The sequence below is a fragment of the Rhinopithecus roxellana genome, chromosome 8 (genome assembly GCF_007565055.1).
Source record: "Rhinopithecus roxellana isolate Shanxi Qingling chromosome 8, ASM756505v1, whole genome shotgun sequence".
NCBI classification, from domain to species: domain Eukaryota; kingdom Metazoa; phylum Chordata; class Mammalia; order Primates; family Cercopithecidae; genus Rhinopithecus; species Rhinopithecus roxellana.
The window spans coordinates 142,515,635-142,587,723 of record NC_044556.1 but is presented as its reverse complement, the minus strand read 5'-3'; the positions used below and the strand labels follow the sequence as shown (position 1 = coordinate 142,587,723).

Genomic DNA, 72,089 nt, shown 5'->3' with positions numbered 1-72,089 from the left:
AATGTTGATAATTTTTTCATGTGTGTACATCTTTTGAGAAATGTCTATTCATGTTCTTTGCCCACTTTTTGATGGCATTGTTTCTTTCTTGCTGATTTATTTGAGTTCCGTGTAGATTCTGAATACTAGTCCTTTGTTGGTTGCATAGCTTGTAAATATTTTCTCCCACACTGTAAGTTGTCTGTTTACTCTGCTGATTACTTCTTTTGCTGTGCAGAAGCTTTTTAGTTTAATTAAGTCAGATTTATTTATTTTTGTTTTTGTCATATTTGCTCTGTGGGTCTCAGTCATGAAATCTTTGCCTAAGTAAATGTCCAGAAGAATTTTTTCAATGCTGTCTTCTATAAATGTATGACTTCAGGGCTTAGATTTAAGTCTTTGATCTACCTTGTGTGTGCTTTTTGTATAAGTTGAGAAATATGAATCCGGTTTCATTTTTCTATATGTGGCTTGCCAGTTTTTCCAGCACCATTTATTGAATATGGTGTTCTTTCACCAATTTATGTTTTGGAATGCTTTGACGAAGCTCAGCTGTCTGTTAAGTATTCGACTTTAATTATGGATTCTCTATTCTGTTCCACTGGTCCACATGCTTATTTTTATACCAGTACCATGCTGTGTCGGTAACTATAGGCCTTACAGTACAATTTGAAGTTGGGTTATGCGATACCTTCAGCTTTGTTCTTTTTGTTTAGTCTTGCTTTGGCTATTCAGGCTCTTTTTTTGGTTCCATATGAATTTTGGGATTGTTTTCTCTAGTTCTGTGAAGAATGATGATGGTTTTTTGTTAGGAATTGTATTGAGTCTGTAGATTGCTTTTGGCAGTGTGGTCATTTTCAAAATATTGATTCTTCCCATCCATGAGTTATGGAATATGTTTCCATTTATTTGTGTCATTTATGATTCTTTCAGCGGTGTTTTGTAGTTTTCCTTGGAGAGGTCTTTCACCTCCTTGGATAAGTATATTTCTAAGTATTTAATTTTATTTTTTTGCAGCTGGTGTAAAAGGAATTGAGTTCTTCATTTGATTCTCAGCTTAGTCATTGTTGATGTGGAGCAGAACTACTGATTTGTGTATATTGGTTTCATATCCTATGACTTTACTGAACTTGTTTATCGGATCTAGGAGTTTTTTGGATGATTCTTTAGTTTTCTAGGTATACAGTCAGCAGAATTCTACCAAGCTTTCAAAGAAGACTTGCTTCTAATACTGCTGAAACTATTCTAAAACATAGAGAAAGAAGGAATCCCATGTAAATTATTCTGTGAAGCCAGTATCACCCTAATACCAAAATCAGGAAAAAAAATAACAACCAAGGAAAAAGAAAAAGAAAACGAAATTAAAAGAAAAGAAAACTAACCTGTAATCCTAGCCCTTTGGGAGGCCAAGGCAGGCTGATCACATGAGGTCAAGAGTTTGAGACCAGCCTGATCAACATGGAGAAATTCCGTCTCTACTAAAAATACAAAAGTAGATGGACATGGTGGTGCATGCCTATAATCCCAGCTACACGGGAGGCTGAGGCAGGAGAATCACTTGAATCCGGGAAGCGGAGGTTTTAGTGAGCTGAGATCATGCCATAGAACTCCAGCCTGGGCAACAAGAGTGAAACTCCGTCTCAAAACAAACAAACAAACAAACAAACAAGCAACAACAAAAAACAAACCAAAAAACCCCTGCATACCAATATCCCTGATGAGCAGAGATGCAAAAAATCCTCAGCAAAATCCTAGCTAACTGAATCCAACAGCACATCGAAAAGATAATTCATCATGATCAAGTGGGTCTCACCCTAGAGATGAAGGGATGGTTTAGCATATGCAAGTTAATAAATGTGATACATAACATAAAAAGAATTAAAAATAAAAATTACAGGATAATATCAATTGATGCAGAAAAATCATTTGATAAAATCCAGCATCCTTCATGATAAAACCTTTCAACACAATAGGTGTAGAAGGGACTTACCTCAAAGTAATAAAAGCCATGCATGACAAACCCCAGTCAACATAATACTGAATAGGGAAAAGTTGAAAGCCTTCCCCCCAAAACTGGAACAAGACAAGGATACTTACCTATTTCAATTCTATTCAACATAGTACTGGAAATCCTAGTCAGAGCAATCAGACAAGAGAAAAAAATAAAGGGCATCCAAATTGGAAATGAGGAGGTCAAATTGTTTCTATTTGCTGAACATCAATTTTCTGAAGGATCAAAGAAGGGTTGTTGATCTTCAGCTCATTTAGATTTTTCTTGTGAGTATGGAAGTGATGATTTCCAAGATCTCTATATATCTGCCAAGAAACCAGAAATAAGATTTATGCATTTTAGACAAGTTACTGGATATTCATTGTTTTCTCATTCCTCTGCTATAAGTCAAGAGTGACCAAGAATGAAATGATAAATGATATATGGAGAAAGAAGTGCTGAGAACTAAAAGAGAGGGAAGAAAAATAGGTAAAGTATTTTTAAGTTGACCTTTTCATTGTTCTTCAATTGTCAAATTCTATATTCAGGATGGTAAGCTTATAATATGATATCTGAAATCTTTATCCAACTTGCCAAATATATCCCAAAAGTTAGAGATCACACTTCAAGAACTTTGTTTAAATGTTATTTATCAGAATAGAACCATGGATATTATCCAGTGCATTGAATAAAGACAGTTCACACTTTTAATATCATAATGTCATATGCTTTATGTAATCACATAATAACCTTACAGTTTATTGTGTATTTTTAATATTTTTGATATTTTCTTCTACAATAACAACATGTAGAAGATAAATGTATTTTTTTCTTTAACATAAGAAAAAAAATGTAAGTTTTCATTTTCCATTTTCTTGTTGCTATATAAAATGTCAAAACAATTGGAATTAAATAATATCCTCCTTGGCTGTAGTATTTCTCTCTCCTACATTATATTCAGGAATGACAAATAAATTTCCCTTTGCATCTATGTATATGATCACTGCTTCTTTTTAAATTGAAAGTGGGGAGTAAAATCAGACAGAGAACGACATATAACCTTCCACTAGGGAGATGCTGATAGCTATATTTAAGACATTTTTCTTCTGAAAAAAATTACACTGCAAGTGATGATTTATGTAACCACAAATTAAATTAGATACAAATATTCCATAATAAAAAGAAATGTATTAAAATGTCTAAATCAGAGAAAATAAATTTATTTAGCCCAGGTTATTTGGGGAATTTTGTGTACCAATTGTTAAGATCCTGTAAGCGGTTAAGCCTTTTTCATAGCAAGTGTTTTATGCTATAACACTGCTGTTCACATTTTCAAAACACACCCGGACTTTATTCTTATGTGTTAAGTCCTGCTCATTGTATTTGCAGCATTTGACACTGTGAACATTTTTCTTCCTTTTGCTTTGCTTCCTTGAGGACCAGGCACATACTCCAGTATTTCTATAGATCATAGTCTATTCACCTCTTTGTGATAACTAAGTTTTTGTCACATATATCCTACCAAATGGTAAGACCAATAATGTTATGTAATTGCAATTTTATTTTAAAGTCTATTTCTACAATGTAAAAACATCTAATTACTTATTTTTTTATTTGAGTTTTCATTTATCACATTTTTACTTGGATGGAATTTAGATCTCTATAAATGAAGTTAACAAAATGTTCTCAAAAGAATAATTATTTTAACATGTGAAAAGGAGCATATGCTGTTGTAAACTTCTAACTATAAATTCCTCCAGCTAAAAAGAAATAATTGAGTATGAAATATAAGTAATAATTAAACTGCCATAATAGAGTGGTTAGTGTGCATAGCTCTTATGAGGTCAGAACTTTTAAGAAGATGTAAGCAGTTTCTCAACAATTGGGAAAAAATAGTACGTACAATTTTAAACGTATTTGTGCAGTGGTGCAGTGGGTGCAGTGGTTCACACCTGTAATCACAGCACTTTGGGAGGCCGAGATGGGTGGATCACGAGGTCAGGAGATCAAGACCATCCTGGCTAACATGGCAAAACCCCGTCTCTACTGAAAATATAAACAATTAGCCTGGCTTGGTGGCGGGCGCCTGTAGTTCCAGCTACTAGGGGCCTGGGGCAGGAGAATGGCATGAACCTGGGAGGCAGAGCTTGCAGTGAGCAGAGATTGCGCCAGTGCACTCCAGCCTGGGCAACAGAGCAACACTCCGTCTCAAATAAATAAATAAAACACAAAATATTTGTGAATATCCCAACTAGAGGAGATCAGAATCTAGAGACGTTACCTGGCCACTTAACATTTCATGGATTTCAGGGGATTACGACACATAATTGTTATGAACTCCATGTTTGTGTTTCTCTAAAATTCATATGGTGAAACCCTACCTTCTAATGGGATAGTATTAGGAGGTGGGACCTTTGAGATGTAATTAAGTTTAGATGAGATCATGAGAGTACAGCCCCCAGGATGGAATAAGTATCCTTATGAGAAGGGAAGGAGACTTGAGCTTGCTCTCTTGACCGTATAAAATATTACAAGAGAGCAGCTGCCTACAAAAAGTCTTGAAAAAGTTTTATATACCTCTAGTATTCAACCAATGAATATATTGATGTCTGCATTATAATATCCAGGAGCTGTTCAAAACAAATGTTTAAATATTTTACGAGAATCTTACAGAAAATTTCTATGTTTGTCTTTCAAGGGAGTAGTTTTATCTACCATCATAAAGAGAGATTCAAAAAGCAAATATTGTGAATCTAGAATTAAAAAGACAGTTGACAGTGATCTACATCTGTCCAATAATAACTTGTGTCTTTACTTTTCTATTGTTGTTTCAGAGGCTTATCTCCTTAACGACTATCTAAAACCTGAAAGTAGTAACCCCGCTTTGGGAGGCTGAGGCGGGCTGATCATGAGGTCAGAAGATGGAAACCATCCTGGCTAACAGGGTGAAACCCCGTCTCTGCTAAAAATACAAAAACAAATTAGCCGAGCGTGGTAGTGGGCGCCTGCAGTCCCAGCTACTTGGGAGGTTGAGGCAGGAGAATGACATGAACCCGGGAGGCAGAGCTTGCAGTGAGCGGAGATCGTGCCACTGCACTTCAGCCTGGGGGACAGAGCAGGACTCGTCTCAAAAAAAAAAAAAAAAAAAAAAAAAAAGAAAAAAAAAAGAAATTTAACCTGTTTTCATCAAGTTCTGTTAGTAATCCTCTGTTCTGCAGTTCTTCATCCTTGTTATTCTCTTGGTAAGTTTAATTTACAGGGGTTTTCCATTTTCACTCTGGGTTTGGAATATTGAAAATTTTATGGCAGAAACAGAATTGCTTTTGAATGCCCCTCACAAGCAGAAAGAACAGAGAATGATACAAAATAGCCATTGGTAAAAGAAGTTGGAAACCAAACATCTACCTCCTAAATCTACTTCCTAAATTCTGAAGGTAGATATTGCTCCAACCTTTGTTATATATGCACCCCAGTACATTGAGAATGCTTAGTGAACTTTAGTAATGGCAACAAATGTCATAAGTGCAGAGTGCGTATGTTTTATTTCTTATTGGTTAATTCATTCTTATATTTTTATGGCTAAAATAACTTGCTCTTAGATTAAATCTTTCTCCTTTGATTGAAAGAGTATTAAATCTCTATTTTTTTCAGCAGTTTGTGCCTATTAGCATATTTGAAATGAAGGAGAATTGTGTGTTGTTTCCTCTGATATTGTAAAAGGTAGATTATTTACTAAGAAATAAGAAATTACTCTTACAAATTAACTTTGTTCATAGTTATTATTTTTCCCTTCAGCAGAACTGAACTCTTTTAATGGGCTTCCATATAAAACATATACAAATTCTATGGCAGAATGATTCAATGTTTGTACAAGTAAAACTTTAGAAACTGAGGGACAGTTATATATGAATTTCTGGAAATTGAAATTCTAGGAAAAATCCTCATCTTAAATTATCCTCATTATTTATAGGGTGCTGCAGTTCTCCTGTGGTGTGAAAGGATGTAGATTTTTATTAGCTCTCTAAACGGAGAGTGAGATGCCATCCATACAGGGACATTGACAGAATATTATTGATTCTGTCTGTAATAAAGCCAAGTCAGGGCAACTATTGTGTGCTGAGCCACTTTGCTCTTCCACTGCTGCCAATTGTTTTCCTAGAGAATTGGGGTATAAAGTTGATTCTTATTAAGATTTCAAATTAGTGTAGGCTTTTTTTTTTTTCACTTGTTAAAACAAACTGACTCTGTGTCTTCCACACTAGCCTTCTTGACCTGACCATGTTTTGCTCTTCTTTTTCTGCTAAACATATGAAATCCTTTTAAAATGAACCATTTTCACAATTATGCAAGAGAACGAAGTCCCTTTACATTCATAAAAATATGTACTACTTCTTGGGGTGGAATAGTGAAACTGAACCCAGGTCCTGCGCAACCAATGCCTACCGAAACTGTGAGATGTTGGTGGAAGATGTCTGGATTTTTCCGCAGTAGCTGATATTGCAGAAGTGTCCAGTTGCTTCTAGGATTTTAAGTATAAACTTAGCTTCAGGAGTACAAGCATTGAAAAACTGATGTTAGCAGGGTGTCTTCCTAAGATGTGTCATCAGTCTTAACATTTTCGTCTTCCTAGTGTCGTCTGTGTATTAACAACTTGGCTTCTAGGTAGACATGGCTTTAAAAATATAGGTGTCTTCAAACACACATTTTCCTCCTGTGCTTGTTTCACTCTCTAACCCTTCAGCATAATTCAAAGTATATTATGCTAGCTTATGAGAGATTTTATGGATTTGGATGGGAGTAAATATAAAGCTTAGTGTTATTTACCTTCTCACTTTGATACTTTTTTTTGACTGCCATGCAGAGGTGTGGGTGACATTTAAAGTACAGTTAACTGATTTGGAAGAATCTTTTTTAATATAATTCTAGAGGCTTTTAAAAGTATGAGTGGGCTTTGCATAGCAGGTGGTGAATGACAGCTGTTTGGGCAGAATACAAATGAGAATATGAGACACCTCCACATTATAAAAGTTTCAGAAACAAAATATGTTGGGTCTGATATGCGACAATGCATGTAAAATTATATTTGCTTTTTTCCTTTCTTTTTTAAGTTCTGGTTATTTTTTCTTTAGTTTTAATTTAATATAAAAATAAAATGGTTTAAATAAAATTAACCATTTGAATTGCAAACCCTATATGATTTTTCACCAATAATATAATTGTAGTTTTAACTATTTCAAATTTTGTGCATCTTGTTTGTTGTTTTTGTAAGAAAATAAGCAGAAAACATTGTAATTAGAACACCTGAATTTAACATTTGGATCTGACTTCTGATCTCATTTCAATTAGTACCATTTTAAGGGAGTTAACAGAGGTGAATACTTAAAACTGTTTTTAGTATAAAGTCTTAAAATCAATTTCTTCTTTTCAGCTGACATTTATTCATTCATTGATTTTTTTCCAATTTCTGAATATATATGAGACCCCTTGTATCTAACATATGGTCATACATATGATTTATATATCATGTTAACATTTTCGATGAGCCTTCCATCCTTGGAGAGTGATACTATGTGATATGTTTCACTCTGTGTCCCCACCCAAATCTTATTTCAAATTGTAATTTCCAAATTCGGGGAGGAAACTGGTGGGAGGTGATTGGATCTTGGGGAGCAGATTTCCCCTTTGCTCTACTCATGATAATGAGTGAGTTCTCACGAGATCTGGTTGTTTTAAAATGTGTAGCATGTCCCCCACATGTAAAGACATGATCACTTCCCCTTTGCCTTCTGCCATGATTGTACTTTCCCTGAGGCCTCCCTGAGTCATGCTTCCTATAGAGCCTATGGAACCATGAGCCAATTAAACCTCTTTAAAAAAAAAAAAAAAAAAAAAGAAAATTACCAAGTCTCAGGTAGTTCTGTGTAGCAATTTGAGAACAAACTAACACAGTATGTAATGTAAATAATTGTAAATATGTGTAGAGGATGATTGCATCATAATGTGGTCAGTATGTTTTTAGAATTTGGAGCATTTCTAATTGCCTGTAGTTGAAGTGTGGAATTGGGAACATATCTGTACTGTATTTTGAGGATTGGCTAATATTTCTACAAAAGAAGATTTGGGAATCTTCAAAGAATGGTTTGAGCAAACATTTGGACAGCGGAAAGTATTGAGTATGTGCAGAGCACTAAAAGATGCTTAATTCAGCAACAGGGATTATTTAACAAAGGGCGGTTGATATAGTTTGGCTGTGCCCCACCCAAATCTCAACTTGAACTATAGTTCCCATAATCCCTATGTATCATGGGAGGGACCCGGTGGGAGGTAATTGAATCACTGGAACAGTTACCTCCCATGCTGTTCTCACGATAGTGAGTGAGCTCTCACAAGATACGATGGTTATTTCTTTGTTTGTTTTTGTTTGTTTGTTTTTTTTGAGATAGAGTCTCACTCACTCAGTCACTCAAGCTGGAATGCAGTGACAAAATCTCTGCTCACTGAAACCTCCACCCCCAGGTTCAAACAATTCACCTGCCTCAGACTTCCAAGTAGCTGGGACTACAGGTGCCTGCCACCATGCCCAGCTAATTTTTGTATTTTACTAGAGATGGTGTTTCACCATGTTGGCCAGGCTGATCCTGAACCCCTGACCTCAAGTAATCCACCCACCTCGGCCTCCCAAAGTGCTGGGATTACAGGCATGAGCCACCGCGCCTGACCAAGATCTGATGGTTTTATAAGGGGCTTTTTCCCCTTTGATCAGCACTTTTCTCTCCTGCTGCCTTGGGAAGAAGGATGTGTTTGCTTCTTCTGCCCTGATTGTAAGTTTCCTGAGACCATCCCAGCCATGTGAAACTGTGTGTCCATTAAACCTCTTTCCTTTATAAATTACTCAGTCTCATGTATTTCTTCATAGCTGCATGAGAATGCACTAACACAGTAAATAGGTATGGCAGAGTGGGACACTACTGTAAAGATACCTGAAAATGTGGAAGTGACTTTGGAACTGGGTAACAAGCAGAAGCTGGACTAGTTTGGAGGGCTCAGCAGAAGACAGGAAAATGTGGGAATGTTTGGAATAATCTACAGACTTGGGGCATCAGAAGACCAGAACATGTGGGTAAGTTTGAAACATCCTAGAGACTTATTGGGTGGCTTTGACCAAAATGCTGATAGTGATATGGACAATGAAGTTCAGGCTGAGGTGGTCTCAGATGGAGATGAGGAACTTGTCGGGAACTGAAGTAAAGTGACATTTGCTATGCAAAGAGATTGGTGCATTTTGCCCCACCCTAGAGATCTGTGGAACTTTGAACTTGAGAGAGATGATTTAAGATACCTGGTGGAAGAAATGTCTAAGCAGCAAAGCATTCAAGAAGAAGCAGAGGATAAAAGTTTGGAAAATTTGTAGCCTGATGGATGTGATAAAAAGCAAAACCCCATTTTCTGGGGAGAAATTCAAGCCAGCTGCAGAAATTTGCATAAATAATGAGGATCCAAGAAAATATATCCAGGGCATGTCAGAGACCATCATGGGAGCACCTCCCATCACAGGCCCAGAGGCCTAGGAGGAAAAAATGGTTTCCTGGACTGGGCCCAGGGCCCCCCTCTTCTATGCAGCCTCGGGACATGGTACCCTGCCTACCAGCTGCTTCAGCTCCAGCTGTAGCTAAAAGGCACCAACGTACAGCTCAGTCCGTTGCTTCAGAGGATGCAAGCCCCAAGCCTTGGTGGCTTGGACATAGTGTCGAGGCTGCGAGTTCACAGGAGTCGACAATTGACATTTGGAAACCTCTGTCTGGATATCTGAAGATGTGTGGAAACACCTGGATGTCTAGACATAATTTTGCTGCGTGGGCAGAGCCGACATGGAGAAACTCTGCTAAGGCAGTGTAGAAAGGAAGTGCCCTAGCAGAGCCCCCACACAGAGTCCCCACTGGACCACTGCCTAGAGGAGCTGTGAGAAGAAAGTCACCATCCTTCAGACCACAGAATGGTAGATCCAACAACAGCTTGCACCGTGTGTCTGGAAGTGCCACAGGCATTCAATGCCAGAATTTGAAAACAACCAGGAGGGGGACTATCCCCTGCAAAACCACAGGGGCAGAGCTGCCCGAGACTGTGGGAGCCCACCTCTTGCATCAGTGTGACCTGGATGTGAGACATGTAGTCAAAGGAGATCATTTTGGAACTTTAAGTTTTACTAACTATTCTGTTGGATTGCGGACTTGCATGGGACTGCCCCTTTCTTTTGGCCAATTTCTCCAATTTGGAACAGACATATTTACCCAGTGCCTGTACCCCCATTGTATCTAGCAAGTAACTAACTTGCTTTTGATTTTACAGGCTCAGAGGTGGAAGGGACTTGCCTTGTCTCAGGTATGACTTTGGACTTAGATTTCTGGGTTAATGCTGGAATGAGCTAAGACTTTGGGGGACTGTTGGAAAGTCATGATTGTGTTTTGAAATGTGAAGACATGAGATTTGGGAGGGGCCAGGGGCAGAATGATATGGTTTGGCTGTGTCCCCACCCAAATCTCATCTTGAATGATGTTCCCATAATCCATACATGTCATGTGAGGGACCCATTGAGAGGGAATTGAATCATGAAGGTGGTTATCCCCTTGCAGTTCTAGTGATAGTGAGCAAGTTCCCATGAGATCTGATGGCTGTATAAACGGCTTTTCCCCCATTGTTCAGCACTTCTTTCTCCTCCTACCTTGTGAAGAAGTTTATGTTCACTTCCCCTTCTGCCTTGATTGGAAGTTTCCTGAGGTCTCCCAGTCATGTGAAACTGTTAGTCAATTAAAACTTTTTCCTTTATAAATTTTCCAGTCTTGGATATTTCTTCATAGTAGCATGAGAATGGATTAATACAATAGGACTGATATAAAGGCTAGGAAAATAGGGGAGTTCCAGCAGTACATGGCAAAGACAAAAATCAACAGATGAGAGACAATCAAGACAATTAAAAATGATTATGATAAAATTAAAAAGCTTCCTTTTACTAAGAGTACTTTGACTCTTCAACAGGGCAGATATCAAATATATATTAATTGGAGAAATATGTTCTTATTTAATTACCCAACCAATTACGTGTGGTAGAAATAATTATTTTTATTTTATATGGAAAACTGATGAGTGAAAAACAGTTAGCAACTTGAGCACATCCTAAATTTAAAATAGCTGTTAAGTTGTAGAACTCAGATTTAAAGTCATCTCATTAGACTCCAGTTTTTATGCTTATAACCAACATACAATCCTGTGTGTTGCAGGAAGGGAATTCAAATACAGACACTCATGGGCTCTAAGACGTGTACTTGTCATTAAATAACTAGAGTCCAAGCGGAGAAACGATTTGAGGGAAGTGATGTTCCAAATTCAATGTCAGATCTACCACAAGAGTGGCTTGCTGCAGAGTTGATAATTCACTGATCTGAGGTTGCCATTCCACCTATTAGTCATAGCTAAACTCTGGGGTCGGAACAATAAACTAGATAGGCAATTGTAACAGCCACCATTGTTACAAAAAAATTTCACACTATGTTCATTAAATGTGTTAATTTACATAGAAATAAAAGCTTGAGTCATTATTCCCTAGTGGATTCTTCTTACTTGGTTTGTTCAATCTACTCTTAACTGGTCTGTGAGAATCCACCTCATCTAGGTATAAACCTATTATTTCATCCTGACTCATGACTTTCAGAACACAACAAAAAGGTAAACTGAGCTAAATAGAAGCCATGTTTTGAATAAAATACTAGATAGTCTATTTAAACAGTTAAATACACATAAAAATGTATGTATATACCATATATAATTATTGTGCAAATGAGATATTATTCATAAACGTATGTATAAAATCTCAATATATACATCTCAAGGCACCCCCTGCCCCATCTGAATGTGGGTCATTTTAACTCAGTTTGCAATAGCTCAATACAACATGTTCATAATTCTCTTGATATTATTCAATTATATTAATGTTAAATAGAAGCATGCATATTTTGTTTTAAATAGGCTACTCAGTGAAATATATGATTGGGAAAATCTTCTTAGTTCTAAACATCGAGCACAAATGAGCTGCTAAAATTCAAACCACATACCTGATTCTGATCCCCCACACCAATAAAACAACAACAACAACAGCAACAACGACAACAACAACAGTATTTCAGCAAATGCTTTTATTTCTATATAAATACATTCTGTGTACTCAGGTGACTGTTATTTATTTTTTGTCAGTATGAGTTTTAGGCACTATGGTAAACTTTTTATATATATTATATCATTTAATTGTCATCCATTTTAAAATTATAAATTTGAAATCTCAGTATCCTCTGAAGCAACCTGTGACCATATAACACAGTTTTGGCCAGTGTGGTCAGGCAGAAGTCCTTTGGGAGGAGTCTGTTCAGAAAAGAGGGCAGTGCTTCAATAGAAAGCCATATTTTCCACTTTTTAATCAACTCTCCTGTCTGTTGGGAAAGCAGACATCATGCCTATAGTTGATGCAACCCATTTCAATCATGAGAACAAAAGGCACACAGGAAGAAAAATAAAGCAAAAACATTAAAGGCATCCAGGTCACTGATGTCATATGATGCTAACAGAGCAACCCTGGCCTGCTTATTATGTGAGAAAAGTGATGCTGTAAATTTTTAAAGTCACTGTTAATTTTTTGGTTAATAAAATTACCACACAGACAGGAAGTTAAGGGCTAGGATAAAACATGAGTATTAGTGACTACAAAGCCAGCATTTTTTTCCTATTTTGTCAAAACTGTCTGGGTTCATATCCTTAAGGAACACATGGATTTCATGGAAAGATCAATAAACAGCTAAAGTAATAGTAGCTTGGATATCACTACAATAATAAGTATAGCTTCATTAACACTTTATATCATGTAATTCTTGACAGTGTCCTGGATTTTGGAGAGCTAACCTTGGCAGAATTAATTTGCCCTTCTGCCACCTTTTGATCTCTCTGCACTCATCCTCCTAGAATGTGTCTCCTAGAATGTGGGAGAAAATGTTTTTCATGAAGCAGGAAAATATTAAAAAGAAAAACTAGAGAAAACATTGGTCATTACTTGAAAGATATTTTCTTTCTAAATTAATGTTTGTTTATATTTGTTCTCAGAGGTCATAAAATTATTTAAAATTTTAATGTGTATTAAAGAGTTGTTAAGAAGTTTAAGTATTTAGTGTCACATAAACTGCTTATAAAACAGTTTTTACTCTGCATCAATCTGCAAATCACAGTGGCAGTAAATGTTTCTGGAAATGTCAAATACTTTCTGGTTTAAAATCACTCCAGAACACCAATAGTAGCTCCTCGTTGACATTTTACTATTCTGCTTCAAGCTAAAGACAGATGGCTCTTTATATGTGTGATATGAAAAGCAATATTCTTTTTAAAATCAAGTCATAGTAAGGTTTCACTAAACTTTTTGAAAAGGTGTGTGACTTCTTGTTTACATGTTTTCCATTCTGAATTGCCCTATAACTCAAGAGTTTTGCTGCTTTCAGTCTTGAAGTATGGCAGAAAGCAATTAGAAATAAGAATTTCAATATAAATATTATCTCTTTTGGAGGCCTATTGGAGTTAGTGGTAAAGCAATAATAATGATTAGGTTAAACAATACTCCAGTCTGTCACCTGTCAGGGGAATTCTAAATTTGATTATTAAAGTTTGTATTTTAATGTACTATACATGCTACTTGAAATTATAAAACTATAATTAACTATAAGTGTGACACCTGTTGAAATTAAGGTTAAAACAATGCTTATAAAATGTCGTTATTATCCATTTTTAAGCACAAATCGTTGCCTAGCATGTTTCAAAAGATGGGGGAAGCTATTTGATCTGGTAAAGTAACTAAAAGTTGTCAGTTTTTAAATAAATAGTACACCATGGCAGTGTATTTGGAGAGGAGTGATTTTGTAAGTATGATCATTAAAGTGGCTTTGTTAATAGCAATCCTCTTTCGCATTTGCAAAGTATGCTTCCTTCAAGAGGCTTAGAGTGCTTTTTTTAATATCTTTGTACTGCTTCACAGTAACTGTAAAAAATGAAACAAATCTCCTCTCTAAAAATGTCATTGCATAAAGAATTTTCTCTATGGGAATAAATGACCTAACATTGAATAAATAACCACAAAAATCTATTGCTACCTTTATCTGTCTCAAAGTATGTAGTCAGATCAATGGTCCCATTGAACTTTGCATTAGTCTGAAATCATTTCATATATTTGATCAATTTAGGGTGTAATATTTTGAAAAGGAGTTGTCGATTATGTTTAATTTATCAGTTTGTGTATTCTCAGTACTGCTTATATGCACATGATATATAAGAGTTGTTTAATACCTGAATTAAAATCAGATGTTGACTATATACATGCAGTAAAAGATGCAGAGGTTTTGAGGTTTAAAATGTATTAGTTTTCTTTTTATTGTGTGTAACAAATTAATACAAACTTAGAGGTGGGCCAGAATTCTGGAGAGGGCTCAATTTGGTTCTCTGCTCAGGGTCTCATCAGGCTGAAATCAAGTTACTGGCCAGGGTTGTGTAACTATGGGAGTGAATATCCCATCACAGTTTGCTATGTAATATGACCTAAGTAAGCAAGCGTATGACCACCAAAATATGAACATGTTAAGCCTACACTCAAAGATACATGGTTGTAAGTCCTATAAACCAGGGAGTGAGCATACTGAAAAACTTGGAGGCCATCTTGGAATTCGGCCTACCGTAAGAAGGGCGCACACACACACACACACACACACACACACACACACACACACGAAGGCAGCATCAAGGGAAAACTTCATTTGAATTTTGTTGTTGTTGTTGTTTCTTCACTGTTATCTCCTATTAGGAATAGAGATAAGGGAGAGGATTAAACATTCTCTGCTAGTTGTAGTTCAGCTATCTGAAAACTGACGTGTTTGATGAAATAACAGCTAACATGGATTGAATGCTTATTGTGTGCCAGACACTCTTAAATTTTAGCTACATTAGCTCATTCAATCCTACAAAAACTGTGTAGAAAAGGTAACATTATTGTAACCTTTTTCGTAGTTGAAAGATGTGAGGCACACAAAGATTAAATTATTTATCAGGTTCAGAATGCTGGTGAGTGGCAATGATAGGACAATATGCCAAATATTTGTTATATGCTCAATAAATGTAGTTATTAATTTGATTGACTATTATTTAGGATCATTAGAAAAGGAAATAGTATAGAATAACCTAAAGCACACAGACATTTTGCTAACTAGCACTGTTGGTCTTTCATATTAGAACTAGTGGAGGATTGTAGCCATCCTCATCCCAGAGAAGTACAAAATCAAATTTGAAAGAACTTCTAATTCAAAATCACTTCTGTTTAGCAGTGCCCATGACTTCTGTTTAGAAGTTCCAGCACTGCCCACCTTCTCAGTGTATTGACCAAGGAAATGCAGGAAAAAAAAAGACAAAATCTTATAATGATCATAAAAATTAAAACAGAATGGCTAACCACTACCGGGTAGAATCTTCATTATATTGAAGAAAGAGCATTCAGCCCAGGTTTGATTCAGTGGCATAACCTGACTTTGACCTCATGGAAAAAAGCTAACAAAAATAACGTGAGATGTGTTGTTTCTCTCAAAGCTTGATTTTGGCTTTTCCAAAATAAATAGCCACAGTACTGTTTCTTTTCTTTGACTTCTACCCCGCTGTCCTCTGCCCTCAAATACTGATTGTATCAACATATTATGTTCATCTAAGCAGAGGTAACAAAGTCCGGCAAACAGCTAGGATTTGCAATCTGAATCAGAGTTGTTCTAGGGGGTGAAGGTGACTGTGGAAGGAGAAAAGAAGCTGCAGCAGACAGAGGTGTAAGAAATTTAATGCCGAGACCCAATGCTACAGGAAGAAACCTGAGAGCAGAATGTTACTTGCAATGTGGTTTTTCATACATTGCAGCAATTCAGATCAGCAGAGAAACATGCTCATGTCCATGAATTATTATTTTGTAGGACTCATCATAAAATTTTAAGACATTCTTTTACATGCTCAATATGGTTTCAGAAAATCTGACTTTCTTTGTCAGGAAATGTAGAGAATTACTGTTTATTTTGATTTCAAGAGAGTAGGCCAGGTATCAGTTGAGACTGTAATTCTATGACAATTTTACTAAAATAATTTTATTTTAAGATAAGCAATGATTCAGCAGATGTCTGCCACACTATTGTGAATAACAATGAAATTTTAATCTTGTTCAAATAGGTAAGCATGGGACATAGTCAATAGAGAAATAAGTATTGGTTGCCAGAGTTAAAAAATATTACTTATACAATTGATGAGATGCAAAGAGATAGCATAATTATAAAGTTGACTTGGAATTACTGGATTAGTAGAACTATTGGAACTGTGTTTGAAGTTGAAAACTTGCATTGATACATTTTCTGAAGACAATGAACATATTAATGAGGTAATACAAAGGATTGCTAATTCTTAGAGTTTGTTATTATTCTTCAGAACTGTCTCTTCATGTCTCTCAGAATGAGAGCATATTAGTTGACATCATCAAAGAAAAAGTTTATTGTAATCGTTGAGTCATTCCTTATAATAATTGCTTTTGAAGTCCTGAGGTTGGCTTTAAAAGCTTGAATTATGAATATTTCATATTATGTTATTTTCATATTCCATGTGCATAGCTCATGCAAATTAATTTTCTTATAGCTTCATACTGACCTTTACTTCATTGAAGGAAATTAAATTGTAAAATGGATCTGCTTGGAAAAATCTTTTTCAGGAAATATCCCTTCTTCTATTTTGTTGAGGTTTAAGAGAAGCCCTTAGCATTCCAGGTTATCGATCTTATTATATAATATAATGAAATAAAAATTTAGATATTTAATACATTTTTTTTAAAGTTTAAAATAAAATGCTAATGTTTAAAATGTTGGAATACAGCAGAAATGAAATGTAGCTGTTACAATTACCTCCTAATATTTGTAGGATATGAGGGTAATTTTTACATCATATAGTGGCTTATTTGATGTTTTTCCAGACTGTTTGAAATTGATAAAATACACATTAATACATAGACATTCCTTAAATATCTAAAAATCTTTAATTTGTACGTCCAATAATATATTTACCATGAAGACATTAAAATATACCTTAAACACCTAGAAACAAAGCAGATGCATTTTTTACATGTAGTTACACACAATAAGCTGTTTTTTGTTTTATCTGAGGATGGCTTTGAAGAATTTTTTACATCTTTGATGATCTCAGATAGAAAACAGACTGAGGATTGTGTACTTCCTGTTCATAATATCTCAACTACCTCCAAAAATTCACAAATGTAACCTTACAATGGCTGGTGACACTGATGTCTTGTATACAGAAGAAGGGGAAAAACTTTGAGCTTCCCGTGCATCATTTATTTTAAATTCACATTGCATTTTATTTTCAAAACTCTAAAATCATATTACATGGACATTACCTCCTTTATCTAAACATTATGATTCCATTTTCATATTAAAGTGGTTTTCAATGTAACATTATGCATGGAATCAAAAATAGAACTTTGGTGTTTATTCTTACACCAAAGAATAGTTTTGTTTAAAAGACTAATTTACCCAAATGTCCATCTGTGACAGACTGGATTAAGAAAATGTGGCACATATACACCATGGAATACTATGCAGCCATAAAAAAGGATGAGTTTGCATCCTTTGTAGGGACATGGATGCAGCTGGAAACCATCATTCTTAGCAAACTATCACAAGAAGAGAAAACCAAACACCGCATGTTCTCACTCATAGGTGGGAACTGAACAATGAGATCACTTGGACTCGGGAAGGGGAACATCACACACTGGGGTCTATCATGGGGAGGGGGGAGGGGGAGGAGGGAGGGATTGCATTGGGGAGTTATACATGATATAAATGATGAATTGATGGGTGCTGACGAGTTGATGGGTGCAGCACACCAACATGGCATAAGTATACATATGTAACAAACCTGCACGTTATGCACATGTACCCTAGAACTTAAAGTATAATAAAAATAAAAAAAAAAAAAATAAATAAAAGACTAATTTAAAGAGAATGTATTTATAAAGAGAGAGTCTATGGATTTCAGAATAATCTTAATAAACAATTAGTTTAGGAAGATGAAGCCTGAGAGATAAAATAACCAAATCCATAAAATCATGAGTATGAACACAGACTTGTTCACTGAATCCAAACTAAAACAAAGACCTAATTAGTTCTTAAGAAATTTCAGTTTTAAAAGAAATAAAAGAATAATAATGTCTGAGGTAGTAAAACTATTAAGCTTGTTAACTTGAGGAGCTGTCAAATACAAAATATAAACAGATCTAATCATGGTTTAATAAAGTCTATGATGTCAATTACATAAAATGTATTAAGACACGTACAAAATTCTTTCTTATTTGAACACATTTTCATAGGGATTATGACTTACATTCAAATACTATGCCAACTCTCTGGTTCTCCCAAAACCTTCCATCCCTACCCCACCCCCACTGTAGTATTTCTGTCAAAGCTTAAATTTTCTTCTCTATAATTCATTGTTTTGCTGTATTTTTATAATTCTTTATTTTATGTAGCACAATTTAAATTTTAAAAAAGAATGTTTATAAAAACTTGTAAACGTGTCATCATAATTTTAAATTTGATGTTGTTGATGTCAAGTCTGGTCTAAATCATTGCTTACCTTTTGAAGGAACTTGATCAAACAAACCATTTTGTATCTTTGCCAAAGAGTCAGCCATATAATGTGGAAGGGAAAAATTAACCTCTGTGCTCAAACTTACTAATATAATTTAAATGTTCACCTTTTATACTATCGATTTTAATCAGTATTAGTAATTCCAGTATTTATTTTATAGATGAATTAGAATCTTGGAAACAAGCAAATACTAGGTATTTTTCAATATTTCAGTATATGTAGCATATATAAAACATTAAAGAGAAACTGAGGCATTTTATAAAACAAAAAAATAGATTAGCGGTGCCCATTGTTATAAAAGTATTTAACCTAATATCTAAAAATGAAGGTAGCTTATAGTTATAAATGAACATAATAGACATAGGAATACATATCTTTGGCTTTTAAAGCTAAGACAGAAATAACTTGGTGCTTAATAATTGAGTATTTATTCAATTAAATATGCAATTTTAACATAAAACATATTATTAAGTATCTAAGTTCTTATAAAATTCTGAAAGTCTGAAATTATATACACAGGACATATGTGTACATATATGACTAACATTTTAATGTGGATACTTGTCATGCATTATGTCTTACATTCAAATTTATGCTAATAAATATAATTAATGTACTTCTTTCATGAAATAAAATTCTCTAAATGTTCACTCTCCTAAAGATTAGCATTCGGTTAAATGGTAGTGTAGTGTCCTTAGTGTTCTATACATAAAGTTTAAAAAAATCGATTTTAATATAGATTGCATTTCTTTCAACCATTATGTATGTGCATGTTTATGAACACATATAAGCATAACATTAGCAAAAGTAAATTTCAAGGAAAAAACATAGTTTTATGTTGAGTTTTGATTAATGTTTAATTCCCATGAAAGTAAATCAGATAACTCTTGTGGCAGGATAATGAACATACCTAACATTTTGCTTTATTAGAAGAGAATCTTGACACTTTGTAGTTACTAATAAATTAATGGTTGATGAGAGGAATACATAAATGATATTGGTTCATATCTGAGTGACATTTTTACTAAAATTCCTTCTTTATTAATGTTTTAAATTAGTCTATAAATGACTTCCTTATTCTGCTCTACAAAATGTGAAAGTTTGTTGGGACATGAACTCTAATTTCTTTCCAGCACCAGTGTTTAAAGATCAAATGAAATTTTTAAAACCTGCAGAGTGTCTTATTCAGGCTCCCAGTAATGAAGTAGATTTCCCTTATTAGAACAATCTCATGCTTTTAATAGACAATTCAAATATTGCAAATGTTTTATTATTCAAAATATGTCACAATGTGCATTATTTGTAACGAAACACTGCATTTTAGAATCATTACTGTATCAATATTGTCTGTCTGTTTTTGGACTCTATATTTTCTTATTCTTTATCTTCATATCTTTTATAATCCAAGTTTTTGAAATACTCTGTCTAGGATTTACCTCAAATATATAATCGCTTCTCCATTTTGAGATTTGAATATATTTTATTCTTAACTTCAATCTAGTTCTAGTTCATATTGATACCATACAATACATTTGAAAAATTAAGTATTTTTTCACACATTAATACTAGCTTAAAAACTTGATTTTTGTAATTAATATAATTCTATAAAAATTGATATTCATATTCATAATCCATTATTTCAATGACAAAAATTTGTAGATTTTTGAAATATTAGAAGAATATAAATGTTAAGATGTTTATTTTTGGAATGAAAAATTAGACTTATTTTTTATTCAACTTATGCTCCTCACATATTGTTTTAATTTGTCTTTAAGTAATATGTAGAATTAATCATGTTAACTCTTCAATACGTACACTGTATAACCCTTTATAAAAACCATGGTATGATTTTAAAGTAGAGATGGTGGTTCAGAATTTTATAATTTTCACTTTTCTGTAATCATTTTTCCAGAATATATACATTGTTTTTATTGCCAATATATATGTCCTTGAAATGAAAGGATTTCCCCATGTAACCTTTTTTGTTATGTTAAAGATAATTTAGACATGTGTCAATCATTTGTAGAAAAATTAGCTTTGAAATATTATAATATGCTATAATAATTACTGAACTCTATCTCTAGAGATATGTTTGTTGACTCAGCCATTCAAGAAAATGGGACTTTCTATCTAAAATACTCTTAAGTTTCTTTCTTTTTTTTTTTTTTTTTTGAGATGGAGTCTCGCTCTGTCGCCCAGGCTGGAGTGCAGTGGCCGGATCTCAGCTCACTGCAAGCTCCGCCTCCCGGGTTTACGCCATTCTCTCGCCTCAGCCTCCCGAGTAGCTGGGACTACAGGCCCCCGCCATCTCGCCCGGCTAATTTTTTGTAGTTTTTTAGTAGAGACGGGGTTTCACAGTGTTAGCCAGGATGGTCTCGACCTCCTGACCTCGTGATCCGCCCGTCTCGGCCTCCCAAAGTGCTGGGATTACAGGCTTGAGCCACCGCGCCCGGCCAATACTCTTAAGTTTCTAAAGACCTCAGAGATTCTGTATGAAAAATGAGAAAAATGAATGTGAAATACTCTCTTTTTTTCCTCAGAAAGATAATGGCAGTTGCTAGAGTGAACTCCATCAATAATCTGCAATATTCAGTGATCAAAATAATGCTTATTTTTACGTGATTTTAAAATTACTACAACTACTATTTTATTGATTTCTCCAATTACTATTATCAGTTATTTATAATCCCAGTTTTCTCATAAAAGTCTTCTGAATGATATAAGTGTTGTCTTATTACATCACTCCAAACACTTCCCTAAAGACGTTCTTCAATGAGGAGGAAATACTGTTATTCCACAGCAGAGAAAATACACTCTACCCAATTGGCTGAAAAATGATTATAATAATTATACATTTCCTTTTAAAAATCAAAGTGTGTGTGTGTGCATGCGTACACATGTTACTACATGTGTAACACACTGAAAACTTCTTTTATTAACAAATTTTTGTCAAAGTAGCTGCCTGGAGAAAGGATAAAACAGACAAAAAACAACAGAATAAAATATATGGTGAGGCGATTACCAAAGAAAAAATTATGTAATGGGACCAAACTGCAAGATTAGTGTTCTCTTCATGATCATGTGAACTTTTTAGATAATGTGTTCATTACATTTTTCAATAGAAGTGTTTAAGAATAATACAAATAAATAGAATTTCATGGGTTGAATCATGATTTTCCCGTGAACTTATTTAGTTGACTCAGTTATCATACATGCATGATCTTTTGGTTGATACTCATTTATCAGTATCTCTTAACATTCTTTCACAATTCCATCAAAAATTTACTTCCAAAGCCTCTGTGTTAAATAATTTTCCATTAATATAACTTGAATACATTTTTGGGAGCTTACATTCTAATGTGAGTGATGCCCATTTATGAGATCAGTTCAGGTTTCTAGAAATTGAGGTTTTAAAGCAGATTTCAGTATGAATATAGCAATTTAATACCAAATCCCATACTATAAAATATACTCAGACATATGGTGAAGGCACAGGGACATGACTCTGCTGTTTAGCCACATTGCATGAAATTGTCTTACCATTTTTTAGACATAAGGAGTCAAGATGCATATATGTGAATGTTTCACATGTCATAGTGAAACAACTGATTTTTGTGTTTGCCTACATAGGAACACCATTCATTGTAATACTACATTGATAGCCTTTACATTATTTTGTTTGTCTTTGTATCGCTACTGTTCCATATAGTGACTGGGACAGAGGTGAAGCATGGCAAACATTTGTTAAACTACAGGACTCTATGATTAAATAACAATAAATGAAGTATAAGATATTCCAAACTATGGGTTGTTAAATACATTTATTCCTGCTATCATTGATGCTGATTTGATCTCACTTGGATTCATGTTTCAATATTTTAGTTTCTTTACATGTAACAACAATTCCACATTGAAAAAAATGATTGCTGGGTTTTACATGTTGATGTCAATCTTTCCATATGTTTTTTATTCACTTTCTTGCTCTAGTAAATAGCATCTAACAAAAAGAATTTTGACATTTTTTAGTGTCTCAAAATTTAACAATGATTCAGTCTTCATTTTTCTCACAATTGTTATCTGTTTGTTACAGATAGATAACAAAATCAGAAATAATAAGATTGTAGACAAAATATCTAAAATTTAATATTGTTATTTTAGCAAATGTCTGACATTTAAAATAGTTGCTTTGCTTATTACTTCTAAAAGTTTCATTTCTGCTCTACAAAATTTAATTAGTAGGTAAGATTCCAGGTAAATGTATATATTTACTGTTAAATAATTATGACTTTCAAAACACAGCTCAATCTTATTTTTTTAGTTTTCCAAATGTAACATTTTACTACCTGTGCTGCTAAATTTGTATTGTTTCCCAAGTGATTTAATTTTTTAAATGTTTCTTAAACTTTTTGTTTTTTCATCTTCAAAGGACCCCTCTGTAATTGGTTGATTTATAGGGCAAAATCAATAAAATGAAATGACCAAAATCTTCAAACCCTTAATAAAATGTATTTATATGTACATATACTTTCTGTTCTGCTTTTGTTTTATAAAAGATGCACAAAGATATGCAAGTTAGTGAATCTTTTGTATTGTCCTTAAATGAGGAAATTAGCTACTTAACTCCTAGCTTCAAAAGATAAGTGGTAATCTGCACAATTGGTCGTAGAAGGATTTGCTATTTGGGATACATATGAAGAAAAGTTTAAAACATGGCTCTCAGCTGCGTATTGCAGAATGCAAACTTTATCAGAGAATATACCATGAAGAGAGTTTTTCTTTCTCTCTCTTTCCCTGTCACTCCCACTGTTAAATTCACTTTTGGATGCCCAGAAGCAAGCAGTAGCAATCAAACACAAGTGTTCAATAAATACTTGTTCATTTATTCAAGTTATAGAATATGAGTTTTGATAAGTTGTACCAACTTTTATTTTCATTGCTGAAAAGGCTTCAGATGACATAGCTAAACAAACGTGGTTAAATTTGTGTTGGTAATTTTTTTCCTTTTTAGGTAGATGATAAAGAGCCAGGAAATTAAATATAAGAACAATGTGGCACAATGAAAATAAATTAATCTTTTTAAATTTAGTTAATGCCATAGCTAAGACTTAGCATCTGATGAGGTGGGTCGGGGAGGGTATACATCTTCACCATGCTTTTTTTTTTTTTTTCCTCTTAACGAAGATCTGCACTGCACATAACTAAAAAGTTAAGGGTTGTTTTTTAAAAAAAGCTTTTTCTTTAGAAAAATGCTTATGCTTAAAATGTTCCCATATTTTAATTTAGCTGAAAAAGCATTTTTTATGAAGTAAAAATTATAAAATTTTGAGGAGAGCAATAGTTATCCCCATACTTTAGTCAAGAAAAATCTCATTATTCTCAAAGATATTTTTTGATTTGTAACCAAGACATTATTATAAAAATTTATGTTAAAATTAAAATGTGACACTTAAACACAGGGAATAATTTCTAAAATCCATCCACATGCTTGAAGTCAATACTGTAGTTGGCACTTTGCAAATACTTACAATTTAATCACCATAAAAACATTGTGAACATTTTATTCCAGTATTACAAATAAAAAATTGAAGATAAGAATTTAGGTAGCTTTCTCAACATAGTACACTTGGTAGATAGTAGAGATACAATTCAAATAAAAATGCACCACAAATTAAAGACTTTACTCTTTGCTGAAATACGACTCTAACTTCCTTATAATGCTTTCTTTTGATTTCACCTGACTTTGCAATCACTTATTGATCTTTTATTACGTTCATAACTTGACAGTCTAGGTATTTACTATTGCTTATGGACTTCAAAAAATGCCCCAAATTATCTAATTCAACCCAACTTTATTTATCATCCAATACTTTAAAGACATTGTTATCATACACTGGACTGGTCAAAAAAAAATTCAGTCTCTATTTCCTGTGGCTTCTTTCCTTCATATGTTTCTGGGTTTTCTTTAATCTTGTGCCCTATTCTTAGACAAACATCCCATGTTAACTTTTAGTCTTAAGTTTTCCTTCATTAATTATACTTATTTGTCTCTTTTCCTTGGATACACATCAAGAGTTGCTTTGGAGAATATCAAGTGAACAAATTAGAATTAATTAGTGTTCTTTATGTGGGGACCATAAAGAACACTAGAAAGTAGAAATCCTGAGTCTTTATCTTAAAACGAATGTGGATGGAAAGAGTCCTTAGAAGTTATATAAACTTCTGAGGATCCCACATCCAGTTAGGGGAACTCGCATACTGAGGCTTTCAAGTCTAGTTTCAATTTGTGCATTCTGCCATCATTCAGCCAACACTCGGTGCTTTCTGTGCATCTGTGCTTGGCTACTTTCAGTTGTCTAATTATTTATTTTGTTTCTGTATTTGTCCATGTTTTCTCCTCCAGAGAGTGCAAAGTTTTTGAAGTCAGTGATTATTTATGAAGAAGTCCTGGTATGTTTTTGAAGCATCTCATTGAATATTTCGTAATTTAACAAAGAGATCAGATGATTTTGAATAGCATTATATATGGAAAAGCTACATGATACATATTTGTGGTACCAGAACAACGCTATTAAAATCAGCCCATGATGTTTCTGATGAGATCACAAAGTTTGTATCAAGTCTTAATCCTGTATATGAAACAATTAAATTCTATACAGAAAAAGAAAACAGGAATTAACCAAGGAAACCATAAAAATCACCTTTTTAGTTGATTTCTGAAATGCAAGATACTTTGTTTTTATATTCACAACAGTTTAAACAACTGATATAGCATTAAGATCAATGATACAATAACTCCATTAATACTTTCTATCCCAATATTACTCTAAAAGAAGAAAATATGTTTATTCCTTATTACATAACAGGAAGGATAATCAACATTCAGTGAAAGCTTTTATTGTCAGATAAACTTAACTGTATGAATGAAGTTAAAAATATTTATCACTATAAATGATCGAAAGTTTTTACATTTTACATTTCCACTAACATTATGTTTCCAAAGCCTAAGGCACGGCATGTTTAAATACAAATATTTACAGACCATGTAACACATTTAAAATTAAATATCTCTTTAAAACAGTGACATAAAAATGTATTAGTATAATCTTATTTGAATAATAATTACTTAAGCAGATTTGTTTGACAAGAATATAATCAATGAGATAACACTTTCTGAATATGAACCAATGCGGCAGATGACCAAATCGCGAGAGCTTTAGACTCTTTGCTTCTTCCCCTCATCTCGTTTCTGATTTCTACCCACAATTTCAAAGGGCCAAACATGAGACCTCCTGGGCAAAACCTTCTCTGGTTTTTATTCAAGCCATTGATGGCCTAATAGTTTAGTAGCAAGTTTCCTTAGCAGGTGAGAAGGTAGTCTACTCGGTTCCCTACCTGGAGATATGCAAAATCTGGTCATGTTTCTGTGACCAACAGAAGTGCTTTGTATAACTGGGTATGTCAATGCTCACTTAGGAATGAGTTCAGATGTGGATCTTATTCTCAGTCATTAATCTAGATTATATTTAATCTGAAGTTCTGTAGAGATGAATGTGTCTTCACAAAAGTTCCTGTTGCTGGTTTATAACTAGAAGTGATGTTACTATTCTTGGGACAGGGTTAGTAGTAACCCAATAATAAATGTTCTTCCTCTCCCATTGTAAGAACCAGATCACTTCTGCACTATTACCGAAAAAAGAGAACATTCATTATGGAAGATGCTATCTGAACATTTGGATAGCTGAGTATTATTATATTTATATAACACATATTATGCCGCTTTTGTAAAAAATCCCAACTAGATTTTTGTTTGAACTGTTGACAACTTTGCAAAAGCTTAACTTTTACTTAACTCTACAATCTTATAAAACATTATTACTTTTTCCTACTGCCTTTTAATTAAGAAATAAGTTTTTTTCTGATTATGAATGGAATGGCATCAAATAGAAGGTTTTACAGAATATACTGACAGATACTGTATGTATTTTGTTAACAAAAAGTTTTGTTTTTACATTTTTAAAATCATTTCACGTGACATATTTCAGTTTAAAGGATGGGACCAGATCTTAACATAAACATGCGATATGTTAGAAGCAGATGTATAAGTTTGTCATAAAAATGAGCAAAATAAATTTTCTTTATAACCAAATGGCAACATCTGATTGTACATCTTGGAATTCATTGCAGGTAAATGAGCGTGATCGTCTTCTAAGATTTGTTGGTCTCTGAGGTCTTCCTTCAATCAAGTCTAAATAGATGTCAGATTTCAGAAAACGTGCATAACTGTCTTGTTCCATGAGCTGATATACTCTGCTTTGTGCAGCATCAAAACTGTGGAGGGTAGGTTGAGTGATGCTCTTTGTAATGACTTCTTTGGTGTGAAAATCAAGGTTAACCTGGATAAACAGAAAAAAAAAAAAAGTGAGATTATAGTTAATATGCTTATATAAACAACTTTGAGAAACAGTACAGGACTGATGCAATGTTGGAGTGGGCATAGTGGGCTTAGAAGCTGATACAGGTTGGATGTGTGTAGCCTGCCCAAACCGCATGTTTAATTGTAATCCCCAGCATTGGAGGTGGAGCCTGGTGGGCAGTTATTGGATCATGGGAGTGGATTTCTCATGAATGGTTCAAAACCATCCCCTTAGTGCTGTCCTTGTGATAGTGAGTGGTTTCTTGCAAGATCTGGCTGTTTAAAAGTGTGTGGCACCTCACTCTGTCTTTTGCTCCTGCTCCTGAAATGTGAGATAACTGTCCCCCCTCTGCCTTTTGCCATGATTGGAAGCTTCCTGAGATCTTCTCAGAAGCAGATGCTGTTAGGCTTCCTATATAGCCTGCAGAACCATGAATCAGTTAAAGTTATTTTCTTATAAATTACCTAGTCTCAGGTATTTCTATTTTTTTTTTTTTTAGCATATACCAAAAACTGTATTCTTTCTGTGACTGAATATTCCATTCTATGGGTATACCACGTTTCGTTTATCCATTCATTTGTTGGTAAACAATTGGGTTGTTTCCACATTTTGGTTATTGTGAGCAATGCTGTTGTGAACACTGGTGTTTATTACAGTGCAAGAATGGCCCTAATATAGATGCTTGGGTGTTTTCCTCTATTCTTGACTAGCATTTCATCTGGTTCTTCTCTCCTGGAATTCCTGGTCCTTCCTACTACCTATGAATTTAGAATAATGGCATATTGAACTGCTAAAGATCATGTAAATAGTTAAAGAATAACTCATTTTCAAAATAGGTAACTAAACCTCACAGAGGTTAAATTATTTGAGTCATGGGAAAAAAATGAGCTGGAGCACATTCGAGATTTTAATATGGGACTTCTACTTATTCCAGTGCTTATTTCATTATGTTATGATGCTTTCCTCCAAGCAAACATATGCTGTAGTATGAATGTCTTTTAAAGATATAAAATTCTTTAATGCCTTGTATCATAGCACTGCATATATATCTGGTTCTGATGGTGGTAGGTTTTCAGGTAGAGGCTTTCTTTCCCCTTGTCCATAACACAATACAACTAGCTGCCTTTTATCAAAAAAAGAAAACAAAACAAACAAACAAACAAAAAAAAAAAAAAAACGATGTAAAACGTTGGTTTTGGGATAATCACTATTTATAAAACACATGTTAGAAACTTTGAAACTCTATTTAATTAATATTTGAGCGCAGTCAAGTCATATTTACTAGTCTTATAACCATTTTAGCAATTGTTTCACACAATTACTTCACATTGAGTTTGGAGTAAAAGAAAATCTCAATTTTTTTCCACTTGAAAACTTGCCTAGTTAGGTTTACCTCATCTGTCTATTGTAAATTTTTTCTTTTAACCTGTCTTTAAAGTAGCTCTAAAGCAAACAAAACTCTGTATAAATAGATGAGCCAAAATTAAAATGGTACATGATGCAAACTTCTTGATGTCTCTTGACTTCCTCACTTACAGAAATCTTTAGTTTCTATGAGAGGTTGCTTGTGCTAAAGTGATTAATATGATTAAGTGAATGAATCTAAATGTTTCAATTGATCATATTCACTCTTAGTCTAGAAAGAAAATAACTCTGAGAAGTGACTTTAATTGTACTTTTTCTTCTATGATAGTATCTTACAATGTCTTCCATTTGTATGGATAAATCTGTATAAATATCTTCACTCCAGCAACATTATGAACATTCTGGTAGAATGTATGAGGGTACAAATTTGATAAAGGCAGATTACCTAAAAAATTTGGCTCTGAATAGACATTTCTCAAATAAGACATAAAGTGCCATTTTGGACAAAATGTTCGACATCATTTACCCATCAGGGATATGCAAGTGGAAACCATAATGAGATATCAACTCACTTCAGTTAGAACAACTATTAATGAAAAAGACAAAAAATAACAAATGTTGGTGAGGACGTGGAGAAAGAGAAGCTCATGCATTGGTGCACTGGTGGTGGGCATGTAAGATAGTTCAGCCATTATAGAAAATAGTATAAGTATTCCTCAAAAATTAAAAATAAAACTATCATATGATCCAGCCATTCTACTTCTAGGTATATATCTAAAGGAATTGAAATCAGCATGTTAAAAAGATATCTACACTCCCATGTTTATTGCAGCATTATTCACAGTATACAAGAGATGGAATCAACCTAAATGTCCATCAAAGGATGAATGTATAAAGAAAATGTGGTACATAGGGGACACTATGGAGGTATAAAAAAAAAAAAAGAAAGAAAGAAACTCGGTCATCTGTGGCAACACGAGTGAACCTGGAGGACATTATGTTAAATGAAATAAGCCAGGCACACAATAATAAGTACTACATGATCTGACCTGTATGTGGAATCTAATAAAGTTTCTCACATAGAAGTAGAGAGCAGAATAGTGGTTACCAAGGGCTAGGTAAGGTAGGAAGGATGGGAGGATGGAGAAAGGATGAATCAACAGGTACAGAGATAGATAGGAAGAATAAGTTCTGGTGTTATATTACCTAATAGGTGATTATAGTGAGTAATAATACATGGTATATTTCTTTCTTTCTTTCTTTTTTTTTTTTTTTTTTTTGAGACGGAGTCTCGCTCTGTCGCCCAAGCTGGAGTGCAGTGGTGTGATCTCCGCTCACTGCAAGCTCCACCGCCTCCCGGGTTCACGCCATTCTCCTGCCTCAGCCTCCCTAGAAGCTGGGACTACAGGCGCCCGCCACCATGCCCGGCTAATTTTTTTTTGTATTTTCAGTAGAGACGGGGTTTCACCGTGTTCGCCAGGATGGTCTCGATCTCCTGACCTCATGATCCGCCCGCCTCCGCCTCCCAAAGTGCTAGGATTACAGGCGTGAGCCACCGCGCCCGGCCAATACATGGTATATTTCAAGAGTGCTAGAAAAGAACATATTCAATATTATCACCACAAAGAAATGATAAATGTTTAATTTGATGAACATGCTAACTCTGATTTTATCATTATACAATGCATATATATATTAAAACATGACACTGTATTCCATTAACCTGTATAATTATTACATGTCAATTATAAATAAAATTAATAAAAATAAGTTGGGAAAAATATAATTCACAATTTTAAAATAAAATTATCAAAAAATTTTGAAAGCAGTTATACATTTTTACAGTTATCTTTACTGTACCTCTTTTGGAGCATCAGTCTTTATAAATTTCTCATATATTGCTTTTGCTTTAAGGTGAATTTGTTGAGGTCCTTTGCTTTTCTTGAAATCTTCACAGGCTATCCAAAATTCAATATTTTCCTCACTGAATTCAGTTTTAAGAAATCTGGTAAAAGTCTCCAGTCCATCTATCAAGAAAATAAATAATATAACTACAAATATTATTAAAGTTGGAAACATTTACTGATTGATAATAAATGAAACATAATTGCAAATATTAACAGAAAAGCTACATCCTCCCTCTAATGCAGCACCGCAGCACACATCTTGCACAATATACATGAGAGACCTCATGTAGTTTACACAACCATAAAAGGAAAGTATTATTCCCACTGAAATAAGGCCAGTATCTCACTCAGGCTTAAGTTTGACTTTAGGACTAAGATTAAGAGGGACCCACTACAGTGGACCTCACTTTGTGTCTCTTTTATGCATTCCCCTCCCAGAGTGTGAGGGGTGATTGCACAGAGTCAAGAAGCCATTACAGTTGGAACGGATCCTACCTACTTCTACACCATGCCTTTGAATTTCAGGATCTTGAGACTCCCTGACTAAAAGCTCTATGCTTCCAGCATTTACACAGTCTTTTCTCCAAGTCCATCTACCAAAAACACACTGACTCACTGGTAGGTATACCCTTAGACCTGACTATGAACAAGGTTTCAATTTGCAGGCTGGAGTGTGTACTCAAATGTGCAAAGGGCTGCTCACAGTATGAAACCAAACCATGGAGGAAAAGAAAAAGGTGCTAGGTCATGTTTATAGAGTGGAATTGTTAAGTGTCTGAAAATTTTAAATTCAAATATAATCTTCCAAGTGGCTTACAAAGTATATTTGTTAAAGCAGAAGGATAACATATATATATTTATTTTAAAGTTATTAGTTTCCATAGCTCATAAACATTTAGACATATAGCATGGGACCTCTTTTTCACATTTTGTCTTGCCCCATAAATGTTAGGAGCAGGTATCAAGTCTTGTGGAAGACAGTCTGGGCTCAAATTAGTGTTCATTTAGTTACTCTGTGGCCTTTAGCGTATTATGTTTTCTTTCTGTGTCTTAGTTTTTCAATATTTAAAATTAAGATAATAATGATCCCCAACTGATAGGGCTGTTGAGAAAATTAAATGTGTTAAAATACACGAGGTGTTTGAAACAGTAAGTGGGACATATTAAGAACTCCATAAGGGCTCTAATGGTGGCTGTGATGATGATGGTGATCTTGATAATTTTTATTTAAGGCTCACGAATATGACATTTACATAACTAAAAAAGTGGCAGACTTTGGATTCAACCCTAAGACAATGTGACTTCAAAACTAGGGCTCTTTCAACTATCCTTTTTAACACTCTACTTACTTTTAAGCCTTTTAAAAGTTAAACGTTTTTATTTTGAGAAAATTATAGATTTACATGAATTCGTAGGAAGTAATGAGAGAGACCCCATGTACTCTTTATCCAGTTTTCACCAATGTAACAACTTGGAAAACTACAGTGAAATATCACAGCTAGGATAGTGACATTAATTAATATAATCAAGATACAGAAAGTTACAAGTATAACTCATGTTGCCCTTTTACAGCCACCCTTACATCTCCCCACATATAATTCTTTTTAACCCCAGGGAACCATGAATCTGGTCTCCATTGCTATAATTTTGTCAACTCAAGGATGTTATATAAATTAAATCATATAGTATATGTTGTTTTAGATGGTTCTGTTTTCCACACAGCATGATTCTCTGGAGATTTATTCAGGTTGATGGATGTATCAAAGGTCTGTTTCTCTTTGTTGCTGTATTATATTCCATGATATGAATATACTATCATATGTTTAACCATTCTGCCATTGAAGGAAACATGGGTTATTTCTTTTTTTTTAGTTATTACAAATAAATCTGCTATAAACATTTATGTATAGTTTTTAAAAATGTACACAAGTCTTTATTTATCTGGAATAAATTCCAAGGAGTGAAATTGCTTGGGTGTATGGTAGCTGCACCATAGAAATGTTGAGGGAAGGGAAATATGTTCCTAATGGATTTTTCAGATAAACTTTCTCAGAATAAATCACATTTGAGTTGGATTTAAATGAGTTTTAGCAATCTTTCTTTAGATTCACTCTCACTCTCTAGTTATAGCCCATTTCTCTTTCTGCTCTGCTTATGTAAGTTATTGCATAAGGAAATATCATGAGTCCCATCTGGACTTCCCACTTGGTAGCATCTGATAGTACTGACCCCCTCCTTTTTCAAATACTCTTCCACATAGGTTTGTAGGATGCCATATCTCCTAGTTCATACTGTGTGATCGTTTCTTTATGTGTCGTCTGTTTAGGTTTAACTCCCTCTGTTCCCCATTAAATGTGCTATTTGCTAAAATTCTGTCCTTTACATTCTCCTTTTCCTTCTTCTTTCCTTTATCTTCCCTATTTGCCAATCTTCTCTCTTGACCTTTTCCTGAACTCCTGTTTTCTGACATCCGACTGTACTTTATGCATATTGTTAACACCTACAGACAAAATGAGGCATTAGAAACAATTCTGAAAAACAATAAAGTTTTTCTTTTACATGTTGATATCATTAAAATATTTTAATCTTCTTACAGGAAATTTTTTAAAAAAATCTTAACTTCAAATATTCCTCTAGCTACTAACATATCTTTTCTCCTTACAAATATAAAATCTTTGATTAAGTTTTCTACACTTCGTCCCTTAATCCCCTCTATCTCATTTACTTTCCAACACACAAAAATGTGGTTTCTATTCAACACTTTACTCAAATTATTTTTGCCAAATTGACTTAATGTTATAGTTAGTGAACATTTTGTTTTCAGTCCATATGTTATTTCATCTCTCCACAACAGCAGGCACGGTAGAGAATTGCCTGTAATTCTCTTCAATGGCAGCTAAACTCCAGAGTTTCCTATTACACCTCTGACTATTGCATCCCCAAATCCTTCTCAGTTTATCCTTCTTCAGCTCTCTCTTAAACTCATTTCCTGAAAAATTACTTCAATACCCAAATACAATCAATATGCAGATGATTCTTAGAACTTATCTCAAGCCTCTTTTTCCTGAGCTCCAAGTTTATATCAACCAACATGTGAGAAACATCATTGAATTGACCATTGAATTAGTCATATGAATGGTGCATTTATCATCTTTACCCCAAACCTTCCCTGCATACATTTCCCATTTAATGACTCTATCCACTCAGGGATATAAACAGGAACCCTGGCATTTATTCTCAGGGATATTTAATTTTCCTCTTATCTCACACATAGCTGATAATCAAATCTTGTAAAATTTCCCCTTTCATATATCCTATGTCTGTCTTTTTATTTTTGTGCGATCTGTAATTACTTTTATTTAGATGGGAACTGTCTCTCACACAAATTATTATAAAAACCTCCTAACTGGTGACCCTGAATTTAGGTTTTCCTTGTCTCTTCCTCCAACCTCTAAGTGTATTATCCACATTCTAGTCAGCAATATCTTTCTGCAGTACAAATTTTATTATGATTCTTCACCGTTTAAACTGTCCCAATAGCGTTCATCTCTTCCTACCATGTTTTTACACTGATTTAAGCTCCACTCACAGAGAAACATGTATAGTTCCATTCATGTGCCATGTTCCTGAATCTCTTAGTTTTAGCTCCTGTTGAGAATACTTTTCCCTTCCTATTCTAAATCCATAAAGCAATTTTATTAATCTAATCCATACAGTCTATATTCATTGAAGTTGAAATTACATTTCATCTTGTCCGGAAAGACTTTACCAATCTCTAAAGAATGAGTTGGGAGTCCTTCATATATGGCCTTTTACTGTGCTGAGTAAACTTAAAATATTGTACTGCAGTTGCCTGTTAACGTTTGTTTACCAGGCTACACTGTAACATACATAAGATGAAGACCCTTGCCTAATTTGGTGACCCTTGTCACCAAATTTCCAGTACCCAACATGAGAAATAATAATTATTTAATAATACTAAAATAAATTATCAACAAATAATTGAATTAATGATAAAAATACAGAATTATATTTAAAAATATGTAACAGTTCTAAGAAATATTTTGTGTACTAAATGAAATATCAGACCTATCATATTTACAAGAGATATGGACAATCAGAGCTAGTAACATAAAGCAAAAAATAGAACAAAAATCCACAAAATTTTGTCCTATTGTTAATATGGACAAAAATATGTAATTAAAAATATACCAGTTTATTAAAAAAGTTAATTCTTAGCTTGATGATATTAAACAATTAATATTCTAGTTTCATGCTTGGCAAGCAAAATTTTTAATACACTTTGGCTGCTTCTTTGGTCATATGAAAAGGTAGAGAAATGGCTATCAGTGACAGTTTTATTTCTGAATCTATATTATTAGTTTGGAATTCAACCTTATGAGTTTTGCCAATGTGAGCCTTCCACTAAGGTTGGGTCCTTCCTGGCATGCCAACAAGGTGACAGCATCAATTTTGAGAACTTGTGAAGCCGGAGTTTGTGGTGAATGCCAGTCTATATGACTTTGGACAAGCTGACAAACATTTATGGAGGTACACTGCTCTCTGTTGGATATCACTATCAGTTATTCAAACATATCTTATAATGTATTCCTTCTTTTGTTCAACTACTTTATTAAATATGTTTGTTTGCATCTTGAACTCCCCACTGAATAACTCATTAGTTAATCGAAACAATATTGATCACATGCTATGTTCCAGACACTGGTCTAGGTACCAGAAGTGGACAAAGCCCTTGATTTGATATTTAATCTATAGAGCCCTACCTTAAATAGAAAAACATATTAGTATTACACTATTAAGAAGAGGAGAGTCATTACAAAGTAATGGGAACCAGACTTGTCCTCCTACCACAAATAACTATAAAACTAGAAAAAATATTGAGGCAGTAGTTTTCAAGCAGAATACAACTGGCAACAGGTGAGAAGAAAAACACATAAAGTGAGTGCTAGGTTTGTTCTGGCTTTCTACCTGGGGGCATTTTTAAGACTGGAATGCATGAAGACGGAGGCTAAACAAACTAAGAAATCTTGCTGAATTGAGGAGGCAGAGATACAAGTTTGGGCGTTATGATGTATTTGGAATTTGTGGGTCAGGCTACTGAAAAAAGGAGACATGCAGAAGGGTGTGGGACAGTTTGACAGTTTAAGTGACCTTGTACCAACTTGTTCTCTCTTTTTTGTCACTTGTAGTTCTCAAAAATAAATGTCAATGCGCTGACAATGCAACATCCTGAGATAAGAAGAAACTGACCAGAATAACCCTGCTCTGTTCCTTTGCTACCCCAAATTAGGATCTTCTTTAACACTTTAGTCCTGGGATACCTGTATTCCCTCAGACATAAAAACCAGGACAGGCTGCTTTCTGGGATCCCTCAGCTGCAGTGCAATTGGAACATCATAGACAAGATTTAATTCACTCTTAACAGCTTTTCTGAGTGTTGAGGGAGCAGCTCATTATGAATACTAGGCTTCTATTATCCCTTGCTGCCTATTTGCAAGTACTAAAGTTGCTTTGCCCAACTAGTTGTATCAGTATTCTATCATAGTGGATTTGTGCAAGTAATCAAAAATTGTAGCCCAAGATATAGGGGGCTTAATTGATAACCAGTGCACAGTGAATCTGCTTTATAAAGGGACTCAGAAGCCTGCATGCAGTTTTCCTGCAGAGTCTTGACTGAGGGCTAAGCTGCACATGAGTAGGGGAAATTTTGTAAAGTCTAGAAGAGGATAGATGCTATGGGACTGAGGCAAATGCAGATAGGAGAGTTTTGATAGGTCTGGATGACTTTGGATTTCTGGCGCAGCCATAGAAGAGATACCAAAGAAAGGTCATGTTTCTGGTATAAATACTATGTCTTGTCCTACTACTAAGAAAGGTCTTGTCCTCATGCTAAGACAATTCTGAGAGACACCAGCCTTAATCAGAAAAAAATCAAGAGGATACAACAGTGATTTAATTCACTTCCAGAAAAATGATTCAATACTCTTTAAGGGAAGACCACATAATTTAGACTCCTATGTCTTCCTCTATGCTCACATGCAAAAAAAAAAAAAAAAAAAAAAAAAAAAAAAAAAAGAAAAAAAAAAAAAATTAGTCATGTGAGGAGATTTTCACGACTCATTATCAATATTTTGTTTGTTGATAAAATATCAATAAAAACTGATCATGAGGTATCTAAAATGTTGGAAATAGCAGACAAAAACTTTAAAAAAGCTCATATAAATGTTTTGAAAAACACAAAGGTTAAAAAAGACCTAAGACAAAATTTAAACTATAAAAAATAATCAAGTTGAAATTCAGGAAATAAAATGTAAAGTATTTAAAATAAAAAAATATTGGATGGTCATGGCAACAGATTAAAGACTGCAGAAGGGATGAGTATGCTAGCAGGCAGTTGGATAGAAGATAGATTTACTTAATCTAAATAAGGTAGGAAAGGAGGAAAAGAAAAAGAACAATAACAAAATGAAGAAACAAATAGAAAATAAATGTAAGATATTAAATCCAATCCCATATATATCAATGATGAGATAACATTTAAATGAGCTAAACATTCCAATTAAAAGTTAGAGATTATCTGACTGGGTTAAAAAGTAAAAACAGACTACATGTTGGCAATAAGAGATATATTAAATGAAAAATATCAGGAAGATGAAGAAAATGGATAAAAATGTTACACAGTGCAGAGGTTAAGCATAATAAATCTGAATAAAAAATCTTCATATGGCTTGAAAAAGTAACTTCAAAGAAAGAGTATTTCTATTTTGTAATTTTTAAGTGACCAATTATTACTAGTACATAACAATCCTAAACATATATGAACTTAATTTAGAGCTTCAAAATACATGAAGCAAGCTAATAGAACTAAGAGAAGTAGAAAAATTCACAATTTAGATATAGATTTTAATTCTGCTTACTCATTAATTCATAGAAAAAAGGAGACAGAATATCAGTGACAATATATACAACTTAAACATCATTAATTCGACTGAATTGAAAATTACAAAATGATCTACCAAACACATCTTTTCAAATGCACAAGGAATATTATCCCAGATAAACTCTGTGTTAGACTCATAATATGAGCCTAAATAAATTTCAGAAAACTTGACACCTTATAGATATGTCCTTTGCCCACAAGGGGTTTGAATTAATAACTTACACTAATAACATAGATAAAAACAAAACAAAAATAAACATTTGAAAATAAGCACACAATAACCAGTGTGTTTGTGATACATATGTAATAAACACAATAACCTACGTCTTAAAGAAATCACAAGGAAAATTAGGAAAATATTTATACTTGAATTATAGTGAAAGTACAGCAGATCAAAAATTTGTGAGATGCAGCTTAAACAGTGGTCAGAGAGAATTTTATTACACAAAATGATGGTCTAGTAAAAAAGAAAAGAAAAGAAAAAAAACAAGAAGGGTATACAAATTAAGATCTAGTTTCCACCTTAAGAAACTTGAAAAGAAGAGCAAATTAAATACACAGTCAATAGAAGAAAAAAGTAAAAATGAAAACAAGAGGAAAAATATATGTAATAGGAAAACTATAGAGAAGATTAACAAAGCCAAAGTTGGTTCTGAAAAACATTAATAAAATAGAATCCCTAGGAAGAGTCTTTCACATTAGGAAGCAAACCTTAAATATTAGTATAGATCTTACATATATAACAAATAAATGAATATTATGAGACTTAATGTCAGTAAATATAATTTATATGACATAGGGAAATTGTTTAAAAAAAGATAAAGCTATACCCAAACTGATACTTGAAGAAGTGGAAGATCTGGTAGCCCTAATTCAATTAATAGATTTTGTGATAAAACATTTCTCTCCCCCACCCCCAAAATATCTGGGACCAAATTTAGTAAATTCCATCAAACATTTAAGAAAAAAAAAAATGTATTTTAATCTTACACACTTTCTTCAAGAAAATTGAGAGGGGATGAACACTTTCCATTTTATGAGATGAGGATAACTCTAATACCAAAACTTGACACTCTCCCCAATAAAAAAATAAGTAAAGACTAAGAAAGGAAGAAAGTTACACAGTATCTCTCATGACTATAGCTGCAAAGATTCTATACCAAGTATATTTTTTAAAAATCCAGCTATTTATAAAGAAGGTGCAAATATTCTGGCATTATGGCTGAAAAAAGTTGAAATAAATGTAGCTTTGTCTGTTCAAATTATTTTAACTTAGATTGCCACATTTTTTTTTTTTTAATGTTTACAGCTCTCTAGAACTATTCCTTGTGGTCAATGACTATTACTAATATAAAAAGTTCCATATAAAATGAAACAAGAAGAATACATTTCTATTGGTAGAATTACGGTAATAACTAAGAGGTTTTACATTTATAACATGTTTAGAGGTTTTGAAGGTTGTTATTTATATACATTACCTCATTTAATTTTTATAACAGATACATGGAATATGTCTTATTTTCATTTTCTTAGATGAGAAAACTGAGATTCAGATAAGTTCAATTGCCCCAGATTTCATACGTGTGTGTGTCTGCATATTTTTCTCAGGACAGCATTGTCTCCTTTGGTAGGCTGAGAAATAACCCTCCAAAGTTGTTCATGCCCTAATCTCCAGGACCAGTGTGAAAAAAAGGAACTGAATATAATGCAGGACCTTGAGATGGGGGAGATTATCAGTGTAGATCCAATCTAATCACATGAGTCCTTAAAAGTAGAAGAGGCAAAAGAGTAGATCAGAGAGATGTGACCTAAGAAGGACCTGACTCTGCTGCTGGCTTTGAGTATGAAGAAGATAGTCATGACCCAGGAAATGTAGTATGTTCTAGAAGGTGGGTGTCTTAGTCTGTTTTGTGTTGCTATAAAGGAATACCTGAGGCTGGGTAGTTTATATAGAGAAAAGGTTTATTTTACTCATAGTTCTGCAGGTGGTATAAGAAGCCTGCTGGCATATTCTTGGCTTCTGGAGAGGGTTTTGAGTCAAAACATGGTGAAGACCAAAGAAGAAGTGGGCATATGCAGACAGGGATCAAACCCAAGTGGCATCCTGGCTTCATAACAACCTACTCTTGAGGGAATGAATCCATTCCCCTGAGAACTAATCCAATCTTTCAAGAGTGAAAACTCACTATTGCTGAAACTGCACCAAGCCAATCCTGGGGGAACTTCTCTCATGATAGAAACAAGTCCCCTAGGTGCCCCCTTCCAACATCACCACACTGAAGATCAAATTTCAACCTGAGATTTGGGGTCAGGGGACAAACAAAGGATCCAAAGCAGTGGGAATGATCCTCTGTCTGCAGCCAGCAAGGGAAAGAAGTAGCTGGTCTATAACTGCAAACAGCTTAATTCTGCCAACAATCCAAATGAGCAGAAACGGGATTCTTCCTTAAACCCTTCAAAAAAAGAACAGCCTGCTGACATCTTGATTTATTTTGATCAAATCCATACTGGACTTCTTACACAACTATAAGTTAATAAAATTGTGTTGTTTTAATCACTGTAGTTGTGGTAAGTCGATACAGCAGCAACAGGAAACCAATACAATCCTCAAATTATTCTTTTTGCATCACCATTTATTCCTCCTTTATATAGACTTTGTCTTCTTTGTCATGAAGCATCATTTTTTAATGTTGTAAGCAATCTTTTTCATGTATGAGAGTTCCAGGAACTTACTGTTTAGGAAATCAGTAGTTAGACAAAGACATGACAACCTATAGAAATCCCTAAGCTTTATAGTGTGGAATGATTCCAGCCACTACCACGAGAAAAGGATGACATAGGTCTCTTCTGCACCATGGCTTCTTCATTGGGATGTTTTCAACTGGACAAAGGGAGATCCATTTCTTTTCCTCAGTAAATTGACCATGAGCAACAGATGTTAGTATTTACATGTTAGTTAAGAAACTAGAGAGACAAGGGAAGGTTGGGCTCAAAAAGAATTTGACAAGGCATTATAAAACTGACAAGCAACTTACAGAACTTGTCTGCATTCGTGAGATGCTAGTAAGATAATTTCTAGTGAAACACAACTCTCCGATGAAGGTCTTACTGCTAAGTGATTCCTGAATGAGTCAGCAAACTCTGACCACTGAGAAGCAAGAGTGATCAAGTTGCTCTTCTTTCTCTAGCTCAGTTAGTGTATTCTTTTCAAGATGGATTTCTCACCCTGAGTGATATGCTTTTCTCAGACTGTAAAAGGGAAATATAAAGGAACAATGGTTTTTTGAGGCATTCTGATACATTGTACATTTCCTTCGAATACCTAGAATATATAGGTTTTCAGAGTAAAGTTAATGATCTAGCTACAAATAATTGCCAAAGTGAACAACAGGATGTCAGATTTGCTGGTTGTACTGTGGCTTATTAATAAGCACATAAGCACCCATAGGGATTATTGTTCCTTAGAACGTTCCTATTTGATTTTCCTTCCCATAATTCCTTTCACCATCTGCATTTGAGAACTTGGACTTGTATAAAAAGAGTTTGTGCCATGAATTGTCCAAGACTATATTCCCTTAATTTTTGAAAACGAAATTGCAATATCTTCTCAAGACTTCAAGTAAACCTGGAGCCTTAGACTGATGACTTTAGGAAATAAGCTGAATAAGTATTGTTTGGCTGCTGATTGACAGCAGCTTGAGAATTTATTTCTTTTCCGTTATGTAACTGGAGGGATGGTTTTACTACTTAGTGTATGGTTTTACTTGTCTTTTTTTTTTTTTTTCCTAATTCCCCCCCCCCCCCCCCCCCCGTTTTCTATAATGATCTTGGAATAAAATAAGGAGACAAAGACAAAACATGCGGACATGCTGTGTTAGTTCATTTTGCATTGCTGTAAAGGAATACCTGAGGCTGAGTAATTTATAAAGAACATAGATTTATTTAGCTCATAGTTCTGCAGGCTGTACACACATGGCACCAGCATCAGCTCAGCTTCTGATGAGGCCTCAGGAAGCTTTTACTCATGGAGGAAGGCAAAGGGGAAGCCAGTGTATCACAATATATGAGGCAGTGAGAAAAAAGGCAGGTCGCAGGCTTTTGTAAACAACCAGCTCACATGTTAATTGAAAGAATGAGAACTTGCTTATTACTGCAAAGACAGTACAAGCCATTCATGAGGGATTTGCTCTGTGACCCAAATGTCTCCCACTGGGCTCACCTTCAGCTTCAGAGGTCACATTTCAGCATGACATCTGGATAGGACACACAACCAAACCATATCACATGCCTTTCAAACCCTAAATTGTAATTGAAGTATAATTTGAAACATGGGGCAATGTTTAAGTATGTAAAAGAAAGCCACAACAAAAAACAATAATCTATGCACTAACTGGCCTGAACTAAACTTTAGGCAGTTAGCCTTAGCCTCTTCCCAGAACTACTTAAAACAAATTCTTCTTGAGAACTTTCCCCTTGGAAAATATTTAAGATAATGGAAACCAGCTATTTACCACCTATACTTACTTAATCTTTCAAGTTGCTAAAGTATTTGTCCTTTTTCTAAGTTAATATCCATTTTTTACTAGACTTAATTCTAAACAACATTCTCTTAATTTATCTGATAACTATCTTCAGAGCCAACAGATTCTTTCTAAGTTTTTAAATATAATTCTAAAATGTCTTATTTCTTATTGCAGGGTCAGTATCTTAGTATGCTTTGCTTGAGAGTTGCTATAAAGTAGATTTCTGAAGAGAATTTCTTGGCTGGATATTAAGAAATAACTGGAAGCAGGATAGCAAAATAATTGTAAGAAGATTTTCAGGTAATCCTAATTAAAAAGAAAGTAAAAAGTAGTCATATGGAAATGTGCCCTCTGCTGATATTAAAAAGCATACCATTGGGTGTTATTGATCTGTTTGTTTATGATAGAGTCCTGCCTTTCCCCATTTCACAATAAGAGGCATTTTATCTTGTCCTTCCTTGTTCCTCAGTCACTATTCAAATGGAAATTAAAGCAAAGTTTGCACAATAAAATGCCAGTTATGTTACAAGGAAAGAACAACCTGTTTCAAGGTCATATTTCCAAAGAGGAAAGAAAGTATGTTTTATTTGGCTTATAAAGTTGCACTGACCCAGTGAAGGCATAAACGTTTTCAATTTTAATCTATTGCACTCTAGCCATATGTTATGCATAAATATGGATTGATCAGTTTTTAAATATCAAATTATTCCTAAGGTGAGTTATTAAATAATCTTCATGATTTCAGAAGAATATGAACATTACTTCTATAATTAACAAATCAGAATTATAATAAATTTTTTGTACTGTCAGCTAAAAGAAAATGCCAAGAAGCCAGATAGTTGAAATTGTTATTTATTAAAATAACTTTTAACCTACCTTTTAATTACTGATTTAAAAAAACAAAAACAAACAAACAAAAAAAACCCAAAAAAAACACTTAGTCTGAACCTGAGGACTGTGTTATGTATTTAAACAGTATTTACACAAGCTAGGAGTTTTGAGTGTTCGTTAAGGTCTTAGCACATGCTTTAGGCTTTTTATTGGCACAATTCCATTTAATTTTCACATCAGCCCTATGGAGTAAGTCTTGTACTCATGTTTATAGATGAAGAAGTTGACGTTCAGAGAGTTAACTTGCATTAAATCTTACAGATGGTAAACGATAGTGCAAGTTCTTGAACCCAGGTTCATCTTATTTAAAATTACAGGACCTTTACAAGTAAACTGCCATAAAGAAAAAGTCCCTACTGTTGAGGAATATAGAGATTAATGATCAAGACAGGCATGTATGAACCAAGGACTGAGGAAGGACAATTAAAAGAGTCACTTATTCTGTCCAAAGTAGCAGAGGAAAATCAGCTTGCATAAAATTCAAATAGAAGTCTTCCAGAAAATAACATAAACATTATTTCAAATAGAGTCCTTCACTAATTCACAATCATGAGTGTCGACTCTGTGCCATCTGCTGTGCTCTGAGATATTATGCAAAAGCCCTTTGTTACCATGGTTAGTCTTGTGCTTGATACAGATATTCAAAGTGAAGTCAGCGTACTAGTATCAAGAAAAGTGCTATGTATGTTCTGAGTGCTCACGATGCATTAACTAAAGTGAATGGATTTTGTTGGCATAATATGAATATAATAGTAAAGGAAAAATACGAATTCAAGAAATGAATAAAGGATGGATGAGAAAGAAGTTTATTAATTAACATTTTAGGTAAATAACATTTTAAAAAGTAATGTGCACTGCTGTGCAAGATTATCCCAGCACATTAGTTACTTCCTGTTTCTCTTACTTTGGGCAGCTGCATTAAGTCAGTTCACAATGGAACCATTTCTCATACAGAGGCAGTAACTTACTAAACAGCCCTTTAGAAGGCGGCAGTGGTGAATGCAGCTGCCAAAAGTGCTTGATAGAACCTGGGATTAGAATTCACACTGGAAGAAGCTGGCTCAATGTGTCATACAAATATGAAATGCTTGTAATTGCATGTTTCTAAATTGAAACTCTGGCATCTGTTGGAGTATTTTTCTGATGCCAAGAAACCAAATGAAACAAAAAGTCAAGAAAATCTGAAGTTGGAAACCCAAGTACCGTATAATATCTGAAGTACTAAGTTGCATTGTTTCTTCTGTAACATTAGGCTTTGTAGGTCTGATTTGCCATAGAATGTGGTTTCTTTTGCCATAATGAATGGTTTATGTGATCCGTTATAATTTGGACTGGATTTTATTTATTTTTAATCTTTAGATAAATTAAGAAGTTGAGTGCTTGTTGGCCAGGCATGGTGGCTCACGCCTGTAATTGCAGCACTTTGGGAGGTCAAGGCAGGCGGATCACGAGGTCAGGAGTTCGAGACCAGCCTGGACAACATGGTGAAACTCCGACTCTACTAAAGATACAAAAAAAATAGCCAGGTGTGGTGGTGGGTGCCTGTAATTCCAGCTATTTGGGAGGCTGAGGCAGGAGAATAGCTTGAACCCGGGAGGCAGAGGTTGCCGTAACCTGAGATTGTGTCATTGTGTTTCAGCCTGGGTGACAGGGTGAGATTCAATCTCAAAGAAAAAAAAAAAAAAAATTGAGTGCTGGTTATGGTTTAGCTTGAGTCAGAAATTTAAATTTTTAGAGCAGTGGAATTCTTTATCTTGCAGAAAATTGGTAACCAAAAATTAGGAACTGTAACTTGAAAAGCCACAAGGTAAAAAGTATAAGAAAAAGTACTCATTTCCTTTCCCAAAAGTGAAGTACACATTTCCTTGTAGTCTTTACTCAAACTTAGCAATAAGTATTTTCCAAAATATAGTCAGTTTGTATTTTTAAATCCAGGATGTGCAATGACTTACATATTCTACTTCCATCCTACATGTTACAAATTATTTTCAGAAATTACTTAGAACCACAATTCAGAGTGTAAAAAGTTCGAGTAAATAGTTATTAATAAAAAGGTTGGCCGGGCGGGGTGGCTCACGCCTGTAATCCCAGCACTTTGGGAGGCCGAGACGGGCGGATCATGAGGTCAGGAGATCGAGACCATCCTGACTAACACGGTGAAACCCTGTCTCTACTAAAAATACAAAAATTAGCCGGGCGCGGTGGCGGGTGCCTGTAGTCCCAGCTACACGGGAGGCTGAGGCAGGAGAATGGCGTGAACCCGGGAGGCGGAGCTTGCAGTGAGTGGAGATCGTGCCACCGCACTCCAGCCTGGGCGACAGAGCGAGACTCCGTCTCAAAAAAAAAAAAAAAAAAAAAAAAAAAGGTTAAAACTATTGTAGTTTTTAGCAATGACTCGATTAAAGGGTACACACGGAAGAGGAACAGTTATGTGGTAGTGGAAAGATTTTCTAATTGATAGAAATTCCCCTCATGAGATATAACATTTTCATTCAGATAAGCACTTATCAACAATGTGAGCTGGTTAGAACATCTTTCCATAAGTCAGCCTTCTATATTCTAGGTGTGCACTTACAAAAGCCTGCGAAACTTTTGATAAGGTTTACGGCTGACAAAAAATGGCTGGGCGCGGTGGCTCATGCCTGTAATCCCAGCACTTTGGGAGGCTGAGGCAGGCGGATCATGAGGTCAGGAGATCGAGACCATCCTGGCCTAACATGGTGAAACCCCATCTCTAATAAAAATACAAAAAATTAGCGTGGCGTGGTGGTGGGCACCTGTAGTCCCAGCTACTCGGGAGGCTGAGGCAGGAGAATGGCCTGAACCCGGGAGGCGGAGATTGCAGTGAGCCGAGATCCTGCCACCGCCCTCCAGCCTAGGCGACAGAGCAAGACTCTCTCTCAAAAAAAAAAAAAAAAAAAAAAAAAAAAAAAAAAAAAAAAAAAAAAAATTCAAACTTTATTCTCTTTACAAGTCTCGTTCATCCTCCTCTGTTTTGCTCTGTTTTGCATGTATTACAAGCATCATTATCTTCCTATTACAATAAAAATGAAATCTAGAAATCTTTGGCTCATCCTTTTTTGTTTCCTATTCCTTCATCTTGTCACTCTATAACATACATACACATGGATTAAGTCAATAAGTTTATTCATTTTTCTTTTTTTTTCCTAAGAGGGTCCTTACTTTGAGTTTAGCTTTTATATAACAACTTTGTAGATAGTCCATATTACATGCATGGAATTTTACCTTTCTAACCATCAGAGTTATATTTTAACAAACAAAGGCTTCCAAAGTTTGTTCCCAACTTAATTATATAATGTGTTTATTACTCTTTGCCTCAAAGTAAACTTACTGCTTTTCCAGATCATGTCAAAATCTCTTAGTACTCTAAGCGTTTCCTTGCCTTTATCTCAGGAATTACCTTTTCTTTTGACAACTGAATTATTGCATACATCTATTTGATCACTTTTAGTGATCTTCTAAAGCCTACATGATATACTGCAAGTTCTATATAATATTTTAAAAACTATTTAGCGAGTTATTTTAGAAGTTACATATTATACAGCAGTGTCATTTTACTTTCAAGGGTGCCTTACACAGAGCCATATACATATATGTAAACAAATAAAAACACATATGTGTGTATCATATACCTCTATATTTTATTGGCATCAGTTGATTTCATAAGTTCAAATCGATAAAATTAACTTTTATAAAGCCAATCAGTGAGAAGACTGATAAAACTAAATTAAAAATTTATGATTATGAATGACAGATATAGTTTGATATTTCATTTTTGATTTATTACTACTTTTTACATTTAAATAGCCCTTAGAAATTACTGGTTTATATATATATAGTATTAAACTACAAATTTTTATTATTCATTTTGAAACTTCAGACAAATTTGACAATAAATAGAAATAGCAAAAAAAAATATAGACTTACAGCTCCATCGAACCAAATATGAAACAGAATTTAAATTATTGATGGACTTCATTGTGTTAAAATTTACTATATAACATTCTTGAGATCATTTTCTAAAGTATTTTATTCTACAATAGATTTGGATTTACAGACATATTTTGCAGAAGGTAGTACAGAATGTAGTACAGATTTAGAAGAAGGTAATACGCCCCCCATTCGATTTCCCCCTGTTATTAACATCTTACACTGGTATGGGACATTTGTTGCAATTAACAAACCAACACTGATACATAATTTTTAACTGAAGTTTATACTTTATTCATTTTTTTAATTTTAAAAGAGTTATACTATGTGACTAAAATTTGAATAAAATAGAATTATCAGAACACCTCCCTGAATCATTTGATTTTTGTGCAATAGAGCAAAAATCAGTGACCTTTCTGTTTTGGTCTCATGGATATACTGTCTGTCTCCCTAAGCCACCATCCCTTTTCAAATTGTATTTTTCAGTAGAGAGTTATTTTGGTTTTAATTCCCTAACTAAATTGCATTGTTTGACGCCCCATTCCTATACTGATTCTCTGCGTGGATGGTCTCCTTCTCTCCTTGTTCAGCTAGTGAATTTTGATTAATCCTCTAAAATCTAGGGTAAAAATCATCTATCCTGTGGTTTCATTCCTAAAACTGCTAATAATCAGTTTATGATGGTTCTAGTATTAACTGTTTTTGTCAAATTGAACACCCAAATTTCCATTGTATTTGGTTTGATTTATCACTTCATTTCCCATTTGACTAAACTGAATAAATTTTGTTTCCTTTTACTAGATATACAGAATTTGAGAAAAGTATGCATTTTATAGCATTTTATAAAATAAGATTTTATAAAAGGAAATTTTTAAAAATTTGATAGAGCAAGGTCTTTCTTGAAGTGTGTGTGTGTATAGGATCTTTCTCTTTAAATGCACACACACACACACACACACACTCCTAGAGTCAAGTAAATAGAAAAAAACTGAATTTAACAATTGCAAACAAAAGACTTGTTTTAGGTGGTTATTTTAAGCTTTATAATTTAATATTATTATAAGCATTGTAATAAAAAATAATTGGATTAGGAAAGATTGAGTAAAATAATACTAGTAGTATAAATTTTGTGAATTCAATAGATTATATTTAGCGTTGTAATCATGACAGGTGGTAATATCCAGTGGGTTAGTGTTGATTTCTTTAAATGTGTCTCTTCTTGATTTAAATTACAGATAGTTTGCCACTCTTTAATATTACCAGTAGAGAAAAGAGAGAGTAGCAGATTCGATTTTGTCCTTTTGCTTTTTACCACTTTTAAAGAAGAAAGATTACAGAATGCTAGATGAGGATTTTCTGTAGGACTAATTACTCTGCTAAATCTTTCTATGCTTTGAATGAGTAATGAAACTATGATGAAATTATTATATACCAATTTATTAAGTGAAAACAATCCTGTCTATATGTTATTGTCAATTGAAATTTTAACCCTCTAATTGATCGTCATCCAAATGTAAGTAGACTGGAAACAGAAAAAAAGATTATTAAGCTGGTTAGTAATTATTATTTTTTATAATAGCAGTTATCATTGGCATTTGTGTAGTGTCCAAAATTTATTGGCTTCTTATTCATCATCTCATTTAATCCTGACAGGAATCTATTTCTGTTGGAGCTAAAAACATTATCTTCATTTGCAGTCGAGGAAGGTAAAAGTCAGAGTGATTAGGAAGCTTAACTGAGATTATACAACCATTTATGTTTTAGGAGAAACCTAAAACTCAAATTTCACTGGAATTCTGGACTAACTTCTAGAAACAAATTCAGTTATATTATTTTTCAGGGGATGTGCTAAGTTTAGGAATCCACAGATGAAAAGACGTATGTTTCCTTCTAATAAATACTTACATTATAAAGAAATTAATCCCAGTCCTATTTGTTTTTGTTGTTTTGTTTTGTTTTCTCCATCTCTGACTGATGAAGAGTCTAAAGGGCAGTGTGGTACCAAAATGTTGAATATAAGAGGAGATTTTAAAATAAACACATTTTGGGGACATGAATTATGGAAGCAAGTTTTACACCAGTTATTGTAATTAATCTATAAAGAACATATCTGAAACTGAACCAAGACAGTGGGAGCAAGAAAGTGAGTACGGGGGAAGTTTGACATAGATTTGGCAAGAATTTTAACAACAGTTTAGAAATTATTGTATACGGGGGCTGGGCACAATGGCTCACACCTATAATCCCAGCACTTTAGGAGGCCTAGATGGGTGGATCACTTGAGGTCAGGTGTTCGAGACCAGCGTGCTAAAAATACAAAAATTAGCCAGGTGTGGTGGCGCATGCCTATAATCCCAGCTACTGCAGAGGCTGAGGCACGAGGATCCCTTGAACCCAAGAGGTGGAGGTTGCAATGAGCCGAGATCATGCCAGTGCACTCCAGCCTAGGCTACACAGCAAGACTCTTGTCTCAAAAAACAAAAACAGAACAAAACAAACACCAAAAAAAAAAAAACAAAAAAAAACAAAAAAGAAAACAAAACAAACAAAAGCACCAAAAAAGGAATTGTATACTGGAAATGAAGACAAGTGAATACAGAAGTTGAGGAAGGCTGTTTAAGTTACTTTTCCCAAAAATAGGAAGTGATAGTAGCTAGCATTAGAGTGAAATACAAGGAATAAATGTTAAACTTTGTCAGCTCAAAATTTCTTATCACTACTCTCCATTCTCATTGATTACATCCTTACCTAAGTTTAAGCCTTGATTTCTCTACTTATAAATATACAAGTTAGAGGCAGATATCTGCTTTCACTGGCAGAGGGAAAGTTTTCAGGTATCATCTACTGATAAAGAATTTTTATATCACTAAATTCAGGAGAACATGAAAAGGTCACCAAGACCTTATAAAGAGTTGAACAATTAAGGAAGGGAACAAAACAAAAAAAAAAGTATGTCAGAAAAGAAAAGTTGTTGTTACATTAAATGGAGCACAGTATTTGAGGCTGAATTACAAATATTCCACTCCCAACTGATCTGGCAACAGGAATCCTTTCTTTCAGCAGACCCCTTAAAATTGTGAAAGGCACGGGCAATGCTACATGGAGTAGTTAGAGTAGTCTGGCTAACCTCATCTTGGAAGGGTCTTGGAAGAGCTGGGAAATGATTATATTTTAGACAAAGACTAAGGTAAGAAACTGGACAAATTGAAGGTGCAAAAAAAAAAAAAAAAAAAAGCTGTGGGCTTGAGGTGGATGTTTGTTAATGATAAAGCATTGCTTTTTTTAGCAGACTCTGACAAGTTCAGGGTGGAGAATAATAAATCTGTGATTGCCTAGCCACATCACCTGCTCAGTTCAGTCTTTTTATCTGAAAGAAAGCAGAGAATGAACAAAGATAACAAAGGTCACTCACTTGCTACCTTATGTAAATTGATCCTAAAGAGTGACAGTCCAGGGGGCCTGCCTCCTAAGCCAGGCTATATTATCACAGTGTTCCAGAGTCAAATGAGGACTTGATGCTTGTCCTCACCCTCCATCTCATAGACAAAGCTCCACCTTAAATACACACTCGATTCTCAACATTTCTACAAAATTTTGCTTTAAAAGTAGACAATTGATGTGAAGTACAAAATGAAGAATTTATAAAATTTTTTAAAACTATGTTTTTGTGGGTTTCCTGAATGTCCATCAAAGAATTACTTTATATTTTTAATCCCTGAACAATGAAACTAACATGAATAGTTTGTTAATCATGAATTTAATGAAACCGAGGGTTTCATTCAAAAATCAGAAACATTTAAAAATGGAAACTAGCTACAGTATAAATAACTAATATTTCATCCACAGTAAATAATTCTAAACAAAAAGAGAACCTTAAAATTTTTCATTATTTGAATTTTCTATTATTTAGTTACTTCTGTTGATCAGAAAATTGAATTACTGAAAATTAACAATCAGACAAAAATTTTGTGACTTATTGTTTCATATAATTACATGCACAGTTTGTGTCATTTTCCATTAAGCAATAAAGTATTTGGTGAAAGTACCACTAACCTCTATGGGAAAGCAGTTTGTCAAATGATTCACCCCATTTCACTGCCTCTTCAGGGGAGACTCTGTACAAGAAACAAAATGTTTTATAATGGAGTGTGCAGAAAGTCTGTTTATGAATCTGTTCTAACATATGCTATTGTACTGCTCTTTTCAATTTTATTTCACAGTTTCTCCTCTTATGATAATATAATGAAAATTGTATTTACATTAGAAACTTTTAAAACATTGTTCAATTTTCTTTTAGAATTTGTCTGTTGAATAATGTGTTAAAATAACATTAATTTTTTTCTCATGGATATGTGGGTTGTTTTATTTTTTAATTAAAAATTAATCCTTTGTTAGGTTAAAAGGCACAGAGAACAAATATAAAGAAATCAGGTCAACTATCTGTTTAAATTCAGCAAGCAGAAAAAACTAAAGTGACAGTATCTTTCAGTTAAAAAAAAAAAAGATTATACTGCAATTTCCTTGAAGTTGTAACCACATTAGGCTGCAATTTTTTTTTAAACGGATACAGGAAGTTTGACTAATAAAGTTTCAATGGGATAAGAAATATAACATATTTTACTACAAGAAATATTCTAGAGATGCTGATAATGTGGAAAATTGAATATATTTTCTTGGATTTTTTTATTATACTCAAATTTGGAAGAATCTGTATGAAACTAGTTTATACATGTTTTGCATTTTATTTTTGAATTAAATAAATGTTAAGTATTAAAAGACATTATTTGTGCTTTACTTGCTATAATGAGAGTTTTTTCAAACTACTGAAGAAAGAGATGAATAGCTCCCTACTATGACAATATTGCATTGTGAAAACTCTTAAATTAACGAGCGTTTTATCAGGTTATAAGGAGTAAAATAGATCATTTAAAACTGACAGGTATATAATTTTAAAAGAGCAGCTTTAAGTGTTCATGTGATTGTTCAATGCAAGCGATTTAATTCAAGTGGTTTAATTTTATGACATATTTCTAGTCTCTTCAAATGAAATTTCTAACTTTCCTTAAACTACTGTGTAATTTTCAATAAAACAGAAATCCCTAACTGCATTTTTCTTAAATCTTTAATGATAGAATCAGCAAAATCTTCCTCAAAATACTGAAAATTTATTCACCTTGTTTCTTTGGCCAAGTGCCCAGATCTACTGGAGCAGGTGTCTTCATGAAACTCAGGTTTCTGCACAAGAAGACTTAGTCTATTTCTTTTTTCCTTAGCTCTGTAATAAAAAGGCCTTCGTGTCAGGACAATGTAGATGACAGTTAAAATCTCTCCTGCTGACTACCAGAAAATTTTGTAATTGGTAAATACCCACGCCTACCCAAACCCACTCCTACACACTTAAATATTGTATTTGTGGAGGAATTAGGCTAACATATGGAAATGTTTCTCCTTTTGTTCACCGACAATCAAGTATTTGAGATTATATTTCAATAAAGATTGTACTAGTTCCTCTGTGTGGCTAAAATTGTTACACTTTTTTTTTTTTTTTTTTTTTTTTATGAGAACACTAGATTTCACAGTTAGTTGTTTACACTTAAGAAATAAAAAGGTGTTTTTTCCCGAATTATAACAATGCAATCAATATATTTTCCACCCAATAGTTCAAAAACAAGTGGTAATGAATCTTCAACCTCAATTATACTTTTAAGAGTATAAGGCTGACTTAAAATTGTATAATTTTACCTGATTTTGGCTTCTTTGCTTGTTTCTTCTTTTCCTGAACCATGTATTAACTTGAAAAAAATTTTTTCTTTCGATTCACACATATTTATTTGAGAAAAGAAAAACAATGTTGTTTCCATCTTCCCTCTAAAATGAAGAGATGTCTAATTTATTACATCCTTCTCTAGTTCATTTGTTAATGCTATTCCATACGTATACATAGTATAATAAAAAAGTTATCACAACTCTTACAAGAGCTGTGTTTCTTTCTGCCTCTGCAGAAATGCAGAACTGAGGAAATGAAGTACAGTTTGGTCCTAAGTTGTTTAGGGAAATGATACCACAAATTTGCAAAATGACTCTTGGTCTCCAAGATAAAGACTAGTATTACCACAGTGCAACTTCTCGTTCAAGTTTGCGCAACTAGAATGGTTCTTTAATAGACTCAAAAACACTGTCATTTCCCACAGGAACTTTTCAAAAGGTTTTTAAGTGTGTGGACTGTGTTAAAATGTGTTATGACAAAGTATTATATCAAACACTAAGAGATATTTTCCCCAGTTCTTAAAAAAGTATTTTTCTTACTGTTGTTACATGAGTTAAGTAAATCACATTTAACTGACATAAGATTATGTAATGTTAATCACATTGGCTTAAAATATTGTAACAAAATAAGACAATAGATCGGAATTTTATGGTTAAAAAAGATTGTATAAAGCATTTAATTTAATAGTGTTGGGCCAGGCACAGTAACTCATGCCTGTAATCCTAGCACTTTAGGAGGCAAAGGTGAGCAGACTGCCTGAGCTCAGGAGTTCAAGACCAGCCTGGGCAACATGGTGAGACCCCCGTCTCTACTAAAAATACAAAAAATTACCCAGGCATGGTGGTGCGCAACTACAGTCCCAGCTACTCAGGAGGCAGAACCACGAGAATCCCTTGAACCTGGGAGGCAGATGTTGCAGTGAGCTGAGATCATGCTGGCTACTTCACTCCAGCCTGGGCAACAGAGCAAGACTCTATCTCAAATAAATAAATAAAGTTTTAAGCACAGATCTATAGAATGATTTTAGACATTTTTGAAATTTTTATCAGTCTGTGATGAAACGGAGAAAAATAATATGAAAAGTTTTTTTTCTTAAAGCTTTATTTTAATTCCTTTGATATAAAGGATTTTGCTATTTTAAATTTGCTCTCCTGACTCTTTTGTTGTTAAAATGTTCCTTATAATGTAAAAATGTTCTTTATAATGACATGGATTAAGTAGACATGGTAGTTTTTATGTTTTCTAATGTCTTTATTTAAAAAAATGTCGACAACTTCAAATTGGTTTAGCCTCCACTTCTTTCACTGTTTAATGGGATCCAAAAGTCTTACAAATGCAGTTCTAGTCCGTAATTCAAATTTTATTGAAAAATAAACCAAAGTTCACAGGTATTAGGTAATTTAATCTTACAAAGTTTAACAGACAGGGCAGTGGAAAATCTGGAGTTATCAGAGCCTTTGATCACCTACTATGTTCTTTAGTCCTTCCAAGAACCTTTAATCTCCAGTAGTGAATGCTTTCATCTAAAATGGTATATATTGAAAGCTAAGTTATACAAACCTAAAAGAAAATTTTATTTTCAGTCTTTTTGAAGTATTGCTTTACCAAGACAATTTATCAGAGATACTGCTAAAAGCTCAAAACATTTATTTATATGAATTTAAAGAATATCTAGTATGTATTTATACGTATACCCCCTGATTCCATGACTTGTACTTCGAGCATATTTTAAATCTCTCAACTTGGCTGATAATTGAAAAATATTATGTATGATGGCATTTTGCATTGAGCTTATGCTGGAACTGGATGCTGATAATGCAGATTATGCTTCCACCCTGCTGTGCCCTAGTAATGGTTAGTATCCACAATGTTTGTATCAGTTTAATCCTGTGAAGGTGAATGAGACCAACAGAAAATCATAGGAGCATGGACATCAGCCGGTCACTAGGACTATAACTTAACTGTTAACTCAGAGAAGTTAAAGATGTAAAATTCATATATTTATTTTTCATAAGATATACTAAATTTGGCCAGGCACGGTGGCTCAGGCCTCTAATCCCAGCACTGTGAGAGGCTGAGGCAGGTGGATCACGAGGTCAGGAGATTGAGATCATCCTGGCTAATACGGTGAAACCCCGTCTCTACTAAAAAAAAAAAAAACACAAATAAATTAGCCGGGAGTGGTGGCGGACGCCTGTAGTCCCAGCTACTAGGGAGGCTGAGGCAGGAGAATAGGCAGGAGAATGGCGTGAACCCAGGAGGCGGAGCTTGCAGTGAGCCGAGATCGCGCCCCTGCACTCCAGTCTGGGTGACGAAGTGAGACTCCGCCTCAAAAAAAAAAAAAAAAAAAAAAAAAAAAGTTAAATTTGTGAGTGAAGTGTGCTATACACAATGCTGATAGAACTGTGGAGAAAGAAATTGTGAAAATACGGGCACAAGTTGCCAGGCGCAGTGGCGCATGCCTGTAACCCCAGCACTTTGGGAGGCTGAGGCGTGTGGATCACGAGATCAGAAGTTCAAGAACAGCCTGGCCAAGATGGTGAAACCCCATTTCTACTAAAAATACAAAAATTGTCTAGGTATGGTGGCAGGCACCTGTAACCCCAGCTACTTGGGTGGCTGAGGCAGAGAATTACTTGAATTTGGGAGTTGGAGTTTGCAGTAAGCCGAGATCATGCACTCCAGCCTGGGCGACAGAGTAAGACTCTGCCCCCCACCCCCCACCCCCAAAAATATATATATATATGTTAATATATATATTTTGTATGTTATATATTTGAAAATTGCTTATAAAATAATATATTTTGTATTCTCACCGTAAAAAAATAAGTATGTGAGTAAACATCATTCTTTTGGGCATGGTCAGTTATTATTTAAACGTGTGCTTTTAATGTTAAGGTTTTATATGTGTGTGTGTGTGTGTGTGTGTGTGTGTGTGTGTGTGTGTATCTACCCATGTGTTTCCCTTTTCTAGCTCTCTTCACTCCTTTGTGCAGGTCTGGAATCCTTTTCCATTAGCATAAAGACCTGTCTTCAACATTTTCTCTAGTGCAGGTCTGCTAACAACAAATATATTCAAGTTTTGATTTTCTGAAAAAAAAATTTTGTTTATATTATGAAATGGCTAAATCAAGCAATTTAACATGTGTATTATCTCACATACTTTTTGTTTTACGGTGAGAACACAAAATATTTTATGAACAATTTTCAAATATATAACATGAAAAAAGTGTCTTTTTCCCCATCTTCAGGTGGAGGATATTTTCACCAGAAAGAATTCTAGGATGATTTTTCTTTTCTTTAGGACTTTAAAGGATGTTACACTTTTGTCTTCTGAACTCCATTATTTCTGTTGAGAAATCAGTGCTAGTTTTCTATGTTCTAATATGTCTTTCTTCTCCTGTGACCACTTTTCAAATGCTTTTATAACTATTTTTAAAACTTTGGTTAAGATAGAAATGGTGTTTTTTCTACTTGAAATTTGTTGAGCTTCCTGGTCTTGTGGGCTTTAGTTTTCACAGAAGTTGAAAACTTTTAGGCACTAGTTGTCCCTTTTTTTGTTTCTCTTTCTCCTATCTTCAGATATTCCAGTTACAGTATGTTTGGCTCCTTAACACTGTTCCACAGGTCACTAAGGACCATTTTTTCAGCCTCTTTTCTGTCTCTTTCTCAGGTTAGACAGCTTCAATTACTATGTCTTCAAGTTCATTAATCTTTTCTTCTCCAATAGCTAGTCTCCTGTTAAACTTGTGCAGTAAAATATTCATTTCAGCTACATAAGTTCCATTTTTATAATTTGCATTTCCTTCCTTTTTATACTATTGTTGATTTTATATTCAAATACTTAAAAATATTTATAATAGCTGTTTTGAAGCCTGTTCCAAAAATGCATCTCTGTAATTCTGGATCTGCTATTATTGACTGATTTTTCTGCTAATGATGGTGTATTTTCCTGCTTCTTCAGATCTCTCATAACTTTTTATTGGATGCTGGGCATTTTGAATTTTATGATGTTAAATATTCATGATTCTTTTATTCTCCATTTAATGATGATGAAGTTGGTCTTGGCCAACAATCATTTGTGTATCACCTCTGTCTTAAAGACCTGTGTTTAAATTTGTTATACTGGATCTACTGTAGATTTAATTACTAAGGCATAATGATTATTAAATCTCTAATGCATTCCCAGGGTGTTCAATAAGGTTTTTCTGCTTTGGATAATAAGAACTTAAACGTACCTGAACGTGGTATGAGCTCTGTAAATTAACCCACATCCCTGGCAGGAATCCTTTGTCAGTACTTATGCAGTTTTGGTTTTCATCTGTGCTGCTTGGTATCCAGCTAGACTCAAAAGTACTCTTATATAGTATTTTTAGACTTTTTCTAGTACTTTGTGTTGTAAATTTCAGTCCTCTCACTCTCCTTGAATTTAGGTCACTATTTCCTCAACTCAAATTAGTGTTTTTGCTCTATTTAAGGAGCACCCCTATAAACTTCTCAATTTCTAAATTCTAAATTTGAGATTTGTGTTCCTTCCCTGCACTGCAGTCTTTAAAGGAAGGCAGGGTCTTACTGTCTCTGGCTCTCTTCTGTTACGGATCACAGTTCTCTATGTCTCTCTTAGAGAGACAGAGAGAGTTTTCTATCTCTTATTTTCAGTGGCTAAAAACCAGTGTATTGTGTATTTTTACAGTTTTCAAGCTGTTTATGGCAGGAAGGGATGTATCAGTTGATCATAATAATCATCGTCATCTTTAAACATATGTATAATATGCATATACAATGTTTGTATATTAATATTATACCGTTACCTGAATTCCATTAATACTGTTATTGTTCAACAAATTTATCATAGTTTTAAAATTAATTTTCCTATATTTCTCAATAGATAGATTTCTTATAAATGTTATTAATTTTAACAACCCTTTTTCAGTTATCATAACTTTATTTTCTAGCCTAATATCATTGGTTTATAACTTGAGTACAGTAAAGTAATAGTTGGAATCCTTGTCTTCTTTTTCTTGGCATTAGGAGAAAGTAAGGCCAACTTAAATGAGGCTAGGTTTCAGATTTATATTTTGTATATGTGTGGATTTATACAGTTATGTTCCTTATTCTCTTATAACATTGCATAGAAATTGACCTTTGTACATTTCTATTATTTTCATGTGAAATTAATTTTTCTGTGCTTTTTTGAATGAGGTAGATTTCAAGAAAGTTTATTTGGTTTAATTTATTTAATTTTAGTAATCACAATGGTGTTAGTACTAGTAATCTAAAAACAATTTAAAAATGAATAATTAGTGGCAGTTCTAATTATCATATTCTGTGTCCTTGAGAAAAAAGAATTCTTAATATAGAATAAGGGACATGCAAATGCAATAGAGAATAGTTTAGTTAAAATCACTTTAGTCTTGGAAATGTGATTGCAAGCATCAATGTAAACAGAAAATTGCTACTGTGTTGGTCATTGTTTCTAGTCTTTTATAGTGGACAGATCTAGGATATATATAATTCCTGCCTGTAAATGTTTTCTAGTCTTTTCCACTATAAATACTTAGAAACAATGACTAATGCCATAACAATGAGACCTAGATTATGGTCTTGAAACGTCACTTCTCACTCCAAGAAAACTAGGTTTGCTAAAGACATCACTGATTCCAGGTCTCAGACAGGACACAGCAAAGTTGAGCCTAGCAAATATTGTCATATCAGTTAGCAAATAAGCCATCAAAGACTGATCAATTTAAAATTCTTCAAGAATTTTGTGGGTTTTCCACTAACCAGGATGACACCATTTGAACTTCAATAATTTTAATAAGTGCAATGGATTAAACAGATCAAACTTATTTATATCTATGAGTTCATAATGATATTAAACAAGAATTGCCTACTTTCAGATTATCAGCAGAAACTAATCCATTGTTATTAAAATTGTTTAAGAAAGGGAAAAAATTAAGCAGGTAGCCTGCAATTTTTATTAACTCTATCATGGGTGACAAAAATACTAGATGAGATAAATTTTTTAATAAAAATACTCTAACAAACACATAAAAATAAAGATAAAATAATTACATTACAATCTCATCATTTTAACCCCTAACAAATGATTAAACTTAGGTATTGTGTTTCAGTGGCTGTTAAGATCATATAAAGACATGGCAAAATTTTGTGCTTTTTATAGCCTTGCTATACTGTTTTTTTTTAAACTTAAAGGTTTTTAAAAAGACCAAACTTAAGTCTGATTCATTCTCTGGACCCAGCTGCCAATGAGTAGAAATGACAGAGGACAAAAGATGGAAGAACATGTTGAACTGCACCATAAATATGCAATCACCAGAATCCAGACCCTGGGGGCAACTACAGCACAGTTCTTCAACAGATAAATTGTAAGAAAGAGAAGCAGATTAAAATAAGAGGGAAATAGAATTGTCTCTGTGGATCAAGTGAAAAACCATAAACTTGTGAACCAAATAAATATAGCTTTACAAATAAAGGACTAATTGCCTAATGAGTTCTGCCTGAAAGTGTGAATGTTTGTTTTTATGTAGGAAACACCCATGTTCCTACACTTATCAAGCAGTCAAAATCAACATAATATTTTACTAGCTATTTTGAGAATAAATTTGATAAAGAGCATGAGGTAAGATAATATGAAAAGAATTTATATACCAGAAACCAACCAAGTCTCCCTTTTCACAGTTATCCCCAAACTACTCTCAATCATAGTAATTTAATTTTTTTTTTTTTTTTTAAACAGCAACACTGCAAATCCTGGATCACACTTGTCTTCTGAAAGTTATAATACTCCAATGGGGTGTCACCATGTTGATCAGGCTGATCTTGAACCCCTGACCTCAAATGATTGGCCCATCTTGGCCTCCCAAAGTGCTGGGATTACAGGCATGAGTCACTGCGCCTGGCCATATCTTTTTAAAATATAAATCTGATCATGTTAAAATAAAAATACTACTACTACTAAGAGTAATAGTAAAGAATAAAATATAACAAAAAACAAATTCGTTGTCTTTCTGTAATGCAAAGGTGAAAGGGACACACACAGTCCTAACATCATACAGTGAAAACGTTAAATATGATTTCTTAAGATAGCTCACAGGCAGAGAAGCAACAAAGCACATACTTTTTCTTTCACACTTGCATCATTCCACATAAAAGACTTGTCATGGGCACAGGTGTGCGTGACACGTTGTAAAAGGGCTATAGGTGAGAGACCTCACCTCATCCATTCAAAATATTTATAAGGAAAGAAGGATAGATAGCATCTGTGTAACAACGAGAGTGTCCTGGATTAAGAAAGTGAGAACTCCAGAATTCATTATTAAGTTGGTGCAAAAGAAATTGCGGTGTTTGCCATTACTTTCACACCAACCTAATACATTCTTCTACTGAGCTATTTCACAAACTCTTAGGCAAGATTCTTCCTAAACTACAGTTAAAGAAGAGGAAATGATCATCAGGATCATTCAGATTTGCCTCTGCTCATTCCCCAATGACAAACAAAACAAAAAACTTCACTCAGCTTCCTGATGTGACCCCTAACCATCTTTTCAACCTCTTTTCTCGCCTCATCCCTTCTATCATTTTAACTCCAGCTGTTCCTCATTCTTGCCCTTCTTAGGATAGTTCATACTGCTTTGCAACACTTAGTCTTTATGCTGTCAGAAAAAATTATTCAAATACTTTGAAAGGGAAAAAATGATTACTGAGTGTCCTATCCAGTATGTCCTTTGAAGTTATTTTCCCCTTTCATTGTCGTTTAGGTATTTTATAGTTCTATAAATCATTGAACACCAATAATAATGAGTATGCTTTTTTTATTTTTATTTTTTTAGACTGAGTGATGGAGTCTTGCTCTGTCCCAGGCTGGAGTTCAGTGGTGCGATCTCGGCTCACCGCAGTCTCCACCTCCCGGGTTCAAGTGATTCTCCTGCCTCACCCTCCGAGTAGCTGGGACTAAAGGCACCCACCACCACGCTCAGCTAATTTTTGTATTTTTAGTAGAGAAGGATTTCCCCATGTTGGCCAGACTGGTCTTGAACTCCTGACCTCAGGTGATCTGCCCGCCTCGGCCTCCCAAAGTGCTGGGATTACAGTCGTGAGCCACCGTGCCTGGCGAATTAGCTATAACATCTTACTGATTCTCTCATTAATTAGTGAGTTAAATACAATTTTATGTTATTTCATTTAATTTTTTGAGATAGAATTTCGTTCTTGTTGCCCAGGCTGGAGTGCAATGGCACAATCTTGGCTCACTGAAACCTCCGCCTCCTGGGTTCAAGCGATTCTCCTGCCTTAGCCTCGCAAGTAGCTGGAATTACAGGTGCCTGACACCACACCCGGCTAATTTTTGTATTTTTGGTAGAGGTGGGGTTTCACCATGTTGGCCAGGCTGGGCTCGAAATCCTGACCTCAGGTGATCCACCCACCTTGGCCTCCCAAAGTGCTGGGATTACAGGCATGAACCACTGCGCCTGGCCCAAATAAAATTTAAAATACTTAATATGTTCAAGAGAGTCATGATTTTGCCTGTAAAGATATACTTTAACAAAATAACCGATTTCTTCTCTATTGATTTACCTTCTAGTCCATTGGATACGGTGGTTACTCTTTAAATATTGAGCTTAGACATTGCATTATTTCTTTCCTTTTATTTTTTCATTTTTTAAAATTATACTTTAAGTTCTAGGGCACATGTGCACAACGTGCAGGTTTGTTACATAGGTATATATGTGACACGTTGGTGTGCTGCATCCATTAACTCATCATTTACATTAGGTATATCTCCTAATGTTATCCCTCCTCCCTCCTACCATCCCATGACAGGCCCCGGTGTGTGATGTTCCCCTTCCTGTGTCCAAGTGTTCTCATTGTTGAATTCCCACCAATGAGTGAGAACATGCAGTGTTTGCTTTTCTGTCCTTGTGATAGTTTGCTCAGAATGATGGTTTCCAGCTTCATCCATGTCCCTACAAAGGACATGAACTCATCCTTTTTATCTCAAGGATCTAGAACTAGAAATACAGTTTGACTCAGTCATCCCATTACTGGGTATACACCCAAAGGATTATAAATCATGCTGCTATAAAGACACGTGCACACGTATGTTTATTGAGGCACTATTCATAATAACAAAGACTTGGAACCAACCCAAATGTCCATCAATGATAGACTGGATTGAGAAAATGTGGCACATATACACTATGGAATACTATACAGTATTATTTATTTTCAAAGCTATTTATGACTTAGCTAGGCAAAACTGACCACCCCATCCACTGGGCCCCACTTTATCCAATGTAATTTTATCATAACAATTGCCAGATTCTGTTGCAATCATTTTATCACCTATATTATTTCGTACTTGATTCTAACTTCTGGCTATAGGAAATTTTTCTCATATTCCTTTTTGTAAATGGAGTATATGGCACTCTGCAACATGGGAATATTTTAGTACACATTGTAATACAAAAAATGTTGAAAACCACACGAATGTTTGCTATAAATAATTATTATAAGACTAGCACCCTTGTAATTATTACCCAGGTTAAAAAAAAATAGTACTTTGCCAGCCACCGAGAAGCCATGTGTCCCACTACAATGACAAATCCTCCATCTCTCCATGGGTAACTATTATCTTGAATTTTATAATGATTACTTCATTATTATAGATTGTAACCCAGGTATATAGTCTTTGATATGTTTCTCCTTTCCTTTTTTTAACTTGATATGACTTTTAAGTCTCTTTTAATGGTGCCCTATCAATTTCTTTTTTTTTTTTTTCATTTTTCTTTCTTTTTTTTTTTTTTTTTTTTTTTTTTTGTTGTTGTTGTTGTTGTTGTTGTTGACAGTCTTACTCTTGTTGCCCAGGCTGGAATGCAATGGTGCCATCTTGGCTCAATGATGCAACCTCCACCTCCCAGGTTCAAGAGATTCTCTTGTCTCAGCCTCTTGAATATCTAGGATTATAGGCACATGCCACCATGCCCAGCTAACTTTTGTATTTTTAGCGGAGTTGGGGTTTCACCATGTTGGTCAGGCTGGTCTCGAACTCCTGACCTCAGGTGATCCACCCACCTCAGCCTCCCAAAGTGCTGGGATTACAAGCTTGAGCCACTGCATCAGCCCAATTTCTTTCTTTTTCTTACAAATTAACTATTGGTGAACAAGGCTGTAGTTTCCTGTACAGTCTGGATCTTGGTGATTGCACATTAATGGTGCAGTGCAACATATTTCTCTGAGTGACTCATCTGAATGATACTTGCAAGTAATAGCCTATTGGTGTAGTGAATATTTCAGGAATTAAAGGAATAATTATTTGTGGTCATTGCAATTGACTATATGTACATACATTGTAGTTGTATGATAATTTATTTCCTCCACATGCAATGATTTGCCAAAATGAAAATTTAAAGCATATGTAATACCCAAAACTATTCTTACTTCCTTTTTACATTACAATGTATTTTAACTATTTATATAGTTGTCAAATTTGATACTTCATTGAATATATCCAAAAAGATTGAAAAACTTACCTTTCTAAATTCATAGAATTATGTAATCACCTGATGGGTTCTTCTTGCCCACTGCACAGGTAAAGTTGATTCAATGGGACAGTAGTATTCCAGTAGAAATAAAGTTTAACAACTGCAGGGCTAGTCAAGAAGAAGAAGGGGAGTTTATTACTCAACTCAGCCTCCTGGAAAATTCAGAGGCTAGGGTTTTTCAAGGATAGTTTGGCAGGCAGGAGCCTAGGTAACGGAGAATGCTCATTTGTTGCACTAGGGATGAAATCCTAGCGAGTCAAAGCTGTCTTTTCTTTAACTGAGTCAGTTCCTGGGTGGGGTCACAAGACCAGAGAAGGAAGTTTCTGAATATGAATTACTACTCCAGGTGGTGTCACCTGGTCCATCAGAATACAGGGTCTGAAAAATACCTCAAACACAAATCTTAAGTTTTAAAATAGTGATGTTATCTATAGGAGCAATTGGGGAGATTACAAATCTTGTGACCTCTGGCTTCATGATTCTAGAACCATAATTTTAACCTTGCGGCAAATTGGGTTAATTTTACAAAGATGGTTTCAGTTCCTGAGTAAGGAGTGGGTTAGTTTTGGAAAGGGGCTGTCATTATCTGGATTTTAAACTATAAACTAAATTCCTCCCAAAGTAAGCTTGGCCTGTGCCCAGGAATAAACAAGGGCAGCTTGGAGGTCAGAAGCAAAATGGAGTTATGTCAGATTTCTTTCGCATTTGTAATTTTCGGAAAGGCAGTTTCAATCGCAGCTGTGGATGAACGTCATTCCACAGTTGAGAGAGTTAAGAATGAGAAAAATTAAATGACTTGCTCACTGTCAGCATATTATTAGCATGGTTGAAACTAGAATATTTTCATAACTCCAATCCTTTCCTAAGCTTATCTGCAAGTGGCTTAAAACTTTTGGCTGAGAAAATGTTTTAGTGGTTTCCCATGTTCAGCATCTCTCTCTTTGCTTGTGACTTTACTAGACCTCTGTGAGGTTCCCTTTCCTCTGAATTTGACCCGGATCAGCTGGCTGCAATTGTATTTGATAGGTTTCTCCCCTGAGAAGTTACTTTTCTGACCTTTACATACTATATTCACGGGAAGCAAGTCACCAAGTTCAACCCACACTCAAAGGGGAAGAGGGCAGAATTAAGGTTCACCTTTAAAGGGAGAGTATCTACACATATTATTTCTACTTTTTATAAGGTAGAGTTATCTTTTTCCTCTATTTATTCAATACTTTATCAGTAGAGACTCGTGTATACTTATATTTTGAGTTATAATCCAGTACCACATTACTTATTTTGGTCTTCCAGCTTTGGACCTTGGTAATTCATTCAGATTGACTCTTTGTTGCAGCAACAATTAAAGTATGGAAAACAAAAATTATTAGATAGCAACAGGTCCTACAGAGAAAATTTTAACTTACTGTGATGTATTTTACTTATTTTAAAAAAAATAACTTGAGAAAAAAGTAACATAATTTTTTTTTTTTTGAGGTAGCGTCTCAGTCTGTTGCCCAGGCTGGAGTCCAGTGGCACCATCTCTGTTCATTGTAAACCTCCTCCTCCCAGGTTCAAAAGATCCTTACACCTCAGCCTCCCAAGTAGCTGGGACCTTAGGCGCATGCTACCACTCTCAGATAATATTTTTTTTTTTTTTTTTTGGTAGAGAAGGGGTTTTGCCATATTGCCCAGGCTGGTCTAAAACTCCTGGGCTCAAGTCATCCGCTTGTCTTGGCCTCCAACGTGCTGGAATGACAGGTGTGTGCCACCATGCCCAGTCTATGATACAATTTTCACTATTTTGAAAGTAGATAGAATAGCATATTGAGTCTCCATACAATTAACTCCTAGCTTTAAAATTAGCAATGTTTTATTATTCCTTTTATACTTTTTTGATGAAATATTTCAAATAAAAATCTAGACATTAATATTTGTATTTTAAAACTTTAGGCCAGTTGTGGTGGCTCACGCCTGTAATCCCAGCACTTTGGGAGGCTGAGGTGGGTGGATCATGAGGTCAGGAGATTGAGACCATCCTGGCCACCATGGTAAAACCCTGTCTCTACTAAAATACAAAAAAATTAGCTGCCGTGGTGGCACACGTCTGTAGTCCCAGCTACTTGGGAGGCTGAGGCAGAGGAATTGCTTGAACCCAGGAGGCAGAGGTTGCAGTGAGCCGAGATCATACTACTGCACTCCATCCAGGCGACAGAGCAAGACTCTGTCTAAAAAACAAAAACAAACAAACAAAAAAACCTTTAATATATGTTTGTGAAAGATATTTTCTTAGATAACTACAATGCCATTATCATACAAAAAACTTTAATATTCTGACACCTAGTCCATATTCAAATTTATTTGATTACTCAAAAATGTCTTCATACAGTTTGACAGAATCTTAAAATATGTCCACACATTGCCATTGTTATGCTTCTTAAACCATTTCTAAATAGAACATACTTTGTCCCTCACCCCCTCCCATTTTTTTTCATGGCATTAATCCGTTGAAGTAACTGGGTGACATACAGATTTGTGTCCATCGCCTGTGTTCATATAAATGAAAGTTAGAACTAAAGGCTTAATTGCATTGTTTACCTCCTTTTAGGTAAGAATGTCTCACAGATGGTGATGTTCACCTCATAATGTGTTACATCAAGAAGAATATAATGACTGGAGAACCTAAGATAGTTAATTGATTTCAGCAGGCAATAGCACTGTTCCTTCATTGTAACATTGTACTTGTTTCCCCACTGGTCAGCATGTAATGCTTTGGTGGTATATGAATACTGTTATCCTTTACCAAATGTATTGATGGACATTGCCCAAGTCTATTATTTAGAGAGCAATCGCAAAATCATCTTTTCTAATTCTGTATCTTTCGTTTGATTTACATGGTTTTTAAAAATAACTTTTCCAAGCCGCGAGTGGTGGCTTATACCTACAGTCTCAGCTACTCAGGAGGCTGAGTTGTGAGAATTCCTTGACGTCAGGAGTTTGAGGCCAGTCTAGGAAACATAGTAAGACCCCATCTCAAAAGAATAAAGTAAAATAAAATAAAAAAAATAACTTCCTCATTAACTAGGACTTTTTTGTTTATTCTGACATACAGTTCATATGAAGGGCTAGACAAATAATTTGTCTCCCGTAATTACTAATTTTCATGGTATTGAGTTGTTTCTCTAGTATTCAGGGTATTTTGTCTCTATTTGTTTTTATTTGCTCCCTAGCTTTTTGACTATCATTATGACTTCATGGGTTATTATATAGTCAATGTGTTAGGTATCAATTTCAGTTATTTCTCTTCTTAATACTCAAATCGCCTTATCTTGGCCCAAGTGAACAACTTCAAGGTGGCTCCTGGGTCATTAAGGAACTAACCCATTAGCTTTTTTATTGTTTCATTTATTTCTGGCACAACCAGATGTTCAAGCTCATCTGTACATTTCTTGTCCCAGTCCTAAAATCAGTTGTATTTCCAAGGACCTCTAATTCATTTAACTTGGGAATAATATTTACAATACAAAATGAGGGCACTATGGGTGTTCTTTGCTGTAGAGTTGTTGTCATTGCTTCTAGAATAAAAAGTGTATTTTCAAAAGAAGTAAAAAGTTCATACTTTGATTTTATGACTTTTTTTTTACCTGGGAAATTATTTCCTAAAACCTTATTATTTTCTATGTCGTACAATGCACATAAAATCATTTAGTATTATCGGTATCAATATTACCACCAAAATAAGGCTACTAAATAACATTTAAATTTTCTTTGTTTTTCCTTTTGTTCTTATAATATGTTCCACTGAGGATATGTATTCAAAATATGAGGTTCTGTTTTTTCCCTATATTATTATGTGACTTGGTGTTATTCAAAATATATAATAATATCAGGGAAATATTACTTCTATCCATGTCATCCTTCTCTTTCCATTCTCTTCATACATACATGCATACATACATACCATATATATATTTTTCTTCATACAGATATATGTGTATCACTTCATACAGATACAGGTATATATTTCTTCTATATCTATGTATAAATATAGATATATGTAAAACTCTGGTTTATAAAAATAAACCAAAGAATAATAAGTATATGTATTTTTTAGTGTTTTTTAATAAGTATAAATACACCCACAAATATCTAAAGTTTCCCACCATAAAATACAAATGCAGCATACTATCTGTATTTCTCACCTTACCATTCAAAATTTTCCATACACAAACTGTTCTGTAAACATTTTTATTTACCTTGCTACTTTTACTTAACAGATATATGCAGGAGATCATTGCATATCAGAAAATACAAATCTCCCTCATTTTTCTACTAAATTATATGAGTATTTTATAGTTCAAGATTATATAGGTTGCTTTGAAACATTGCCAACATAAATAGGCTGTAGTCAATAACCGTGTGCTATGTCATTTAATTTTTGTGCCTGTGTATTTTGGGGATAGACGCAGGTTTGATGAATTTAATGCTAAGTGATAAATACTGTGCTGAAAATCTGTCTCTCTAAAGGTAACCTATTTTGTGTTCTCACTAGTAATGAAGGAGAGTGTTTTTTACCCCAGGGCTTCGCCAACAAATTGCATTGTCAAGTTTTTGGATTTTTACCATGTAATAAATATGAAGTGGTTCTTCATCATATTCTTTTTTTTTGTTTTAGTGTTTTACGCTTGATTTTTGTTTAAAAAGTAACCTTTTATTTGGAAATGTTTATACATATAAAGAAGGGTTGAAAACATAATAAAGTGAATTTATGTAAACCTTTCACCTTGCTATCTGTAAAGTTTATATGTCAAATACTCGTGGCACAATTATCAATACAAGGAAAGTCATGTTGGTAGAATACTATTCACTAAATTATAGGCTCCATTCAGATTTCACCAGTATTTACAAGAATTCGTGTCCTATAATGTCTCTAACTGTGTATTTAATTTCGCTGTTTCTTGTAACCAAGGGTGAGTCTAGTTTCATATATTTAAAGTCCATTGTATTTTTTTTCTGTGAACTCTGTTGTATTGCTTTTGCCCATTTGTCCCTGAGGTTTTGATCTTTCTCCTTTGATTTGTAAAAAGTCTAAATGCTGGAGATGCTGGCTCTTTTTATATGTTCTGTGTTGTATTTGTCTCACAGTTTGTCTTTTGGCTTTTGCTTATGGTTTTCTAGTGTATGTTTTAATAAAATTCTCTTTTTAATATAGTCAGATTTATCAAGTGTTTGAGTTTATTACTTTTGGATTTTGTGTTATATTTAGGGAGATTTCTATCCTCTATGAGGCTGAATGAAACATGCCCACGGGTCCTGTTAGTGCTTCTATAGTTTCATTTTTAGTATTTAAATCTTTGGAGCATTTGGAATGTATTATCTCCTAAATACAAGGTAAGAATCTAGATTAATCTTTTTTTTTTAATGGTTATTCATGTGTCACACCATAATTAATTTCAGAATTCCATCTTTCCCCACTGATTTGAATTCAACTGTCTTTTCTTTGATATTAAATTTCTCTACATATTTAAATCGATTTCTAAACTTTATATTTATCTTATTGGTCTATAAAAATGCAGGAATGGTATGTTTCAAGTTGTGAAGACTATAACATGTTGCATACTTAAAAAACTCAATCTTCTTCCTTTTGTGTCAGGATTTTCATGGCTATATTTGTTTATTTTGTTAATGTTATTGTTTAAGTCAATGTCTGGTACTGGATTCTGTGGCAGGAGCATGGCAGAGACATTGTATCTTTACTTTGATTTCACTTACGTTGTGTCTAATTTTATTTAATATTGTCCTATTTTAAATTGTCCTGTGTGTATTTCAGGTGTGTTTTAAAGTTTCGACTCAGATGTATTTTACATATTTTTTGTTATTTTGTTACCCTTTCAAAGAAGGGAAAATAAGGATCTAAGATATTTTTCTTAAAAATCATCTCTAAATGGGAATGTTGGAAATTGTGTTACTGTAGCCCCAACAAATAAAATGCTTAGAAGTCATCATTTCCATTTTTACAGCAACAGTAAAACAACTGAACCATGATGTCTTGGCCTCATCAGAGAACTGAGGTCACAGGGCAAACCACCACCTGAAAATCTGGAGAGACAAGTGCATCTAGAGAGGGATAGAAACTGAAATCTTCTTACCTGAAACAAAAGCTGCTGGAACTATGAACTGATAGGAATACTTATGTGGTAATTTTAATGAACTGCTTGAGGTCAAGTGAAGACTAGTGTGAGGATGAGAGCCTCCTTGGGGCTACAGTCTTAGGAGCCCTCATATTTCTGTGGGCTTTCATTCCAGAAATGCCACCAGATTTTCATGACGAAGGTCCAACAAATATCCCTTCTTGGCTCTGGCTAGGGAAGGAGAAGACTAACCACTGTGGACATGATCATAGCCTTCTCCATAACGAATGCTTATTTTCCAAAGAAAAGGATTTTGCCAGTGTTCAATTCTGAAACTATTTCAGCTGAAGGAAGAGAACTTCCTTCTGCTTTCCTGTCTCACCTATGTGGTGGAAAAACAGAAACATCAGGAATCAAAGTTTCACAGAAATAGACTCAGAATGATGTAGCCAGAGAAAGGAGCAGGGGGCTGAAGATAAAAACAAAACAAAACAAAAACAAATGAACACACAACACCTCTACCACTGAAGAAACACTTGTTTTTATTTTATTTTGTTTTTTGAGATAGGGTCTCACTCTGTCACCCAGGCTGGAGTGCAGTGGTACGATGATGGCTCACTGCAGCTTAGATCTCTTGGGCTCAAACTATCCACCCTCTTCATTCTCCCATGTAGCTGGGACCATGTATGCACACCACACTCCTGGATAATTTTTTGATTTTTTTTTTCTTTTTTTAGAGAGGGAAGGTCTCACCATGTTGCCCCATCTGATCTGAAACTTCTGGGCTCCAGCAATCCTCCTGCTTCAGCCTCCCAAAGTGCTGGGATTATGGGCATGACCCACAGACCCCAGTCTGAGAAACACGTGTAATGTTTGTGAAGGTCACAGCCCCAAGACCACCTAACTACCTCATCAACAAGGTATAAAATAATCATAAAAATGAATTCTTCCTGAAAGAGCTACAGGATCCAGACTTTCGAACAAGAGTACTTACGGAAGCCCAAAGTCAAGTGAGGAGACAAAAACAAGGACAGTAGAAGAACTTGATTTTAAAACTGTCTCATGTTGTCTCATCATGTGAGATGCCGGATATGACTTTCTACTCTATAGAATAAAAGCTCTTCGTGGGCAGAGACCATGTTGTATCATCTTGTCATCTTCTGTTCTAAGAAAGAATAGGCTGTCAGCGTAGCTTTTAAAAGTGGGAATATGGGTAAATAAAATACTCATGATTTCATATTTTGAGAATTTATACAGGAATTATAGAAAACCCAGAGACTTAAAATCCTGATTCTAGCATATTTATCATTGCATCCAAAATATCCATTTGCAAATGTTGATATTTCTTCCTGTACACATGGTTTACATTTACTACAGATGAGCGGGTAAATCAGAGGAGGCCAGTAATGACTAAGTGTGTATTGTAGCTGGCATCTCTGTTGGAAAGTTTTTCATAATTTCGTTATTTTTAATTTTACAAACATTTCACACAGAGTCCTGGAGTGTTTGATAATGAAATTCCCTCCCATCTCCACAGGCACATGTTCATTCACACCACTGTTTTTTAAAGATAAAGATGGTTGCTGTTTTGTTGAGGTTTGTACATTTCCCTTCTGGTCTTGATTGAACTTTCTGACATTTATCAGTAATTACCTATGACTCCAAGTTTCCTTCAGTGATGAGTTACTGATTATTCTTAGGAAGTGTCTGCAAGAAATGACTTTTGAGAAAAGTTTTAGTTGAAATCTTCTTTGGTCATAGGTTTTATTCTGTTCTTGGAACCTGGCAACTTTCATGCCTGTTTTCCTTAAATGGTAGTCAAAAAGGTTTTGTTTGTTTATTTGCTTTAAGAAATACTAGAATATACATAGCTAAAAGGAGGTAATTTAAGTTACGGTGCAGATGCCAAAATTAAGAAAGGTAACTATCAATAATCAAAATATGTGTGTGTGTGTATGTGTGTGTGTGTGTGTGTGTGTGTGTGTGTGTGAGAGAGAGAGAGAGAGAGATAGAACCAGAGACAGAGAGAGATTTTCTTCAGAAATGCTTTTATTTAAAATATTGCTTATAAGTGGATTACTAAGGAACACAGGAGAGCCTTAAATTCCACATGACTGAGTATTATCCTTGGGACATAAATAACACTAAAATTTTCATATATATTTTTTATATATATACATATATACACATTTATATATACATATTCACACACATATATGCATATATACATATATGCATATATATAACATATATATATAACAAATACATTGCATTGTTTTGTATTTGAAATCTGTTTCATAACTTTGTATTTAAATGTTTCACAGGAAGTTCATAAAAATGATTTAAATACTAAAATTTGATATTTTTCTTTTCATTTAGTCCAAAAACTGGAGAGAAATAGCATTTCAAGTGACATTAGAGCTCAGCTCACTGGAAAGTTAGATTTAGATTTTCTTCAAGCATAGTTCATCACGCATTTTCATAATCTGGATAAAATAATTTTTGAGGCTGTTATGGTCTGAATGTCCTCCAAAATTCATGTGTTGAATTTTTTTTTTTTTTTTTTTTTTTTTTTTTTTTTTTTTTTTTGAGATAGGAGTCTCGCTTTTTCACCCAGGCTGGAGTGCAGTGGCGTGATCTCACTCACTCTAGCTTCCTCCTCTCTGGCTCAAGAGATCCTCACATCTCAGCCTCTCAAGTAGCTGGGACTACAGGCAAGAACTACCACACCCAGCACATTTTTAAATTTTTTGTTTGTACTTTTATTTTAACTTCTGGCGTACATGTGCAGGATTGTTACATAGGTAACTGTGTGTCATGGGGGTTTATTGTATGCATTAGTACATTACCCAGGTATTAAACCTAGTATCCTTTATTTTTTCTAACCTACTCCCTCCTCACACCCTCCACC

At 34.3% G+C, this 72,089-nt stretch overlaps 1 protein-coding gene across 1 annotated transcript; it reads right to left on the bottom strand.

The window, feature by feature from the left end:
• Nucleotides 1-23,797: 23,797 nt before the first annotated feature.
• Nucleotides 23,798-52,784, bottom strand: RGS18 (regulator of G protein signaling 18). Its single transcript, XM_010381763.2, has 5 exons — nt 52,479-52,784; nt 51,910-52,011; nt 50,790-50,851; nt 30,364-30,530; nt 23,798-27,117 (listed from the first exon to the last, which is right to left on the bottom strand). Exons 1-5 carry the CDS (start codon nt 52,595-52,597, stop codon nt 26,860-26,862), a joined length of 708 nt encoding a protein of 235 aa, XP_010380065.1. The 5' UTR covers nt 52,598-52,784; the 3' UTR covers nt 23,798-26,859.
• Nucleotides 52,785-72,089: the final 19,305 nt, after the last annotated feature.

Bases quoted from the DNA above. Each gene is read 5' to 3' on its own strand.
- RGS18 (XM_010381763.2), bottom strand. From the start codon at position 52,597: ATGGAAACAACATTGTTTTTCTTTTCTCAAATAAATATGTGTGAATCG. The intron at 52,012-52,478 runs GTAAAATTATAC...TTTTTATTACAG, and splicing joins AGCAAAGAAGCCAAAATCAG to AGCTAAGGAAAAAAGAAATA. The intron at 30,531-50,789 runs GTTAGTGGTACT...TTTTCTTGATAG, and splicing joins CAAACTGCTTTCCCATAGAG to ATGGACTGGAGACTTTTACC.